Below are 72,089 nucleotides of genomic sequence, written 5' to 3'. Positions count from 1 at the left end.
GTACAACTCTGGTGAGCCGAAAAAATAAGTGAGTCAGGAAGCACTCTTCACTTGGATTGGTGGGGAGCTGGAGAAGAAAAGCTGACAAAATGGGCCTGCTTGAAACAAAAGCAACTGCACAATCCCCTTTCCCTACAGATGGGCACATTTAATAAAAGCAACATGGGCAAAATACAAGCAACTTCAGGGGCCGAAATAAATTTCTGAACAGTGAGCAATGAAAGAGAGCCTATGCTGACTGAAATACCGTACTTGCTTTCTGAAGACAATATTAGATGAGGTCATTGTTTAAAGCAGAATACACTTGACATTGTCAAGGATTTAATTTTTAACACGTTACCCTCCCTTATTATCATTCCACTAAGTCTTATTCAGGATGTATTTTATATAATGAAAGGGGTTCAAATGTCAGTGAGAAAATAGTGTGAGAGGAATTAATAGGCAGGCTTATCGTACCAAAGTCATTATTTAAAATCTTGCTGTCCCAAACAGACCGCCCGATGATGGATAGAACAATGAATAATCTGCGAAATAAAATAAATTTTGCAAATTCGACGGGATATATCCTATCATTATCAGTGGGAGGGGGTGGCGGGCAATTAATAATCCCACAATCTGCTTTGGAGTGCATTCATCTTCTTTTTCATTAGTTCTTTCTTGTGTTTCTAATTCCACTCTTCCCCTCTTGTGTTCATTGATAAGTGCATTGTAATAAGAGGTTATTAAAGCACAAAAAACAGGAATTCTTTAATCGGAATACCCGAAGAAGAAGGGTTTATTAGGCATGTTTGAAAATGTCAGCTTTTTAAACATCAACATAAAAAATGTTTAAACCTAGCTAAAACTACACCATCACAGCCACTTTTCTAATTGACATTTCTCATTTCTAATTAACATTATTTGGACCAGCATGTCCGGGATTAAATTTTGCATGTTGGCGATCGTGATCAAACTCAGTTGCAGGTCAGTGTGAGAACTAAAAATAATTGAAAATAATTACACTGATGAGCAACCAGGACCGCAGATTTTGCATGTTGACAGCAAACCTGACAGAGCAGTTGTGGTGCTGTATAATGTATTTCACTCTGCCAAAACACTAATAGTTCCAAAAAACATTTTTGCATTTTAACTTTAACAATAAACAAGCTGGGTTAATATACTGCTGCTCTGTCAGACTGTCCACACCTATATTCATCTCATGGAAGAGTATTCTGTACTGCCATTCTCTTGCCACAATGTATGTAGGGTAAGGGGTTGGGGTCAGTTTAAATGAAGAACGAGTTTTTCTGAAGAATTCTTCACATAATTTACACCTAGAGCTTTCAGCACTGGGTTACATGCGTGTCTTTATGAAGGCCAGTTAACCAATCACCGTGCCAAATTAGTGTGTAATAATAATTCCTTGCATTTACTTAGCACTTTCATTCCAAAGGATCCCAAAGTACTTTACTTACACAAAGAGACCCACTTTAGGGAGACCAGATTGTACAAGCCCAGGGTGGAATTTAGCCAGGACAATAGGGATAATGCCTGTGCTCTTCAGAATAGTGCTATGGAATTTTTAATAACAAAGCATTCAGGACTTTCTTAATGTCTCATCCAAAGGATGGAGCCTCCCACAACACTGTTTTCCCCATTCACCCTACTGGGGCATCTGATCTTCCCCACCAACACAACTTACAGCAGCAAGTTATAGTCCTTTTTCTCTCATCCCAGTAATGACCTGGCTCAGCCCTGCTTCAGTGGTGATTAGGGACACCCCGTCTTCACCATTTAAGCAGTACACAGTCATGTTCATTTCACCTATTAACAGCATTCACCCCTTCATCCAGCAAATACCACATACAGTCCTTTATATCTCCACCACGTAATGTGTGTTAATACTGCTAATGAGATACTAACAGCTAAATCCAAGCATGAATAAAGACGCTAATAAGAATAGGAATAGAAATAGGAAAAGGAATAGGAATAGGAATAGGAAAAGGAATAGGAAAAAGAAAAAGAAAAAGAAAAAGAAAAAGAAAAAGAAAAAGAAAATTCACGTCACAACTTGTGTGTTAACTAGCAGCACTGCAACTGTTGCAATGCAGGATACTTAAAAGCATGAGGCTGAAGTTCCATCCATTTCCCCCTCACGGTCATACATGTCCTTTGTTTGTCAGGTGCAGCGGCCTTCGGATTCGTTGATGAATCCATTATTGATTCTATAAAGTCACACGCTGGCCGAGTCTCTGCAAACGCCGCTCCATCCACCAGGAGCTCTTAACCGCTGAATGTATGTAACTAGATGTCTCAATTTAACAACGAGACATACATTAAACAGCATTAATAGCCAGGCACTTAATGGATCAATTCCCACTGTTTGTATAATGTGGAAGTAAAAAAAGCACCTTATTAAATGACAAGCTTTCCCTGCTTTGCGCTAATTAATTATGCACTGCAAATGACTGCTAATTTGGTGGGAAAATGCAGCCCAAAACCAGGGTTCCTGCTTGAACTTTGCCTCAGAACCACCTAATTCACCAGTGAGTGCAGCTGTGGCCCGCGTCTCAACGGCAACAGTATTAAATTAGAGCACAAGGCCATCAATTTAATAAGTGCTGTAGCAGATAATTTGAATAAGGACAGTATTAGTATTCTACCAGTGCACGACTAAAAGCAGCTGACCTTTTCGACCAGCCAGAAGATCCTTGAACACATCTAGCTGAATCAGAGAATGCGGTAATAAGCATTCAGTGTTAAAGAGTGTCAAAAGGGATTTTTTAATGGTTCTGCCAGCTATTGTGATCTATCAGCTGGTCCGTATCTCAACAGTTTATGTGGAGGGGAGGAGGAAAAGCTAAAAATAGAAGAAAGACAACTCAGGGCTGGATTTATTATCTACTGTACGAGGATTTCTCCAGATACTGCATTGATTTATAGCGCAAAGAACGTAGAATTGATCAATGCACATCAAAATTCACTGTGAACACCCACATAACAAATCAGGGAATAACCTTTGCTTGGACATATTTAGCTTCCAGCACTCTCATACAGCACATTCAAACCGCTGTCTGAACGGGACTTCTTAGTGTTTTATTCCTGGGAAAAAATGGACAAGAATGGATAACAAACATCATTGCAACTTAACGCCTGTAATCCATCAGCTATGAAGCCCATCTTCATGCAACATGCACCACCAGGACAGAACTTAACCTATAAAATAAACACTCTTAAGATCCAATTAAAACTTCAGCATGGACTATAAGCAAACATAGTTCTTAAGAAATCGGTTTGTATTGACTGTTGTTCTCAAAAATGTACTTCAAACTATTTGTACATCTAATTAAATTTTAGAAACTAGCATTCTGTAGCATAACTGTCGGGGAAACAAAAGTCTGATATGAGAAGCCACAGCCTTTTTCTCAGCAGAAATGTTTGTGAAATATGTTACAATTCCTTCATTACATTTTACATTGAGTATTTAAAGGTGAAACAAAAAAAATGCAAAAAATACTCTAAAAGAGTTGTGTGTATATTGATTTCTGATCCTACTTGTTATTCCAGCTGATTTATCCAAAGAAACAAAATATTTTAAGGCAATCTGGCCAAAACACTACAGTTAGTTGTACGTTTTAAATGATGCATCAAAAACAACTGACAATATCGATTCCTCGTGGTAACAATGTATACAATACTTCTGCATTTTGCAGTTTGTATACAATGAATTTGCATTTCTGCAGCACCTCCAGAACTCTGTGATATAACAAAGAGGTTCTTTTTAATGTTCTACAACAATGATGATTCTCCTGAGACTGTACTGTGTTCTCATGAGCTGAGTAATGCTGGCATTTCTGCAGAATGTTCCCAGACTTTGAAGCCTCTGCATTAAGTGTCCCTCTTGTGACAGCAGACAAAGAAATCAATCAGACTGGAGACAAAAACTTTGCTTTAAGCAGAACACAGGAGCGATGTAATTGACTGTTAACACTCCCAGAACTAAAGGCTGTCTTCCACCTAATAGACTTAAGGGTTTAATTAACACTTCCCCTTTAAAACATAAAACACGGGGCACTGGTAAAATACATAAATAAGGTGTACTGCATGTTCTACGGTAGATGTGGATTAGGATATCTCTTGCTCCGTGTTTTATGGTGTAGTTGTGATGTTGATGAATATTTCCTGGTTTGAAATCATAGCTTAATGTCAACCTACAATTTGTTGCAATTAGTGGAGTGATTTATAGGGGTGCCAGCCTCATGCATAGTAACAATTAACACCAAGTTGTCTGCTTTCATTCTTTTATTAATGGGGTGTTTGACTTGGGTTTGTCGCAAACCACAAGCAGGTTTAGTACAGGACCAGAAAGACTTGGAGTCACCTGCAACTCAACTTGTACATCACAAATATTTCAATAGTAGTCCTTGGAAAAAAAAAAACTTTGTGCACTGGGTTCACAGAATCAAGGGGAAATCGGATTTACAGTTGTTTCTTTCTTAAAGAGCTACAGTACATACAGTATACTATAAGTGTTTTATGATTTCTGATATCAATAAATGTGAAGTGTAAGGATTCTTTTTATACAGAGAGCAGTGGGAGTGTGGAACAAGCTACTCAGCCGTGATATTGAAGCCAACACCCTTTCAAGAAACACTAGGATGAGATCTTTAGGTCAATTAGCTACTACGAATAAAATAAGCTAGATGGGAAGATTTTATTTTTCGTTCCTATGCTGCTACTTCATTTCTATGGCTCCTGTTTTATTTGTCCAGTTCAAATTTACTAATTTAATTTACCTACACTGTAGAGCTACAAGAATTGAACCTTTTTAGTTTTGAACAAAGCAGGGGACCTGACTGAAGTATTAAGGGTCATAAAATTCACAGTTGGACTCAATAACTAAACGCAAACCAAAAGACATGTAGGCAATATCATACTTTTAAAAGTAATGCAACTACAACTGCATGTTTAATCATGAAACATGAATAAAAAACCACAAGTTTAAAATGCATTTAAAATAAAAAACTGGAAGCATTTCTTTACACAAAAAATAGCTACTAGTAACCAAATGAACTACATTAGATGTCCCAAATGGCCTTCTCTAATTTGTATAATTTCTTGTGTTCTAATTAATAAGTTCTAAGAAGTCTAATAAATATTTTTCACTTCAGCATGGCAGGCTGGAGTGTATGAGCCGATACAGTATGGGTGATTACATCACCTCCTGCTTAAAATTTGTGAATTTACCCAAATCAGATTCTTCGAAAACATTCCAGCCTTCCCAGTGTTGAAATTGGTATTGTGTGCTTCTAAACTTAACCTCATTATAAAAGCTGCACAAATGACGGAGAAAAGGCTTCTACTAGGACCACAGCAAACACTCTGCAATCGACAGACACGGTACTAGAGGGCAGTGTTAAGCTCACCATCACCATTGGTGCTTCTGATTTCTTTTTCAGGTGGATTCCGAGATGTTAATACTCTCTGGTGTGTACAGCGGCCGTCTCCGAGAACATGGCTCCTTGGGCACGTTTTACATCTGGAAAAACTGACCGTCGCTGAATATAGATAATTAAAGAAAAAAGTGCAAACAGCTACGCTGAAATTCCAATTTAAAACACTTCACTGTGAATCATCCGCAACAAGCCCCAGACTAAATAAAGTGGCTAGAGGGATCTATTCACATAAAAAAAAATCACAATAGCTATTCTGGTTATATATATATACTGGCTTTATTGTGGAGGGACAAAATTTCCCCAGATACACCCAAAGCTTTATTATTCCAACACAAAACCACCAACTAATCCCACGAGACCAGTTATGTACCAAACATAACTTATCAGACCCATGTGAGAATGTGACTATGAACCCATTATTAATTACCCAATTAATTAAACTTTACTCCCTATGTCTATTTACAGTGATTAGAGGCCTGCAATTGCTCCTAATAGCAGTCTGACTGTAACTACAATCTTTCCTGAACCAGCCTGCCACACAATTGTTAATTATTACATATCGTTACAAACTACAGGGCTCAGGAACTAACCCTCAAAATAGGTAAAAATGAGGCACATGAGAAATGGAACTTTTCACCAGCACAGTTCCAGTGATAGAGTAATAAATCAGAATCAGACTTTTACAAGACAAACAAATATTTATTAAAAATGCTTAAGACATCTTCACAATACACAATGTTGCGCAAAAACACATCTATACAAATCTATGTGCGGAGACCTGGAAAATCCATCATCCTGGCCTTGTAGTCTGAAAACACGATGTAACACCTGAACAGGCCAAAGAGAGCAATAAAAACCTGCTTCCTAAAAAATGGATACAGAACAAAACTAAATCTCCTTTCCTTCGACACGGATGCCCACAAGTTCGTGGAGGCAGGCTTCGCTGAACTAGGAGGGTATGATTTTAGTCTGAAGACTCCACAATACATGAAATCAGAATTTCCTAAAATAAAGAAGACAGGAGCTCTCTATAATGTTCAGATAACAGAATGTGGTCTCCAGGACAAGAACAAGGCTTTCTCATGTCGGCACAAGCTTTGAGGAAGAGGGGGTTGATGATGATGTTCCCTCCTCTTTGTTTCTCTCTTTAACTGTTTTTCTTCTCTCTCTCTCCCCCATATTTATGCTGTGTCTACGGCAGTTCAGTGGTTATACGGTTATGCAGTTAATTAATAATAATAGGGATAACACTCCTACTCTTTTAAAAAAACGCTTTGGGATTTTTAGTGACAACAGAGAGTCAGGACCTCATTTTTATTTTTCATCCAAAGGTCGGCACGTTTTTACAATATAGTGTCCCCGTCACTATACTGGGGCACTAGGACCCACATGGACCGCAGGGTAAGATCCCCCTACTGGCGCCACTAACACCTCTTCCAGCAGTGACCTTAGCTTTCCCAGGAGGTCTCTTCTGAGAAAAAGAAAAAAAATAACAAAAATAATTACAAGATGACAAACAGTATACATATCCTGGTTGTATAAGTGATAAAACACAATTCTTCATCACGTTTTAGAAATTACTTGAACTGATCACAGAAGGAACAGATGAAATGACATATCTCGCCCAGACTTTTTCAAATACATTGCTTTTTTTCAATTTATACAAGATTTTTTCATGTGGCACTTAGGAGGAAATTGATCTTTGTGTATACCTGCAATGGAACAAGTAAAGGTTTATTCCATGCTGAAACGAGAAGAAAAAAAACATAACGTTTCGGCCGTGGAGCCTTCTTTAGGTGTGAGCCTTCTTCATTGTGAATACCTGTCTCTTAGCTCATCTATAACTAGACAAACACTTCAAATAATGCCCATTGCTTTGGGCTTTCTGAATCAAGGCCTTAAGCAGTGCATTCAGAATAATTCAGAAATCATTATAGACTTCCTGGCCCTGACCTGGGTTGTAACAGTATACTGTACATGCTGTCGTAACATGTATACACGTAGAAAGATAACACTGAAATATTTAATTGCAAATGGTTGTTTTTTTCCTTTTACCCAAACTACAATAGTTTCAGAAATATTTTCACTTTTTCTGCAGCTTTTGAAAAATTGCAACTTTGAACAAGTTGAGCACACCATCAAAACCAAATGTGTAAAATGAAAAAACTGATGAGTCAGTAGGATATGTTGTTCAGTGCTCTTTTATAAGTCATCTGAGTTTGGGAGAAGGAATATTTGTAACTAATTGTTTCTTATACTGTATTTTCTTCTTAGGTTTTGCAATGAGATAAACTGACATTCCAAATTTTGCTGGTTAACCCAGGTGTAATTCCACTGTCCTGGCTTAACTCTGCTCTAGTATTACACAGTCTGGTCTTCTCCCAAAAGTTCCCCCTAAATTCAGCTGGTGAAGTAATTTATCACTCCTCCCCCCGATCGGTGCGCACTGGGGCTGCTAGGGTCACCCAGGTGGAGCCATTTTTTGGTGGGGGATAATGTGGGGCCCTTATTCTATACACAGTGCTTTGGGATTATTCAGGGTGAAAAGTGCTATATGAATTCATTTTTGGGGCTGAGAAAGTCATTATTGAAGTCACTCATGATGAAAGCTGAGATGATCAACTAAAAGGAATTTCCACATTTTATTATTCTAGAACATTAGGGGATGGGTGAATATCTAGGTATTATTTGGGCATTGCAGTTTGTAAGTCACCACTTACACACCACTGCACACATACACAGTAGATGTAATAACCACCCTGTTTGTCAATTGGTATTGCAACCGAAACTGCTGGCAGGGTGGCTGTCACGATTCACACTCCCTCGTGCACCTCCCGGTGTTCACACCGGCGCCACTGTTAGCAATTAGCACGGCACTCCCCGTTTCCTCATTTAAACCCCTTCGCTCCACTCACTCCTCGCTCACTGTTGAGGTAGTCCTAGCCTATCTCTTGTGCCCTTTCTTTCGTTACTGACTACCGGATACCCGACCCTGCTCTGCCTCTGACCTCGACTCCGTCTCTGCCTCACGTCTTTCGGATTTGAATACCTCGCTGCCTCGACCTCTGGATACCCGACCTAGCCTGGCTACCCCGACCTCGAACTTTGCCTTTAGGTCCCTGGAAGTCTGACTCGATCCCTCTCAGCACCTCATAGGGTCCGATCACCTTAATCACTAGTCCATACTGATTAGTGTGACCGTGGCACAGCGGTCAGGGGCTCAGGCTGTAGGATGAGGTGGTTTCAGGTTCAAATCCTAATTGGAGACACAGCTACTGTATGCCTGAGTAAGGGTCTTTACCCAGACTGCTCCAGAAAACATATCTGTAATGGGCACAACATGCACTTGTGGGTACAAAATAGGTCCTTGTAATCTCTCTTGTATGGGAAAAAGTCAGACATAATAATTCATACATACAAATATATTCTAATGAGATCTCTGTCACAGTCATCAGAATACAGATGATCACAGTGCAAATTTTTCAGCAAAATGTTTTCAGTACAATAATAAATGTGCCTGGAGGGAAGACAATCAAAGTTTGATTCCCATCACGTTAGAATACCCTACTAACTTTAAATGTGCCATTTAAAAAATATATCCATAATACAAATTTGCAGGTAAATAATTGAACCTCTGTTGTACATGCATTAAAACAGAGGAATTCGATATTTTATTGGCCATGACCTCACTGAAGTGTCCTTGACAAAAATAGGATAAACCTATCAAAATAAACACTCTTGGCTTGTCGACACAGCAACGTCAAAGCTTCTGGATCGCAGTGCAACAGAGACAGAAGGATAATAATTCAGCACCAACACACCAGATCTCCAGCAATATAGCAGTGAAGACATACTTTGTGAATCCCTTGGATTCAAACCAGGACCATGTGCAATTTGATTCATATGAAGTAAAATATTTTACATAGGGTCCTACTACAACATTTCATCCTTCAAGTAAGAAACAAAACTGAACAAAAGTTGAGTAACACCATTTGAATTAATTTGATATTTCTGAGTTGTTTTGATCTGCTTGAAAATAATATATTATTGTAAATAATAAAGTGTTTATGTTTTAGTTTTGTTTTTAGAATCCAAAAACAACTACTAATATTTAAAGGGTTTTTTGTGAAAAGATATTTAGCGTTGAGCATGTTTTTATGACTATTATTCGAACAGTGCTAGTGAGATGAATCACTGCCAGAAGCTGGTCACAATCATGACACAGTGCTGCTCTCTGGACAGCTGTGCATGTGAAAAAAACCGGGTGTCCTGTCAGCCATGGAGATAACCAGTTCTATCCAGGTTCCAAGGGGATGAGGTTACCTTCTGTAACAGGATCAGTGCCTTTGTCTTTTTAACATTAAAAAAAATAATTAGCTGGATGACTCATTCCAAACAATTTTACTTGGGCATATAGTGTCTTTCTGTAATTAAAGTTTACCATTAATAATACTAAAACTACCCAGGATATGAGGGCATATGATTCACAAAAATAATAATTAATTATTTCAGTTATTGGCACAATTGAATCTGCAATCCAAACAGATGTTCCAATTTCATAATAAATACAATCCAGCAATAAAGATCTGCCCCCAGAATAATAACCATCTTGAAATGAGACTGCAATTAAATTTATACACTTGATTGCACATCTCTCATGTCTAATCCGACTTCAAGGACACCTGGCATCAATTTGAAATAAATCTTGAAAAGATGAAGAAATTTAACATTTTTGTCCATGGGGGACATTATTTTAAATGCAAAGGCATGGCAAAAAAAATCTTGTTTGTCAAAAAACAAAGTTTGTTTAGAAAATGTTATTTATAAAACTATTAGAAAGTAACGATGATTATGAAGAGAAATGGCTCACGAGAGTCTTCTCAAGGCAATAAAGGTGCAGAAGAGTCAGAAGTGTTTCTAGATATACAGGAGGTACTAGATACTGTACTAGAAGCACTTAAGATAAATCTCCTGGGCCTCATATACTGTAGTCTACCAGCTGTATTTAAAGCAGTAATGGATTCAAACCGCATATAAAGTATGTTAGGTTCAACAGCAAAGATTAGTTTTTAAATTGAAGGCTTCCAAGGGAATAATTTAGAACTGTTTAATGAATGAGTGAGAAAACAGCAAGTCCAGATAAGGAATGAATGCTGAAATTGGGGTGATGTAATTAGTGGAGGACCACAGGAATGTGTGTCCGGACCAGCGCTCTTCCTGATTCCTATGAACAATCTAGCTTCTGCTGTACAGTAGTTAGTAAAAAAGTCAAGCTTGCAGACAAGACCAGAATTAAGAGTATTATTAACTCTGATTTGAGGTTGAATCACTCAATCAATCACGCTACGATCAGCAATGGCAATTGTACAGTGACATTTAAGACATACAGTATACAGGGTGATACATGCAGTTAGCTAAAGCTTGATCTATGAATAAAAGATAAGAAACACCAGACTGAAAGAAGCTACATACTGCATGAAAAATACTTGTCATATTAGAGGCAATGTGGGGCAGAAATTAAAAAGGCTAAGCAAATGTTAGCATATAGAATTACAAGAGTATAAAAAAGGGGTGTTAAAATTGTACAAATCACCAGCAAGATCTTGTTTAGAATATTGTGTGTAATTTTGGTCACCACATTAGAAAAAGGATATTGCTGCTCTAGAAGTCCAGAGAAGAGAAACCAGATGCATTTCAGGGCTTCAGGCAAAGTCCTACACTGACAGACTAAAATAATTAAATATTTTTAACTTTGAAAAGAGAGGACTTCATGGGCCACCTGACAAAGCCAATCCAGTATACTTCTTCCAAATGAACTCTGAAACAGAGACCACAAATGGAAACTACAGGGAAGTGCATTTAAAAGTCAGAACAGAAGGAGCTCCTTTAACAAAAGGGTTGTTGGAGTTGTGGGACTCTCTACTCGGCCATTTGCTGAAATCATTATTCTTCTCCTGTTACCTATCTGTTAGGGAGAGAAAGAACAACTGTGCTGGAGAAGAGGCGGAGAATCTGTGCTTCTCCTGGCAGAGTTTATTAAAATATTGAAAGAGAAAGAAATACAGGAAACAGAACTCTGTGTGTTCTAAATTCTGGAATATCTGAGGACTACAGCACAATACCTGTCGGCAGGTTTCCAAAGCATGAGAGAGGACTGCAGAACAGATCCTGGCAATAGCAAGACAAACAGAAACAGGGCTGAACACGCTGGTTCTGACCTAAAGGGTGTTTTGCTACCACAAAACAACTACATCTGCTTCAGGCTTATGACTGTTTTTATTTTATACATTTTTAGCATGTCTGATTTTTCTCCAATTACATTTCTTTATTAAATACCAACCCAATTTGCAAATTGCCAATGGTGTCTCACCCTCTCGGCTTGCTGGCCCTCCATGCCCAGGCCGGGAAACTGAGGGCTTTCAGACAGGCTTCTCTGACCCTCCCACTCACCATGCTGTCCAGAACGAACACCTGCACCACTCGAAAGCACCAGCAGCTTAAATTAATTAAACTCTGTCTCTCTGAAGTGTACTGTATATACTGCAGGCAGAGACCTGATTAATGGCTATCATATCATAATTAAAGTTATAACTAAGAGGTGTATTATGTTTTAATTTTTACCTTTTCTGTGACTCGTGACTTGGAACTGGTCAGGAACGACGAAAAAAATGATGGCTCTAAATTCATATATAGAAATATATACAAGATGGCAAGCAATGAAAGAAAAAAGATTTGATCTGAGCAGTTTTTAAATACTCAATATTGAACCTTTTTATTTTATTTTTTTATTTCTTTTCTTGCTAAGATAATATGATATACGAAGATAATATGATATACGAAGGCTGAACTTTTCCAAGTCTTTCCAAGTCTTTTGATTAAGATTTCTGATTAAGTCATTATCTCTCATCTGAAATGCATCCTGTTCAGCCATTTAGAAAATCCCTCCATCTACTAACCTCTTCATTAATACAGGGTCCCTGGCAGCTGGAGTCTATCCCAGCAGGAAACAGGCAAAATTCACACTGGACGGGATGCCAGTACACTACGGCCAGTTTCCCTGGAATACAATCAACTTACCAGTATGTAAAATGGGGAGAACATACAACCTCCACACAGATGGCACCCCAGGAATTGAACCCAGGGCTTCAGTGTTGCATAGGGGCAGTGCTAACCCCTACTCCACCCCTTTCAGAAACTCGTCTCTGTGCAAGCACTAAAACAGAGGATAAAGTCAAGAGCACATTTTAATCGCCTAGGTCTGTAATATTGCTGAATAAATCTGTGAGGGAAGAAGATTGTCTCCAGGAGATCAACCCCCTCAGAAAAAATTAAAAGAGAGATCAAGAGATATATTTACCTGTTCTGGAGGCCAAAAAAAGTTCCCAAGGAAAAAAAAATATCTTTTACTTCCAAAGTTCCCCTGATTAGCAAAGAAACAAGAAAAGAAAAGCAACGATGATACATGCAGGCTGCAACTGAACAATAACCATTAACCATATAACTTGGGAAAGACTGAACATGAAGAAACTGTGTGTGAGAAAGAGTTCGATATTTATGTTGACACATCATTTTCATCTTGTAGACAATGCGAGGAAGCAATAAAAAAGACAAACAAAATGCTAGAATACGCAGTTAAAAGTGAAGAATTCAAATCAAGGGGTGTTGTGTTAGAATTGTACAATTCCCCTGCAAGACCTCATTTAGAAGATTGTGTACAATATTTGTCACCATGAAAAAGATATTGCTGCTCTGGATTAAGTCTAGAGAAGATCAACTAGATGCATTCCCAGGCTTGAGAGAGCTCTGTTGACAGAATAAAAGAACTGAACCTTTTTACATTGGAACAGAGAAGACTATGAGGAGATTCAATTATTCGAAATCTTAAAACGCACTGACTGAGCCAACACAAGGCACTTCCTCTGAGCAAAACAAAGGAACAGAAACCAGAGGATACAGATGGAAATGACAGGGAAGGATTCTTCTGAAAAGAATCCCAAGGAACTAAATATATCTCAAGGTTTTTCAAGATTTAGGAAAATCTTGCACTCAAAAATCACTGTTACCTTTCCTGACAAAACGAGCTTTTTAGAAAGATGCTTTTGACCTTAACTAAGCTGCAGTAAAATACTTCATTCCCGAGTATTCCCGAGTAAAGCCCAAAAACACTAAAGGGGCAAATTATCCTAAGATCTAAAAATTGACATTAGTCAGTGTCTGTGTGCTCATGTGGGCTTTTTGTTCCTTCCTTTGTATTGAACCTCATTTTTCTGTCTGAATAGTGCACAACCACTGCAGATATGAGTAAAGGCAAAATTGTATCCAATATATTTAATATTGCAAAAATAGGTGATGATATTTGTGTTTACAACTTTTCTTTCCTACAAATATTTATACATATTTCATCAGCATTAATAGTAATAATTTGAAACTGTTATTGACTGTTATTAGAAATAGAGGGCTGCTTGCTTGATTTAAATGCCCTGTGCCATGATTAGAGTTGTTTTACCTTTTGTGATAGAAGGCTTGACTTTCACTGTTTAAAGATACATTCCTAAAATGCTTCAAAACAAGCAGTGTGCTCCCTTTACTTCTGGTATATTATTATTATTATTATTATTATTATTATTATTATTATTATTATTATTATTATTATTATTTCTTCATTGCATTCCTATCTAGTAAAAATCCATAAATGTAAATAGAGTTTAGAATTTTGTTTAGCTTTGCTTTTTCTGATTTAATATAGCTACGATTTTTTTTTATTTCAATAGTGTTGGGTCAATATTCTACATATTTATCATATTTATTTATGTGTATAAATGTTTCACTTATTGTCATTTTGGACTTTTTTCTTTCGCTTGAAATAGGACAAAATGCTGTATTCGTTTTAAATTATGGATTAGTCTGTTCAGATGAGTCAAATGTACTTAAGCCACTGTGGTGTTCGGGAGTCAGCAATTGCAACTTTTGTCAATATTATGAAGAATAATGCCGCAGCAAATGTAATAAAATGTCAGTATTTTTTCACGTAGCCAGTAATTGCTGACATCGCAACATTATTTCTGAAAATACTTATTTTATCATTATGAGGTGTTGGCACTGCACATTTCAATTGTAAATATACCTTTATTCAACGGAGCTCTGCAGTCTGAACAAAGATGTTATTGTCAAAGTTATATATATAATATATTCTTTTGTCTCCAAGCAGAATTGGATGTTCTCCGAGACCGAAACTTGGAGTGCAGTTTGGCGTTTGCGGTATTGATCACGTCCGTTATTTAATCCGGGGTAACAGAGCGGTCATAAATATCTTTCTTAACTTCTCTACCAAATTACCAAAACATACTTAACCCCAGATACCCCAAGTCCCCCCCTCCTCTGGACTGTGGAAAGGGACTGCAGTTGAATGTGGAGATAGAAAAAGCAACAAAAAAGCATCTTGTTTGTACGGGACGAGAAGTGGCAAAGCATAATGAACTAAAACAAACACAAATGAAATGCTTGCAAGTAATTTCAATGCATGTTGTAAAACCTATATATTCACACGGGGGTGTATAAAATGGCATACTTTCACAAAATGCCGAGGAATTAGGTTTCTGCTTCTGTTACAGTGTTCTTTTATGGAAAAAGGGGGACTTGACATTTTATTCAGCGCTCACTTCCGTTCGACAGATCTTTTTTCAAAAACCATTGTTGATTGTTTCCACTTCAATTATAATTATTCAAAACATTGTAATTGTAATTGCAAACCGTTTTGAAACTAATAATGATGCTTTGGCTTATTTGTGGACTTTTGAAAGCATTCAAGGCTACGTCATTTCAAAAGAGTCCAGTCCAGTCTTTTTGTGCAATAAAAACTACACGTTGGAATTTTCCCACAGAGAACTGTTACAGTATGCTTAACATTATTTAAAGATGGACTTATTTAAACTAAAAAATTAAACTAACTCTGTTTTAATTGTAAGGTATTCAATCAAAGAACGTAGTATAAAGAATGAAACCAGTCTCACAGGGATCAAATTTAAAAGCCAGGCACACATTGCAAGAAAAAAAATAAATACACAGGTATCCAGTTTCGCATGTGCAACACTAATATGGCACGCAGATGAGAAATATGGGTCAGTCAATAAAAGACATTTCAAAAAACCTGAAGAACAATCTGCTTACATGGAGTGAAATAAGTGCATTTGAGGCCATTTAGATCTTTTTAAAAACCTGTGTCATGAGATTAAATAACACCTTCGCTTTAACACTATTACAAATCATTGAAAAGTAAAATAGCTTCTACAATATGTACGCATTATAAACATAAAAGAATCAGATGTGTTTAGGTTATGTAACCCTGTTCTCTCAATGCCTTGTGAAAAATGCTTAACTCTAAAAGTTGCATATCATGATTATAATAGGATATTTATTCATTAGGATATGTATTCAGTCTTGTTTCCTTTGTCTTATTTTTCTTTAAGGAGAAAAAATTAAAATATTTAAAGCTTTTAAGCCTATTATACCTGGTGCACAGAATGACTAATGGCATTTTTACTCTGACAAATTAAAAAGCAGTTTCACAGCTCCAGTGGAACAAAAGCCTTTCACAATTGATTCACGATGGGCTGACATTTGAAATTAAATAATAAAAGCATAGCAGGAACCGAAATTATTAAACAGACAAAAATATAAACATACCTTTGTGATGATGTTTCTGTCTCACAAAAGGGAAAAAAAACTTAGCTTTAGAATTTTCCCATTTTTTTCCCCAAGTCCTAATCAGTGTTTTCTGAAGGATTACCAACAATTATCATCATGGCTCAAGCAGTTACCTGTGACTGCAGCAATAAATCTTGTTAAAATAACCGAAACACTCTTTTCTGCATGCAGCAACCTGTCTTTGAATTAAGACCATCTGCACATAGTTATTGCCTAGTGCACACAGATGGCAAGCTAACATCTCTAAAGTTGCTCAGTCCGTTTCATCCGAACCCCTAACCTTAGAATGGAGACTAATTAATATTAAAGCTGAAAAAAAAGTATCAACATTTTAAAAGACTATGTAATCACCCTAATGAGGAAAAAGTGAACCTCTGTATGTCCAAAGGGCTCTTAACCTCTGTCTGCTCTTTCTTTTGGCTGATTCCCCTCGCTGTGTCTGGTCTTTGACATGTCTGGCTCCATTTTAACAATTTATTTTATAGACATAATAATGTTAATAACTTTTAGTGATTCTCCTCCTAAGCATGCTACAATGTTACAGGGCCTTTTGAAAAATGTAAGACATTTGCAGATGCATTTTTAATGCAGGCAAGTGCAGAGTGTTACACTTCTGTCACAGGGAGCAGAAACAAACTGCAGGTATAAGATGAGAGACAGCGAGCTTGGAGATGTCACCTACTTAGAGTTTTATGTTCACACATTATTTTCATCTTCTAGATAATGTGTGGAGAAACAATAAAACACCAAACAAAATGCTACAATATGCAGTTTAAAGTGTATAATTTAAATAAAGGGGTGTTATGCTGAAATTGTGGAAAGCACTAGTAAGAAAAATAAAATGGTGTATAGCTTTGGTCACCACATCACAAAAACCCTGTCCAGAGAAGAGCAATATTAAATATTCAATTGTTCAAAACATTAAAAGGCACTGACAAGGTCAGTCACAGGGATTTTTTCAGAACCAGCAGTGAAACACGGCACCAACAGGATGAAAACGATGGTCAGCTGAGACTTTTTTTACGCAACATGTTGTGGGAGAATGGAAAACATTACCCAGCCATTTTGCAGAAAGCCAGTACCCTGGTTTCATTCAGGAATGGCATTCAATTAGCAATAAAACACCAATTAAGACAGACAAGCTGAATGGCTTCCAAGTGTCCTTGTGTTTTTATCAAAGTAATTTTAAAATTAGAAATAAAAAAAAATCTAGAACTGTTAACAGAAGTTAAAAAGGAGTTTCAGTGCTGCATACTTAACCTTCCTCATTTCCTGTCCACTGAAATACTACCCCGTAGTTACAAAAAAGAAGTTTACAAGCAGAAATAACTTCACATTACACTGCTTCAGTCTGACCACTGGGAGAAGAAACCGTTTCCATTTTTGAGAGAACTGCGATACTCAAGCAATAGGGGAACAGTAACAGAACCGGTTTTTATCATGTCGCAAATCAGGCAAATTTCATTGTCCTAATTTTAATCCAAAAGTCTCTTGAAATGGCAAATTACAATTGGGGCCAAAAGGATAGCAGTCCGAAATTAAAATCACATCATCACGCGTATCTCAGGTGTTTATATTCTCCTCTAAATATTATTCATGCGGCCTTATTACAGCTGGAACTGGAGTATTCTGAAAAAGCAAGCCATTAATATTGTGTGTGCACTATTGTATCAAAGTTCATACTTAACAAAATTAGTTAGTATAAGTCTTTCTTAAAAATCTTATTCAAGGAAGGTGAAATATAACAATTAGATCGTTTTTTTTAAAAAAAGCTTATTCGAGGGATGTGAAATACAGTTACAAAAACCTTTTTTGGAAAAAATCCTGCATTAACTACAGGAACAACTAATTTTTGCCAGGATGTGGAATTCCATTTATATGAGCAGGTAGGAAAAAGTAACAAACAATTATGATAGGGTGACAATTTGCCAAGAATGGTTTTATAAAGTCAGTTTCAGTTTGAGCTTTTGGGTTTTGAATAAAATATTAAAAATGTGTTAATGTTGTAATTTGATGACTGACTACATCTGCATGGAAATGTACACAAGTCATTTGACCATTATGAGGCAACAATGTTTTGAACTACGGAAGAAGAACTGTTTGAAACACTGTGCAAGTTTCTGCTAAGGGCTGTCATCTCGACGGTGATACGGAGCTGTGAGCGAGGATTTTCAGAAAAGAAGGTCGTCTCCTCAGAAGGCTAAATGCTGAGCAATAAATCTGACCAAACATGAAATCGGAAACCAAAATGCGGAATGATCTTCACTGTATATTTCAGTGTCTATACAGAATCAATGTCAGAAGCCCCCTGAAAAATATATATCTTTTTACAGACAGCACATGGCTAGTTGCAATTAGCTAAGATACATATTATCCCTTATCCCCGAAATCCCCTTCCTAAAAAAACATAATCTGCATACTATTAATCAAATTATTTCTCAGTTGTTCAGTCTGATTTTGGTTGAATTGTGGTTAAATCTTAACGGTGCTCCACAGGAAATGAATCAATCTGTCAGCTCATAAGATCATGTTTTAAGTTAGGCTTGAATTTTTTTTTAACTGATTTGAATTTTTTGGAAATGTTGACATTTTAGTTTTTTAGCTAAGGTTATGACAGGTTGTTCTCAGTTCTGTTCATTATGTCCTATACACCATATATAGAAACATATTGTCACTGCGCAAATTTATTTTGTATTTAATCTTCTACTTGATGTATCACTGTCACAAGGAATCATCTCATAACAGAAGGTTACTTAGTCTGTCCCAAGCATTGCTATGTGTAAACACATGTTTCCCCTTTCTCAGATGCACTTGTACATAATTTACATTTTTGTCCTCTGGCCCTTGTTTCCTTGGTGAAGTTGGGTTAATATTTGGGGTTGAAATCAAGTTCCAAAAAATGAATTTCCCTTGCAGACACATGAGATTAAATTTCAGCTATCGAGGCATGCCAGACCTTATATTATGGTGATGAAATAAACAAAAACCCTTTTTCATGTTCTGGACTCTAAAACAAAATAAGAATCTCTTTCAAAAAGGATCAAAGAGGATAATTGCATATTATATCACTTCAAATATCTGGTTAAAATCTTTAAAATTCCCCCCAACAAAATGTATTGCGGACAGTTGTTGGAATAGACTATAGTAGTTTTCTTCAGTTCCTCAATTTTATTTTTATTCAGACAAATTCCTCTCATTTGTTACTTCTTTTTAGGTACCTAAATGTACCTTTTCCAGAAGTATTATTTAATTAATAGTAAATTATAACATTAGTCTATCACAGCACTAAATAAGGTTTTCACTGTTACTTAGAGACAACTCACACCTGGCCATGAAGTTCGAATCTTACACCTGGGTACAGCTGGCCTCAGATTGAGCCAGCAGATTAGGGAAAGGTTGTAATTAAGGAGTGAAACCTGACCTGTGTGCTTGACTGCACTGTGCACAAGCCCAAACCAACAACTATAGTTAATATTAAACCCACAATCACAAGTACCATGGCTTGTTGAATCCTCTGATCACATTTGCTGGGTCCTGCAATTTTTTGATAGGCTGGGGTGAGCTTTGCTTCCAAATCAGGACTTTCTGAGATAAGTTTAAAGGAAATGACGGGGAAGGACAGAAAGGCAGTGAAATGGAATACAAACATAAAATGTCATATTTGGCACATTATCATAAGTAACACTTTTTTATTTTTACATCAAGAATAAGACCACAGCTGACAGCTGTAAATGATTATTGCAAAGTCTTTACTAACTCCCTTTGCATTTCATAAAGAATGTGGCACTCCTATTCAAAGTGCACAGAGGACTATTGTAAATGTCAGCATGTCGTACACTTTGAAAGCATTACAAGGTCATCTCATTACTAATTGGACGAGTTTCCTTTCTGTGAAAATTTATCATCTTTCCAAAGGAAGAAGCATAAGTTTCAAAAACCCCAAGCATCACTTGGAGAGTTAAGCCGATGTTGCAGAAACATAAACATTCATGGCCCATGATTAACCTCAGAGAGCAGCAGACTGCACTAATGACCGATCAACCTTCATGCATTAAACCCACCCAAGAAAAAAAAAGAATTCCTGGGTTCCTTTTTACCAAAAACAGAAATAAGTCAGGAAATTATAAATTGGAATTGGAATCTTCAGTGGTCCAGGTCAATCACAATACCCTATAGGTAAACTAATCTAAAAGCTGGAATCATTTGTTAAAAGTAGGTTTAGCATACAGGCAACCTAGTAAAGAAAATACCCTTGACACTTTCACAGTAAATATTTAATATGTACAACCAGGAGTTCTAAAACCTAAAGGTCTGCACAACCAAAAACCAATTGCAATTGCAAAAACCAATACAGAAGAACAGTGGATAGCTTTTCAGGATTGTGTGATATTTTTTCTCAGACATTCTCTACTCTTTTTTCTGGAGTGGACATAATTAACCCATGCATCTTCTGAAAGAAAGGAAAAAGCTCATGCATAGCCCAAGACTTCACCTCTGTCTTTGCAACATCCCCTGTAACCCCAGGGCGGAGCGGTGGCTCTGTGGCTCAGGATCTGTTCCTGTGGCTGGAAGGTTGCCAGTTCATATCCCATGGCCGGGAGAGGAATCCTCCTCCACTGGGCCCCTGAGCAAGGTCCTTAACCCCAACTGTTCCAGAAGCGCTGTATAAATGGCTGACTCTGTGTTCTTACCCCAGGTTTCTGTCCCTGTTTGTGTGTCTCAAGAAGAGCAAGTTAAAAATTCCTACTGTAATACAAGAAATTGAATATGGCCAATAAAGTGATCTTGTCTTATCTGTAAGAGATGCTCACATTGTGCCTGCATAAGTGATACCTCTCCAAGTGGACTCATGTTTCAGAACCAATTAAGCACAAAAATATTTTAGATTAGGTTTCTCAAAAACTGAGCAGACAGTACATTACAACAGCATCCCCCAAGCCCCATCAGTAGCAGTGTCATTTCCACCCCCATACGACCTGATAGCAGCAATAGACAGCTATGATATTGGCTCTGTGCAGTAAATATCTGATCCCTTAAGCCACAACAAGACAAACATCTACTATCATCATAGAAATGGCAGAGAAAGATTCTAAAGAAAAAGAAACCTGTTTCCAAAACACAACAGCTTCTGGACATTTGACATTCGCAAGACATTGGTAGAATAAGCCCACAATGCCTCTGGGACAAAGCGTAATGCATAAACAACTTTGACTAAGGACTAGTGTCACATGAGATGAGATGCAAGGGGTTGAGCCTGCTCCATAAAAATGAAAATTCAAGTCAATCTGTCAATAATGATGAAGATGAAGATTAGGATTTTTGAGACGTATTGATGCGGTGTCTTTTGTTAGCAAAATTTTTCATCTATAACATTCATATTCCTTTTTCAAATAATAACAGCTTCTAAGAGTCTCTTTGATTCCTCTAACAGTAAAACAGAAATACAGGAGGTTAACCCCTTTGTTTTGCCCTAGGTGATTATATCTCAGCACCCAGGTTGCACAATAGACACACTGTGCAGAATGGAGATGTAAGTAAAAAAAGAAAGAAGAACCAGGAAGATCAAATCATATTGATTTTAATCATATATTATATATGCTGTATTATGAATGAATATGTAATATATATAATATATTATGAAATGTAATTGTATTATATATTCATTATGACTATACATAATATATCATATGTGTCTTCAGCGTTTTTGTGATACTTTCTATAAAAAGCCAAATTGTACTTAATTTCACAATTACAGGTCCAAAACACAACTACCTAAGGGAAATACGAGTATACATTTAATCTTGAATCTTATATGGAGAAACCAGATCTCCTTCAGAAGGATTCCAGTATACAAAAGTGCCATGATCCAAGCAAACAGTTTTTGCAAATAAAAAAAAGAGAAAAAGCACATAATTTCAGCTGTTAAAGGGGAACTGCAGTCCCAATTTTTCAGACCAGTCATAAAGTCTCAGTAACAAAATAAATTCAATTTTGAATTAAGCAGAAATAAATGAACTACTGCCCTCCTGCTCACAAGTCTCCATAACGACTAAAGCAATATGATGTACGAGCAAATAAAAACAGGTTGTGCAACAGGCATTTTGCCACAGAAATGTTCCAGCGTGATCAGCATGCAAAGTTATCAAGAACGTAGTCGGCAAGAATCGAGAGGAATATTTCTATTGGATTAAAAGAGGTGTAGTCACAAGCCTGCTTGTTTACAATGTCACAGGGGCGCATCACGTCGCCGGAAAGTTTGTTGCCTCGTTCTCAATCACAGAACGTAGGGCTGAGCATACCTGGAAATTTTGCCTATTACAGTATGTGATATAAATGGGAGGTTCTGCAAACTGCTGTGTACATTTTACTTGTATAGTGGTCTGAAATGCACTCATCAAGGTTGATTCTTTAGTTTCAACAGCCAAAATGTTGATTTGTGTACTTTTCAGGGTGGAATTGACTTGCTTGTTACAGGAAACGCATATGACGCAGCTCCTCACTCAAATCTCTTTTGAGACCTGGACACACTTTACGTGTTACAATAACCTTGAAAAAAAGCATACCCTTAAATTCTCAGTGGGTCCTGGCTTACCCATTAAGCACTATTTCAAGAGGAACAACAACTTTCAAGAACTAGGGGCGTTTAGGGATGCTTCTTGAGTTTTAAGGTAAGCTGAGATTTGGCTATACCTCTACAGGGGACAGGAAGCCCCCTGGTCCCAGAACGAGGAGGTTCAGACCCCCCTGCAGTGAAAGAAGCAACCAAGAGGAAGCTCCACAGGTGGAGAAGGGATGGAGAAGAGATGCAAGACTCAGAACAACAAAAGAGATATTTCTGTGTGATTCATACTATATACAGTACCTTCGGGAAATGATGTTGGGAATGATTATGATTTAGAACAGCTGGGAAAAAATTGACTTGGTTGTGCTCATCCTTCCTGATCCTCAGGTAAGAACATTCATTTAAGCTAAGGTGTATTGTGGCTCAGATGTGCAACACTAGAAAACCGTGTTAAGTTTCTGTCTGGATAAAATTTTACCTATTATCGCTTGGGCTTCTCTTTAGTCTGATTGCTGTTGAAAGTCAAGTGACTATGTACCACAAACATGAAGATATCAAATTGTGATGTGTGTGAAATTGCATCCACAATAACAGATGCCCCAGTAGATTTTTTATCACCCCAGGATTTGATGTAGACCTGACTTTCATTAAACTTACAAAAGGTTTTGTTTTTTTTGCAAATGAGGAATAAAACTAAATCTTGGAAAGTTGAACTGTGCACATGTTTCCATAGTATTTTAAGTCTCTGCTTTATACAACTTTTAATATTCATTCCTCTCCTGTGTTTCTTACTCTTTGGATGTTGAAATTTAGTATTCTTGCACAGTGACTATTATTTTTTATTTGTTTTTCTCCACCTAGCAGTGAATAGTTTAAGTGATAAACCTCAAAAGATTGATCTTTTCCATTGATAGCTTCTTCTTTTCTTTGACATTGCACAAGATAAATATTTTATTTATTGAGAACCATTCACAATAAAAATTACAAGAACAAAGATTGTATTATTTTTAAGATTTTAACAAAGATGTTTCTGTGACAACGCTGACAGGAATGGTTTGACTTTATTGTAAAGTCATCACAGTGGGTTCATTCACCAGGCAGCTGCCAAAAGATGATGAACTTTCAACACATTGGTCTAGAAAACACTGTTGATGCTCCTTTTTGATCCTCTGTGCCTTCCTTCCCACTATCCTCCTGTTCAGCAGGAGAGGAAACTGTGTAGTGAATACCAATAAGGATTCCAGAGATCATAGTCAGAGTTTCAGGGTTAGTTATCTGTTTGATAATATTGTAATTTATGTATCTTACTGATTGTTTCTGTGAGATGCAGTATATACTATGTTCATTAGCATACAGCTGATATTCAGGTGAAGCAGTTTTCTTTGCAGCAAATATTCATTGTATTTACACTTTTTACCTAAACGCTACAACAGCATTTTTAGAGATTTGTTAATTATTGAGAATTAGAAAGAAATGTCTGCTGTAAAAAAGGTGAGATTGAATTATTTTTCTTGAACCGAGGTATAAAAGTGATTTTTTTCTCTGAATTTTATAAAACAGCAGTTCACTCCCTTCAGCAGAAGAGTTTATAATATAACCTTCACATGTCGAAGGGAAATAGAGAGCAGGGATATAGGGAACTAAAGGTGGGAGAAAACAGGAGACAAGAAAAATGATGGTTGTAATTACCCTGCTGCTTTCAAACCGTGCTCTGCTTTTTGTTACCAGATATCAAAAAGGAACCCATGCCTGAATGCAGCTTTCACAGATCTTTTTCAGAGTTCAGCAGCTTTTTAACACCTGTAGCAGGCCAAACTGAGTTCAAAAGCCATAACAGCATAGCTCAAGAATCAAAAACAGTGACTTAAATCTTACTAATTACTTGTGACCAGAAAGGTTTTACTGTTTATTAGTAACCAAGTCAGCCGCAGTGCATGATGGGACGAGGGACCTTGAGTAGCCGGGCTCCCTGCAGTGCGAGGGGGTGGGAGCTGCCCATGTCCTCAGCTTCACCTGACACATCAAGGGTTCATAGCGAAGCAGTCCTGACACTGACCTCCCAAAGCCCCAGCAACTGGAACAGCCTTAACAAGGTATTAACACAGCAATGCACTCTCTACAGCCACCCCAGCTGCTCAAAGCTCTGCGTGTTCCTGCCGCCGGAGCTGCACTGCTGTCAAGCAGGCGCAGAGAGGAGTCACAGGAGCGCCGGTGACCTGGGGCCCACGCTTCCTCTCTGTCCTGCAGTGCTGAGGGCTTTCGGGCCGCACTGGACAAAGCTGCAGGCCGGGCAGCGTTTACACAGGGCTTAATGGGAGGCAACGCGAGCAAATCCTGTAAATATGAAGGGCGAGGAAACCTAAAACACAAACCGTCATGTGCGTGTTGGTGTCACGAGCTGACGCCCCCCAGTGCTCGATCGACAAATTTGAGGCACAATCTGTTTTCACAGCAAGAAATGGAATTATTAGTCTTTACCACTTTAAACTACTTCCTAGAATTAAATAGATAGTAAATCTATACCTGTCTCAGTGTGGCTTTATTTTATGGAGAGCAATGCCTTTAATTCCACTGATTTTTATTAAAAGTGGCTTGGCACAGGCTAATCTCATTTTTCAAGCTGCTGTAACAGGCCGCAGAACACCTCTCATACCTGAACATGAAACCAAGCCTCTAGGACAATCTGATATTTAAGTACTCACAGGTCACGAGTGGAAAAAGTCAGAGAATGCTGCCTTTTTCCTGGGTAGCTCCTTTATATTTTAAAAAAGTAGTGGATTACATTACAGGATTTAGGGCATGTCAAGAGAGCTCTGTCCAAAGTAATTTGTCTTGACACTCTGTAAGAACGCATATGGTGCTGATCATGAATCGGGAGTCACCTCACTTCGATGTTATTTAACTGTCCCCATCGAAAATCCACCTTAATATCTTCAATGTATTTTTTTGGCGTTCACTTTCAGTTTGGGAAGTCTATGTAACTGAATATTCTTGAGTACAACATAAGCTGGATGAAGCCATTTCAATATTTTAAAGTTACAGTATTACTTCATCAAATAAGTGTGTGATTGGTGGATCAGTTATGAAATGAACATTTTGTAATGAAAAACATTTTGACCAAAATTAAGAAACATTATATAAGAGTTGTAATTCTATGTAGATTCATAGCCCCAAGAGCTAGTGCTACACAAATATCCATCCATTTTCTAACTGCTTTATCCTATAGAGAGCTGTGGGGAAGAAAATACAAACTCCATGCAGGAATTGATCCCAGGAACCCAGCGCTGCAGAGAAGCAATGCTAAGCCCCACTACACAAACATGTATAACCTTTTTCAAGTACCCATTGTACGCAATGTCAAACCTACACTGAGAAGCTAGATAAGAAAATGCAAAGAACAGTACCTATGAAAAGATATGCTGTTGGCAATATCTTCACAGAGAAAAACACACTGTTTTGAACAATTGATTTACAATTCTTGTAATTGAATTTACAGGAATGGACTATTTAAGAGCAATGCACCTCTAAAAAATAGTGTTTCATTATATCCAATTGCATGTAAAAATCATCATTATTTGTATCTTTAGGAATCTTTATTTATTTTTTCGTAAGCAGTGTAGCTACGCTGTGTGGGTGACCGTGACAGTGCCAGCATAGTCATTTCACCAGCCAGGCGAGTTAATGTCAAAGTATTAAGTACACTGTCCCTTTGCATCCTTCGGCGTCTTTCTTCGTGAGAAGGATTTGACTGAAATACTGAAAAACTTGTCCTGGCCCTCGAGAAACTGAGATGGGTAGACTTTAACCTTCTGACGACATCCGGGGGCGACAGGGCTCATCTGAACCTGTCAGCATTGCGTACCCCCTCGAAGCTGAATTCGGTGTTGTCTGTGTAGAGCGGTTCGGAGGGCCAGGAGCCGTTGAAGAACCACGATCGAACCCCGAAAGCACAGAGTCTCGCTCGTCGGCGGAGCTGGGCTGGAGGCTGCTGTCCCAGCCACCTCACAGTCCCGATTTCACACGGCTGCTTCTGCTCTGCTGGGCTGGATTAAGGAAGCTTCCTGACAGGTGCTACAGCTGGTGTCCCCTAAATGCAGGAACAGCTTTTAAAATTAGCCTTGAAGTCAAGTCCCGGGTGCGAGATCTGTACATATATGTACAGTATGGAGGAGAGTGGAAGTGTGCAAGAATAAGATCTAACCTTCCTCCTGAATTTCCGTTCTAGACCTTGTAAATGGAGACTGAAGTGTATGGATGATGTCTTTCCCAGCTGTGAAGAGAGCCGTCTGCAGACTTAAATATCACACAATCTACTCACAAAACACATCGCGTTTTTTTTTGTTGGTTTGTTTTCGGATTCAAGAAAACTGAGTATGGACATACATTACCATCACTCCAAAAATCTTGCATAATTCAGGAGCACCGAGCTAGAATAAGGGGCTGAGGTCTGGCAGGGCGTAGTGCTGGACCTCTCATCTGAGCAGGTATCTCATGGGGACCAGTAGCTTTGTACAGGTCCAGACACGCTAGGCCTTCAGCAACACTGGCACACCACCTTGATAAAACCGCTGAACTTCAGAGCACCGAGCCTATCACTAGGCATGAGAAGCCTGTGTGTGATATGTTTCTTGAACGGATGATTATACTGGCTTACAGAAAAAGCACAGCTTTGTACAGGGATCGATCCAATAAATCTGAAGGCATGAGTAATGTGCCTGATGCCATGTAATGAAGAGGAAGCAAGGGTTTTATGTCAAAAAGGAGCTAAACAGTTCTGTAGGAGAATCACAAATATTTACCTGACAATCTTAAAATTAAAGTAAAAAGCACATATTAGTATTAGTATGTGAAGGGTATTTTATACTTGTACTGTACATTCTACATTATACTTGTACATTCTATATTGTTTTTAATCCAGAGATATGAAGAGATCAAATCAAATAAAAACCCATCCAGTCCAGCTTGACCTTACTCAGAAAGATTTATTTTCAAAATTATATTTACAGCACAATGTTAATCCTATTCTGAATCATCCGATAGAGATTTCTTCCTTTCTTCAGAAAAATAACACATGACTGCATAAAGGCTGTGTGTGTGTGCGGTACTGAAGTTAATAAGGAGCAATAATACTACCTCAACTCACATACATCTTCTTCAGCATAGAGAGCAACTGATCATCTGCCTGGGTTTTGAGAACAGGCTCATTCGTTATTGGGGATTCAGTAACACAGCAGTATGAAAGGAGACTGCTGGATGTCACACCACAGCTGACAGTGATGGATTTACTAAATTCTGTAGGCAACTTGGGATATTGGATGCATTAACAACAGGCACCTGCTTTTCTGGTACAAATCTATTAAAAGATAACAGCAATCGCTACTCTCACTATATTAGTAAATTATAGCTCTGCCGTACCTGTAAGGACATTTTTTAGGATGAAATTACCAGTCTAACATTGCCACCTAGTGTGAAGTCGAAAAACAGGATTTAATTTTAAAACTCCACCACATGGCTTGACTCGATTGCTCAGAAAGGGGTGTGCTCAGCGATATTACATCTGAAAAAATTAAAACATTCAATTGTGAAGAGCCTGAACCAAGGTAACTTCATTTATGACAATCCTTATACAAAATTCAAAATTCCTATAACTGCTTGCAGTAGGCATAAGATAATTATTACTGTACTATTCTTATTCTTACTATTGTTTTTGTTAATAATGATAATATATACAAATATACAATAATACACAGTCATTAATATAAATGGCTATACATAACCTCTTATTGTAAAAATCAAGGCTTCCTGACAGTTTTGCATTATTGATGTCTTGTCATAACATTTTCAAAACGGACACGAACGCGCAGGGCTCTTGCCAGATTTGTAATGATTTACTGGTTTCTGTCTAAATGAAAAAGAAAAGGCTTACTGCATTGTGCTCAGCCCTGGAACTGAACTGCATGGGGGTAACCCTTTGAAAAGTAAAAAAAGTAAGCAACACAAATAGTTTTCCTAAAGTTGTTGCGAACAGCTGTACCTTTAAAATACAGTATGTCTTGCTCAGCTAAGATCTCATTTGCACTTTCTGAAAGTAATTCATTCAGTTCTGCTACACATGACAATGCTAATGTACAGTGTGATATGTAAGAACCCAATCAGATTGATTTTGTACAGAAGGAATTCAGAATACCGATATTAAATATATTCAGTATTGGTGGACTGGATTTGGCATCGTTCAACATATCTCAGGTCAAAACATCACTTGATGAACAAGATTACATTACAATAATAGTGAAGGTTTTCTTTTTCTTCACTCTATGAAAGCTAAAGAGTGTGAAATACAAGTGTAACCACCAGACGTGGGTACAAAGTGACCAACTGGGGAGGATGATGCCTCTCAATCTCATCACTATGCCAATACAGAGGCAGCCATCCCTTTCGTTACAACATTGTCGAGGCTGTGATGAAGACGACCACACATAATGCATCAGAGTGTGTCCTTCGTTTCCATCTGACAAAAAGCAGGAGCTGACTGAGAATGCTGAGCCAGGAAGAGCAGTTTCCTTTCTCCCGGACCTGGGAGGTTTTAGTGTACAGTGGGTTTCATCCATGTGGAATCTAAGATACTGATTAGGAATCATTGATCCTAAATCTTAAAAATCCTAACATTTTTTAAATGGAAATGATTATAACCTACCTATAAATACAATAGTATGGTCAGCAACAGCCATAGACTGCAGAAAATTAGGGACATAAGTTGTTAAGAAGCTCTATTTGGGAGTTTAATCTAGACCAAATATTCTGCTCAATTGTTTGTCAAAGGTGGTAAAATAAACAAATTAAAGGTGTTTCCAAACAAATACTTTTTCATCTTTGTTACATACATATTTGGATCTAGATCAAGTTTCCAACAAATGTACTTATAACCTTCACATTCCAGGTAAAATATTAGCTAATCATCACTATAAGATGAGTCAACTGGGGAAAAAAACATATCTATAGCAAAATTAATTAGCTTCTAAATTAATATTATTAACATCAAACAATTATTGTTTCAAATCCTGTAATATGTCACATTTTTCTATCTTTTTGGTAACTTATCTAGCAAGAATCATTAGCAGTAGTTATTAAACTACATAATCACTGCAACATTTCAAGGCTTCTGAAACACTGTGTCAGATGATAACTTTAGAGCACTTATATCTCCTAAATTATATTTTCAGATCAGCATGACCTTCTTCCATCTTCTGTCTGTATCTGCAATCCCAGACACTCACTAACCAGTCTTAAGCCTATCTCTCAAAATAATAAGTCTTATTATTATAAGTATAGAATAGTGCCCAACTGATCTCAAAACTTTCATTCTAACTCTAGCTCTTAAACTCAGATTTTAAACGCAATTCAGGAATTCGAATAAATTCACATTTGCAAATATTTCAGACAAACTAATTTAGTACTTTAGTTTTATAATAAGGCTGATACAGCACAGTACAACACTGAGAGTTAATTAATTTCCACATTACTATATTTCACTTTATTTTAGTATATAGTGTAGTAATTTCCCCTAGTTTCTCTCCGTTCCTTGAGTATTTTTATTTTCATTTTGCTCTAATGAAATTACCTAGTTAAACTGGCTCATCTGTAGCACAGGGTCCCTACCAGTAAAAACCTTGCAAGTTGTATCAGACCAAGGTCATTGATATATACAAAGTAACCATTTATCCACATGTCTAAATACAAAATAAGTGCCATAAATGTAAAATGTATAATACTACTATAATACTACTATAAAGATATCAGGAATATGTTGAGGATTATAATTGTTCATGTTACTTAATGAAAGAATTAGAAATTTTAATATAAAAATATGTCATTGAAAACTCATGTTTAGTCACTATGCTGGAAATCATGACAGTTCAGGAAGCTTGAAGTGCGCCTTTGAAGGAATGTGCACAGTAAGAGGTGTGATAACACCTGCCAATCAGACAGGAAAGCTGTAGCTTCCCAATGTCCACTCAAAGAAATCGCATCCAAATCCATAGCTCATTCAAAAACCTGCCTATAGGACCAAATAACATCCAAATTCACAAACCTACCTAGAGGAAGAAATCACAATCAAAACCACAGCCCATTCACAAGCATATCTACAGGAGCAAGTAGCCCATCCAGATCTTAAAAACACCAGCATCTTGGATTTAGAACATCTGTTGTGTATAAAATGTGTTTTTTATACCTGCATAGATTGAACAGGCACCTACTAAGACACAATGTAAAGGACTGCTTTGTAAAGGACAGGCTGGAAGCATTGATAAAAGAGGTTTGTTTTTTTATCTATGTGTCTTGCAGAAGGAAGGTTGTTATTGAAGGTGTCCTGTCTGCAAAATGTATGTCATAATTATTTAACCGTCTATAAATGAAAATAAACTTTGAGAAACTGTGATCATAATATGGTGGGCTTTTAAGCATATTTCTGAAGTTGTCCAGCTGGAGTTCTGTATACTGTATACAGGAAAGCAGACTAGGAATAAGATTTAAGAGAGGTAAAATGGAATAAGGTAGATTTCAGTAGTTAGGTCAGATTCTATTTAACATGATCAGATAACAACATTTAAACAGATTAGCACAATTCATATTTCATTATTTGGCATAACTTGCTGGATGAAGAAAGAACATCTTGCCTGTAAGGATCAGGCTCACACATGAACACTAGCAAGGAATGAAATAGGGAGGCAGCTGCAAGGCTGAAGATGAGGCAAAGGAATAGGTGCTAGGAAAGATACAAGCAGAGCTGAGGGCAGTCATTGAGTATTTATCCACAGCAGAGTGGAAGTGCAAAGTTACAATTTGACCTTCTTCCAAATCTGTTTAAACACTCCACAAGGAATCAGCAGAGAATGGATGGCAGCAGTTTTAGAATATTCTTCTTGGACAATAGAACTGGCCATTTTCATCAAAATGGAAAGTAAACAGAATTTTTTAAAAAGAAGTGGTTTAATACATCACTGTAATACATAACTGAGAACAATATGTGGAGAAAGAGAGCGTTTTAATTAATGACTTATAAAGAGTTCCAGTTAAAGAAACTCCAGCAGTTAAAAGAGAAAAGGAATACGATGCGTTTAGTGCTCAGGTTAAAAAATACTACAATGACCAAGAGAGAGGAAAGAGTATTCTCTCTGAAGCTCAATGATTAGAAAGCATGTAGTGCCCACACCTGTAGAGGCCGCACAGCAGGAACATGTGATCAGGAAGGATAAGACCAAGCAGGTTTAATTTCACCTCAGCTGCTTTCCTAACACCCACCCCACCCCCCCTCTATGGACACCATTCTGTATACCATTTTTTATACAGTAGTCTCATCACTTCCTAGAAAACAAAGGGTTAACCCCATGTCAAGGCATTTTTTTCTCATTTTTATTTTTAATTTTCTCATTTTTACTATGTATCCTTTGGGCTGAGCTGGAGATGAGCCAACATGGCAGTCTCCAATGTCGAGCACGAGGTGGCAGACTCCTCCCCCGGCCATTACTCGTGGTCCAATAAACTACAAGGAATTTGCATACAGCCAATGCAGATAAGGGGAGGGGTTTTCAAGCCTTTAAAGTCCCATGGTAGAGCTGCAGGTGATGACTCTGAAAGTAGGCTGTTGGTTGGAAGAGCAGTTTGCATCAGTGGGCTGTGGGCTGTTGGCTGCAGTTTGTGGGAGTCCAGGGCAATCAGCTTTGGCATCTACCCTACAGTGATCTCAATATTTTCCTGACAACCTCTGAATGTTGTGAGCCCATCTTTAGGAACTCCTGGATGGCTTAATCTTGCAGTGATCTCGATGTTGAGATTCGAAAGGATGTATTTTTTAAGGAACTCACTGGTACTTTGAGTAACCAATCAATGCAAAGGAACTTTCTTTAAACGCAAACCAATGACTATTAAATACATTGGTAAGTCTGGAAGTAAGTCGTATTCATAAACATTTTGCTCCGTTAAAGAGACGCCATTTTAATAGAAAGAAACTAAATTACTTTACCTCAATATTGTAACGCAACGGGGGCTCAGGCAGGCGCCCTTGCCGCATCTGGTCGGCCCCATCCCGACTGGAGGCTCGAACCCGGGACTTCCGCGTCTCTCTGCAGCGACCTAGCCCCGTGAGCTAAAGAGAGATCTCTCCACAGCCCAGTAGCTGTAGTCCTGCTATCACAGGGAAGGGCGGTGACGTCACCCGCTCTGGTACGCCGGCTCTTACACACACTGCTTGTCGGCCGTAAGCGTTACACTCTCCCCCGCTTAAATCGCCGTCCCCGGCGAAGGGCTATCCCGCCCCGCTTCTGACACCAATGCAACGCAACGGGGGGCTCAGGCGGGCGCCCTTGCCGCATCTGGTCGGCCCCATCCCGACTGGAGGCTCGAACCCGGGACTTCCGCGTCTCTCTGCAGCGACCCAGCCCCGTGAGCTAAAGAGAGATCTCTCCACAGCCCAGTAGCTGTGGTCCTGCTATCACAGGGAAGGGCGGTGACGTCACCCGCTCTGGTACCCCGGCTCTTACACACAGTGCTTGTCGGCCGTAAGCGTTACAATATAATGATAACTATTATAAGAGCAGCTCTATAATCTGCATGAATTGTAATACACTTTTATGATTCTTGTAAGTACAAACAGGTGTAAGGGTGTGGGGAATACTTGTCCCCTCTCACATACTGTAAGCCTTCTGTATTTCACATCCAATGTTTGCATCACTACTGAACCCAAGAAGTTGGCCCTCAGCCGAGTAGGTTGAGCCAAATCTTACTGTCACTCAATACTCAGTAAATGTTTTTCAATACATTTACTAGTTTGTTGTTATTATCTTATTCATCAGGAAGCCTATTATTCTTTGAATATGAATAGCCTTATTCATCATTGTAAGCCTATTATATTCAAGCAATGTTACAGATACTAGAAAATAAATCTTCAGAGCCTGACAATACATATGTGCTAGTAGTTCTTGTTAATAGTGAACTGTCTAGTAGTAACAGCTTGACTTTTAACAAAACAGAGTTGATGATAAATTCAGGAGGATGGTTAGATATTAATCTCACCTATTTCCACTAACCTACATAAGTACTGTACCTTCCCTTCCCTTTGCACGTCTCTCTCACATTCCTACTGCCACCACTTCTACACCTGTGCAGCAGCTCCCTGGCTCATTCTTTGCAAAAGAGAGGACAGTTCGGTCGACCTCATTCTTATGGTCAGGCTCCTATTCTCCCAGCTAGGAGGGCTTTGCCAAATAACCTCCAATACATTTGTGTCTCTGTCTGATTCATTGTGATGTTTTGACACAGCCAAACGTTAATGAGCTTCAGTGATCTAATGGGAACAGGCTATAAGACAGCTGCTGCCTGATAAGTACTAAAATACAAATATAAGCCAAAAGATGTTATTATGAAAGCACAGGTGAAAACAAAAACACCATCCATGATCTTCTAGGCATTATCATAGCCAAGAATACTTGGAATAATACTATTTCACAAAGGACATCAACAATACGAAAGGAGGTGTTGGTGTTAGATATATACAGCTAATTTCTGAAACGCCTGTGATTAGGAGCAGCTGGGCAAGATGTGACTTGTCATAGTTATCACCTCCAAACATCAGTTAATAACCTCCATTGAATTCATCACACAAAACTAACAAAACACATGAAACAAGAAGGGGCATGCTCTACAAACAAGATTTTAGAGTGGATTCCTCTTGCATATCAGCTAAAGACCAGTCACCGAATTTCTTCTATAATCCATCTATAAATCAACAGCTGCTCTTCTCATGCCTTGTCCAGGAAGGAGCTGTTATTGTGACCCTTGCATGGGACTTCAAAGGCTCAGTTTGAGGAGTTGATGTTCTCCGTGCACTTATTAGTTTTAAGCCTTCTTGCTCCCCTGACAAAGGTCCCTATAAAGTCTTCATATTCCCCTTCTTAGCTGACCTAAAATGACCTGGCTAAAGACACAAGCAAACCTGGATGTATCTGGCACCACAGAGACTGAGTCAAATTTTGCCTGCTCTTTAAGTTCCTTTTTATTTTTCACTCTGGCCTTTGTCTTTTAATCAGAAGCAATTTGATCTGAATTTAATCAAAATTTTGACACCACAGCAGAAATATTTTAACTTCTTAATTTAACCCAGGGTGTCTCTCAGCAATTTCATTCTAACCCACATAAAAATCTTCACAAATTACTTTTTGCACATAAATAGAACATCAAACATAATCTGTAATTTCAGTGTCTTCATCACTGGCACTCCAGCTATTGTTCGTAAGGTGAAAATCAATTTTACACAAGTGGAACATTACAATTATTCTCAAAGGTGCTGATAAATACTTGTAGGTAATAAATGACAAAAGTGTCACAATGAAGAGCACTACAGAGAGAAAAATAAAACACACTTGCAATCCAAGAGCTGCAATTTTTAGGCTTAAAATGAGGAAATCATACGCAATTATGGTATGTTAAACAACAATGCTCACAAATCAAATACAACCAATAATACATATTGTAACACTTAAAAAGGTCCATAACCTTTGAGGGAGGGAAGCAAATTTTGTCAGGAACACAAAACGTTACATTTTCAGAACAGAAGTAAGCCTTGCACAGCTGGGAACCACATAAATAACTGCGCATTTTATGAACAGGCAGGTAAGCACATTGACTACAAACCAAGAAAGTTGTAAATTCACATTGCGCTGCTTTGAAATACCTGATACTCGGATCACTAACCTACCAGGCAACACAATTACAGTAGCTCTGGGCTTCAGTCTTTCTGAGGCCCTTTTTGTGTAATAAAGTGGTGCCTCTTGTTTATACATCAAAAAGGTTTACTTTTTTTTTTTCGTTTATCTCTATGCCTATTTAAACAAGAGCCAAGGTACCAAAAAATCCGTGCTTGTGCACCGTTTTCTCCTGGGAGTACAAAAACAATTGGTAAAAGGTGGTGTAAAACAGAATGTCCCGGGAGGTCGAATTGTAATCTAGCACTTCCGGGTCTCTCATCTATAAATATCTCGCCTCCTGCGCACTAGTTTTGCAGGGCTCCCCTTCTTGCAGCTCAGTTATTAAAATAAGGACGTCTTCCCTTTATAGTCGCCGTCTGGCCGAGCTACTGAATAGCCGGTGGTGCAACATACTTTGAGGGAGGCGGGTGTGTACCCGCTTCTGATACTTTCAGAGGTGTCTTCAGACAACAGTAGCTGAGTAAACTGATGGGCCAAAAATTTAGGCGCTGCAACCCAAATCACAACACACAGTGAACATCGATAATCGCAGTTTACAGATCTCTTATCATGCGCCTTTGACGTGCGGAATTTCTCACTGTAGGCGTTAAATATTGCGTACGGGCCACAAGTAAATCAAAACGCCTTAATCGCCGCACCCCGGGTAGTCCGAAAATACAGTACAAGACTTATAAATAAATAAAGTCAGATTGGCCGTAGCGTGCAACAGCAGTAGTAATAGAATATGAAACTTTACAATTGCTGTAAAACACAGTCTTTATAGGTATACAATTACGCAAAAAAAAAACTAATATCACCAATCAAAGGTGGCTGCAAAACCGACCTCCCAGAATATCTGTGTTAGTGCTCTGTAGGGTTTTAAGGACGCATCGTAGTTTATTTGCAACAGCAGACGTTTCTGATTGTGCTCGTACGGGGATAAAAGCTTCCTCTCGCACTCACAGAAAATACATGTTAAATCTCCTATGAAGGAGGCGTGTTGATATATGACGACAGTTTATTTGATGTTATTTTAGAACCGCAATCTGTGCCGTCATAATTCTGCAAACCTGACTTGATTTGGACATTGTGTTGGCTGATCTTTGTTTTTAACCATCCGTGGCGTGACGAAAACTTAGAAACAAGCACTGACGACCTTGGAGAACGAGTAATCCCTAAGAAAAGTTTCTGAACAGAAGTAACAGATACTGAAATTAAAGGGAAAATGGCAACACATTTCTGAAGGATAGAATAAAATGAAACTGTGGAATGCTATTGACCCCGAGATTCGTGGAAGGTTCATTAATTATTTAATTGTATGTGCGGTAGGCATCTTGTGACTACTGACTACATCAGTCTGTTACTGTTTTGATTTTTTTTTAAGTCTGTCTCCAAAACCATTTTTACTGATAATAGATTAAGGCGTTCTTTTTTAAGCAAAGGTTTCTAGATTTATCTCGATATTTCTGTATTTGTTTAATTTGATTTTACAGATCAATAAAACATACATTAAGTTAAATACGTCCTCGTCAAAGCACCATTTGAATTCGATTTAATTGAATTTCAATGTCTGTCCTTATGAAAGGTCGAGTAATTTTGCTTTTTTGTCATGAAAATACTCTTTTTACAAAATGGTTATCCAGAGTTGATAAAGTAATATAGGTTTACCATAGCAAAAGGGGTGAGTTATTATGCAATCTACATATGTTTTTTATTTTTGTTTTTTGACTTTTTTTGCAGATTTTGAAACCATTTATCTTTCACCCAAGTGCTCAGTTGGAGCATGAAACAAAATATTAAGTTTTCTAAATTGTAGACATAATTTGTTATTCATCAAAACAGGATATCGTTAAACGGGAGTGAATACTTTTGCAAACATTACAAAGGATCCTGTCCTGGAAGGAGAGAATGCAGTCCTAGAGCAGGGATTCTGTACGTAAAAGAACACGCCACTTTAAATACCAAAGCAACCTTCATATTTCCATAGGCTCTTGCTGTAAAAATATTCCTGCTTTGAGAGCCAAATGCCCAATAGCTTTCCATTTTGATCAAAGTGTAAAACGGTGTAATTTGATGTCCTTTCCCCCCCTCCATTTTCAGATTTAGGAAATTTCAGTGGAGTCCATCTGTCATAAAATTGCAAAGGTTAATAATCTGTTAAATTGAAATCGGGCTTTCCTCCTGCCACCACAGATATATTAGCCCAAGTTCCATCTGAGCGGGGTTTGGAAAGAGACCTCTGAATGTTTATTAAATGTGATATTCAAATGTAATATGCAGACATTTAAAAAAAGATCATCAGAAACACGCAATGTGAAGGCCACACAAGAGGCAAGTGAAATGGCATTGTGGGTAATTAACATAGAGGGTAGCCATAAGATCTGGGCCCAGAGAAGACATGCGTTCTATTTAAACTCACGTTTCTTCCATCTCAGTCCTCCTGGAACACGTTTTGGCCGAATTGGAAAATTCACAAGTAAGATAAGAAAGGTGTACAAAACGAGAGGAGACATTCAGCTCGTCTAGCCTGTTTGGCAGTAGTTAATTGATCCCAGGACCTCATCCAGTCTTTCATGAAAGAATTGTTCCGTACTCCTACAATGTATTGTGTAAAGAAATGCCCAATGTTCTCAGCTATGATTGCACTTCCAGCTAGTTTCCATCTGGGTCCTCAGGACTGAAGCAGTTTGTGAACAGAATAACACAAGACCAAGGTGCCTGCTTTTATTGTAAATTGCACCATTCAGTGGCTGTACTCCAAAACTGAGTCAGACAGAAAGTGATAAGACACCCGGTTTCTACTGGGTAACTTCTTTTGATTTTGTCATTTAATGTGCAACTAGATATAAAACTGGAGTCAACATGTCAGTGTTCTCCTAACTGTAACCCTGCTCTGGCCTAACGCTCATTGCAATACCTTCAGCCCCTCCAGCCTGTTGGGTAGCTCCCCAGGGACAACGGCATTGAATACTTTGTGGATGTTGGGAATATTTGGAGAGATACATCTGGCTTAACCCGTTCTGCTCGTGAGAAGCCTCCTGGCCAGCCCATGCGGAGAGGAGCCAGTGGTGGAGATGGGTGGAGGAGCGATGCAAGACGGGGTGTCTGTGTTCGACACATAGAAACAGCTGTGTGTGATTGACTTGTCATTGTTATCCCTCCCAAATGTCTGTTAATGACGGCCATTCAGAAGCTAATTGATCCCAGGAACCCATCCAGCCAGTTTTGAAATTCACTTCTTTACGTATTCGCTTCGTTTCTTAAGCTTCCGCCAATTAAATGTTGCAATTTTTTTTAGCCATCCACTGAGTAAGAAACAACAGCTGCGCTGTTTTTCATATCTGGTGTGAAGCTTTAAAAAAAATCCCAAAAGATGTTCAGAGAATCTGTTTCAGTTGAAAAGAGGCTTGGTACTGTCTGAATGGCTTGGGCGAGAGGCATTCTAAACAAATTCAAGCTTTGATGGTAAAATGTTGTTTTTTTATTTTAAAAGGTGATGATAAGAGCAGGCAGCTATCTTAATGACTGTGATGTAGCAAATATAAAAGAAGAGATCATCTAATGCAGGAGCCAAAGATATAGCTGGAGCTTATAAATTTACAGTAAGTAAATATTTGAGTGCACAGAGCAAAATGAATGACGCCAGTAAATACTTTACAGCTGGCACTTTGTCAGGAACATAAGTGCCTTTGCTTTTCAACATTACATTGTCACAGGATTTACAGTCATTTGATAAGTGACAATGCACAAAAATTACTACTTTTTTCTGCTGCTAAAGCCCTTAATAAATCTCATTCCTGGGTGCCTCTCATTGTCAGTTATCACCTGGTGACAATGCCTTTCACCATCATTGTCTCGACATAAATATGATATGTGAAACTGCAATGTCACATCACTTAGTGTGATTTAATCCAAGTCTGTCTGTACCATTTTAATCAATCAAAATTGTCACTTTTTACTGTAATGATCTTATGGTAGGTCTCTCTGTGAGTGTGATATATAAGACTTATCTTTGGCTTGATTTACTGCTTCTAAGAGCTAATGTAGTAGCAAAGTAGTCTCCCTTCCCTAGCAAAATTTATTTCAAATTGGCAAGTAAATATTGTAGTGTACCACTACAGCCTGGAGTACACACGCTTCTTCCGAGTCTGGCTGGAGTAACTCAGTGTTATCCAGAAATCATTATGGAGGAGGGAGAAGCCAAAGAAAACATAAAAGGAAGTTTCATGTGGAGCAAAGTCAAAATGAGAACCAAAGGGAAAAATCAAACAAAGAAATGAGTATTCCTAAATGCCTTTGAGTCTTGGAAAGAAAATACGTGAGGGAGAAGCTACCAGATTAGCAGGCATTGGGAATTATTAGTTGTGTTAATTAAATGGCTGGAATCAGAGAAAGATGTATATAAACATGTACATCAGTTGTACTGTTAGTTCACACTGTTCCGGAGAGAAGGAAAGATGGAGAGGAGGGTGGAAGAGGGGGAAGTTTAGAGCTGTGTATCAGAAAGAGTATTCAGTTTCAGAAACTGAAGCTAGAGGAATCAGAAGTCTCTGAATCTATGTGGGTCAGACTCATTAAAAAACATATGAAAGGCATGGTGTTAGGAGTATCCTATAGACCAAGTCAAATATTAACTGTTTGTCAGGGAGCAGTTCTTTCCGGGCCCTATGCGGACGACACGATCCGGAAGGTGAAGAAACAATAGGGAAAAATATCATGCAGGAGTGGGTCAGGAGACAGGGGGGCGTGTCCGAGGTGAGCAGGTGTCCAGGGAAGTGAGTCGGGGGCAAACAATCCAAGCATAAATCCAAAAGGGAAATCCAAAATGGGAGGCAGAGTCCAAAACCAGGGGATCCATCCAAAGTAGTTTAAAAAGCAGAACCGGGTCGGGACCGGCGGGACAGGGAATCAGGAACAGGAAACTAAAACCATAACGGAGCCAGACGCGGCAGGACCCCGGGCTCTCAGGAAACGGGATTCAATGAGAAGCGCCGGGCAAACGCCTGCGTCTGGCTTTAAAGGTGGAACTAAAGAGGGGCTGGAATAAGGAACAGGTGTGGGGAATGGGACAGAACGAGGAAGGGCTGGAGCACCCTTAAGAGGAGGAGTAACGATCGTGACACTGTTTTTCTACACTTAATAATGAATATAAGAAGTTATATGTAAAAGAAGAAGTGTTTTTTATGGGGGACTTCAATTTACCCACGTAGATTGGGGAAAAACCTATAAGAATGTCACGAGCAGAAACTTTCATGGTAGATGTGATTGATAACTGATTTTCAAATCAGTTTTTTTTTAAAAAAGAAAACACCGACAAGGCAAAATACTTGTTTTGATCAAGGCAAAGTGAGGCAAACAGGGGTACCTTCCATTAGGGAACAGTGAACATAGTCCTGTCTGCTTTGAAGTGTACTTCAAAGATAAAGGTTTGAATTTCAGGAAAGCAGACTTTGAACCAATGAGACAGCTTAGGAGAAGCAGAATGGAAGAGGATAGATATGGAATCAGGGAAGGATGGATGGCAACAGTTTAAACAGACTGCTTGAAACACAGAAAAGATTTATCCCAAAAGTGAGTACATTACAAACTAAAAAGTACTTATCCCAAATGGTTTAACAAATCAATTAGGAAAAATATAAGGGAAACAAAAGCAATATATGATTAAATATCCAGATGTATTCATAGATATCTAAAATTATTAAAAATAGCACAATCTAGTTAAATTGTAACTCTATTGTATAGGATTACAATGAATCGCAAATATGGGTAAAAAAGGGATATTGGAAAGATGAAGAGAGTTACAGAATGAAGTGAATAATTGGGAACTTCTAGGCAATGAAAGGGAGGTGGTCGATGTGTTGAATGAGTATTTGATTCAAGTGTTTACCAAGGAAACGGCCAACGTCATACCAATAGGATCAGCATAGATGAGACAGAGGAATTTCAGATATACTGGGGGTATTATCCAAGCAGAGGAGCATTGCTAATGCGGTGCCCATCCAAAGAAAGGCTGCTCTCTTCTTCCAGTTTTCCTGGTGTCATCAGTCCCCTCTGGAAAACAAAAACTGCCACTTTTGTCCCCTATCCCACCACCACCCCTCTTTCTCTCTTCTGCAATCCAGGCTCCACTCCCCTTCCCTCTCTCTCTCTGCTTCTGGTGCACCCCAAGGTGCCTCAGTCTTCAAAGGGTCCAGACTCTGGTTTTGTTTTTTGGGGCATTTCTCGCTCTTGTCTTGCCCCAGTTGGATTTATTTGCCTCTCTTCTTGCGTACTACCTGGACATGACCCTGCCTGGAATAACCAACCACTCCGTCTCATCGCCTGCCTTTGATACCTCAGCTACTGGAGCGCCAGGAGACCCGCACCATGTTCGTCAATTACATCGTTCTCACAGCGACATTCATTTAGGGATTTGTCTGTTTCACTCACGTTCTCAAACTCGAAGTTTGTTCCAGGATGAATTCATTTGTAATGTACTGGTAGTTGATGTAAATATTACATTGCAAAGCTGTAGCTGGGCAGTGGTCCTGTAAGTAAAATGGAAGCAAAAATAAAGCTTGAAGATTCGTATCCTGCGGCTGGTAGAGGAATCCTACTCCGTTGGGCCCCTGAGCAAGGCCCTTAACCCCAGCTGCTCCAGGGGCCCCATAAAATGCTGACCCTGCGCTCTCACCCCAAGCTACTCTCCCTGTCTGTGTGTCTCATGGAGAGCAAGCTGGGGTATGTGAAAAGAAAAATTCCTCATACAAGAAATTGTGTATGGCCAATAGAGTGATCTCTCTCTCTCTTCTCTTATTTGAAAATTCCCATTTTATCTTAGTGTTTCCCACAGAGTAGATGCAGTACTTCTGCTGCAAACAGAACCTCGCTATTGAATAATTAGCAATTTGCTATTTTGCAGATGTTTTGATATCATCCAAAGTGTAGGATTTGAGCTAAACTGATTAATTAGATATTCTGAATTTTCATGAAATTAATAACATTCTTACGGGCCATTATCCAAACTCCTTAAATAAAGCGATCTGATCAATGCAAAATTTCACTGCATTGATCACTTCCTGAGTTAAACCGTATTTCCAGTGTTGAAAGCAAGTTGCTGTCTAGATTCTACAGTTGATATTATGCTCCTTGCCTATGCAGTATTATTAATAATTTAAAAACAATTAGTAGTCTGAATCAGTAATGTGTCTGGAACAGTCTACCCAGTTATGTTGTTGAAAACAATAGAGTTGATTCTTTTAATAAACAGTCAAATGAGATCCTTAGATTAATTATAATAATAAACTATTTTATATAGTGCCTTTTAAGGTGGTTTCTCAAAGCACTTGTAAGCTACTGTAATGTACTGTAATTAGTTACTGTAAATCTAAAACACTTGAATAGAATGGTCTCCTCTTGAGAACTTCCTTACATTCTAATATTTTGTAAAATGTTTTTAACTCAGAAAACAATGACCGTGGTCTTTATTGTATTCTAGTTGGTATTAATAAAAACTGTAAGTAATTGGAATTTGTAAAATAATACAATTTTCTCTTATGATTTTCCTCGTCTTGTGGCTTAAGTAGCAGTAGAGGATTCAAGCTCAACCTCCAATGCCTCTTCTCTGTCATATACTGTATCAAGATGTCACTATTTTACATCTCATAAATTCGCCTTTAATGTTTAATACAATTTATTTAGATGAAGATCATTTCATTTAAATTGTATGCACAAATATGTTTAACCTTGTAATTTAAAGCTATATTTGGCATACAAAAATCTCTTGGATTAGAAATGCTGAATAAAAATGGTTCATGACAAATGTGCAATATACAGAAGATGTTATCTTTTTAAGGATTTACTGGTATGTAATGAATTACATTTAGACAGAAGAAAAACTCAGACTTCCTTAACGATAATTTTATAAGACCTTAGTTTATTTTAAGAATATATTTTACCTAAACAACTAAGTAATAATACTTTTTATATGAAAGGAAAATAAGTTAATTAAGAAATTATTAGCTTCTGTTTATAACAGAAAATTGTATCAGTATTCATCCTATTTCACTTTGAACTCTGGTATTAAAATCTGCCCAGAAACGTGTGTGTACTGATTGCTTTAATTTTGAAACTGCTCATCCAGTAATCAAAGCTGGACAGTGAAAATACAGAAAAGCTATGCAATCCAATTTAAACCCAATCATTTCACCAAGACAAGAAAACTTGTACCAAAGGTCAGGGGACACTTTCATCCCATGACAGTAATTTCTTTCCCTTAGCGAAAATATCTGAATTTTTTTAAAGAGCAAACCAATATGTAAGCTATTATAAAACTATTTTCAATCAATAGCTAATTTCTCCATATTGATTACTATATGGACATTTAAAATGTACCCTACAGCAGCAATATATGTTTATAGGTCTTTTTCCCTATTGGTACTCATATGTATTAAAAGTATTGATTACAGTCATAGGAGCAAGAATGTCAAACTGTTTATTAATCTTAATAAGAAATGTACTTGATCTAGACTGCATTTTATTTCTCCCTACAGCCAGAATTGTCTTTATTTAATTAAGGTAAGATCTGTTCTGCACTTGCTATTAGAAATAAAAAAAACAAGCACCTTCAGATCCTCAAGCCATTTATAAATCAAGCATAGGAATCAAGTGTCATTTTTTTATAACACACAATTAATTTTTATGCATTTCAGTGCAGTATGAGAAGAACATAATATAAAAATCTCACATAACACGAAGAAAAGCGAAGAAAAGCGGGCATTTGGGTAAATTTGCAACCAACGTTTTTGCTCCTCTGTTAAATATCAAAAACATGACTTTTAATAGAATCCACTCAGCGTGTTCTAACTGCTTCTTCCGCATTTTAATTTAATATCGAAACAAAAATTGCTGCTTCGCCGACCCCATTTCCCGCTGCGCTGCGACTTTCTTTGCGGCGGAAGAGAGGTTACAGCTGCAGGAAACCCTTTCAAACCAGACAGCTCTCACAGCCCTGGCCTCTGGAACTGTAGTCCAACAACCAGCAGCCATATCACCCTGCAACTCACAGCTGGCAGCCCACTGGAGCTCAGCAGGTGTGAGCCTGGCCAGTACCTGGATGGGAGACCTGCTGGGAAACCTAAGGCTGCTGCTGGAAGAGGTGTGAGTGGAACCTGTAGGGAGTACTCACCCTGCGGTCCATGAAGGTTCTAATACCCCAGTATAGTGACGGGGACACTATACTGTAAACAGGCGCCGTCCCTCGGATGAGACGTAAAACCAAGGTCCAGACTCTCTGTGGTCATTAAAAATCCCAGGGCGTTTCTCGAAAAGAGTAGGGGTGCAACCCCGGAGTCCTGGCCAGATTTCCCATTACTAATCGTGGCTTCCTAATAATCCCCCTCTATGAATTGACTACATCACTCTGCTCTCCTCCCCACTGAGAGCTGGTGTGTGGGGAGCGTTCTGGTGCACTATGGCTGCCGTCGCATCATCCAGGTGGGGGTGGTGGAGGGGATCCCCATTACCTGTAAAGTGCTTTGAGTGGAGTGTCCAGAGGAGTGATATATAAGTGTAAGCAATAATAATAATAATAACTACAACCTGATCCAACTGGTATACATTCCATAAGCCCATCGATTGACATCTTACTAATAACATCCATCCAGTACAGGGTTGTGGGGGAGCAATGGGCACGAGGCTTGATACTGCCTGGACGGGACGCCTGTTCATTGCAAGACACGCATAGACACAGCTGCACACGCGGTCACACCACGGTCACTTTAATAACCTACATATTATTTAAGCTTTATAACCTACTGGTATGTCTTTGGACTGTTGGAGCACCCAGAGGGAACCCGCATGAACACGGGAAGAACAAACATGCAAATAGCAGCTCAGGAATTGAACCCGGGACCCCAGCACTGTGAGGCAGCAGTGCTCCACAACTGTAGGCCTGATAATGAATCCCCTATAATTAAATACAGCTCCCTGTAGCACAATTAGATATTTGTCATGTTTTCATTGCCAAGCGGGTCAAAGTTTTGATTTAATCGTTTAATTTCTTTCATTGAATGTTTTTTTTCTCTGTCTTTAATTGGACTTGTCCAAAGCTGTTTTGGTTGCAAAATGAATTTCAGAAAATAGGGAACTGGTAAAAGTTAATACCATGCTGAAAAGGAAAGGAAAGAGACACAATACAGGTGTCTTAGACACCTGAAGAAGGCTCCACAACCAAAACATTGTGTCTCTTTTCTTTTCAGCAGGGTATAAACCTTTACCTGTTCCTTTGTAGCTTACGTGTGCTGACACAGCTCCTTACTTGAATTTTTTTCAGAAAATAAGATGGGTTAGAAATTAACAGAATCTATTTGTACCATCTTGGTTAGTAGCAGCTTTTCTGTGAGCAGCCGTTTATTTGTTGGTTTCCAGGATTACTGTTCGCACTTATCCAAATCAGAAACAGTGGGTAAATGGCCAGATACGCGCCAAACTTAAAGCTAAGACAGCTGCTTTCAGTTCTGGCGATATGAATAAATACAAAAAACCCAGATACGACCTCAGGAAAGCCATCAAAATAGCTAAACACAACTATAGAGTTAAATTAGAGTCATATTATCACGGCTGCAACACACGGAACATGTGGAGTGGTATACACACCATTACAGACTACAAAGCGGAACACAGCTATATCGCACAACAGTCTCCTCTCTTCCTGATGAGCTAAATTCATTTTATGCTCGGTTTGAGGTCAGTAACGCAGATCGAGTCAGGAGGATTCCCGAAATCCAGTGCAAACACCCACTGAGCATATTCAGAGCGTATACGTGTAAAGTTTTTAAAAAGACCAATCCACGCAAGGCTCCTGGCCCTGATGCTATCCCTGGCTGTGTTCTGAAGGCATGTGCAGACCAGCTGGCAGATGTCTTCTCTGACATATTCAATCTTTCTCTAACTCAGTCTATAGGTCCTTGCTTTAAGAAAACCACCATTGTCCCTGTTCTTAAGAAACCCAGAGTCAGTTGTCTGAATGACAACCGCCCTGTTGCACTCACATCAGTTATCATGAAGTGCTCTGAGCAGTTGGTCAAAGTGTACATCACCTCCTCACTGCCTGACACCCCAGACCCACTGCAGCTTGCGTATCGCCAGAACAGGTCAACAGAAGATGCTATTGCCTCTGCCCTCCATACTGCCCTCTCACACCTGGATAAGAAAGGAACATATGTGAGAATGTTGTTTGTTGATTACAGCTCAGCATTCAATGCCATAATGCCCTCAAAGCTTCTCATCAAGCTCTAGGACCTGGAACTGAACACCTCCCTTTGTAATTGGATCCTGGACTTCTTGACGGAACATCCGCAGGTGGTGAGGGTGGGCACCAACATATCCTCTACCCTGAACACCCTAAACACTGGAGCCCCCCAAGGCTGTGTGCTTAGCCCTGTCCTCTACTCCTTATTTACCTATGATTGTGTCGTCAGGCATAACTTAAACTCCATCATTACATTTGCAGATAATACAACAGTCATCGGCCTGATGACTGTCTGCGTACAGGGAGGAGGTTGAAACCCTGGCGGCATGGTGCCAGGAGAACAACTTCTCTCTGAACATCAGTAAGACTAAGGAGATGATTGTGGACTATAGGAAACACCAGGGAGGAGATCACACACCTATCTACATCAATGGGACTGCAAGGGTCAGCAGTTTTAAATTCCTGGGAGTTATCACAGAGGACTTAACCTGGGCCCACCACACCAACATCGTGGTCAAAAAAGCACAGCAGCGCCTATTCTTTCTTTGCTGGCTAAAGAAGTTCAGCATGCCGTCACATATCCAGACCAGCTTCTACAGGTGCACTATTGAGAGCATCCTGACTGTCTGCATCACTGCCTGGTGTGGGAGCTGCTCCGCCCAGGATCGCAAAGTACTGCAGAGGGTGGTGAAGTCAGCGCAGCTCATTACCAGCTGTGAGCTACCAAATATCCAGGATATCTACTCAGCTAGATGTCTTAGGAAGGCCAGGTCCATTCTCAAGGACCCCAGTCATCCAAGTCATGGTATCGAAGCATTCAGTCAAAATCCAACAGATTGCAGAACAGCTTCTACCTCCAGGCAATAAGACTACTAAATAGTCAAGCTGCAGTTCCTTCAGCAAATCACCCATAATAACTACATGAACATACAGTTTTCATTGTATTCGGCACACTGCACTGCTTGGACATGATATGTGTTGCATACACCCTGGACACATACTGTAGCAGCTCTATTTATAGTGAGTTTTCTTTGAGTTTATTTTATTCAATTTCTATTGCAATATTATTATGTAACCTTACTTTGTAACTTTAATTACAAATTAAGCTAGTAGAAAAGACATTTCATTGCAAGCAACTACTGCTGCACGCTGTACTGTTGTACAGTTGATAAATAAACTTTGATTGATTTTTCAACATCTTCAGTGATTTTTTTGTACATGAATATTACATTAAACGTAAGATAACTGGGTCTTTGTGTAGTAACACTGCAGTGCATTATGCAGATTATTCTGACAAATGAGTATTAAGCTGTAGGTAATGTGTAATTACACTACAAATGTAATATTGGTTTCTGCATTAAGTATCTCTGCCTTTAAACACATTCTGTGGTAGGCAGATAAAATGAATAGTTTTTTTAGCACTGGACAGTTTCTCTGTGCAACAGAGTTCAGGGTTCAAGTAACTCTGGAGAGCTCTCGATGCAGATTCATCTTATCTGGCATGCACTGTAAATAAAACGATTAAGTTCTCATTTTAAATTTGAGGTGTATATGATGATTAATGATTAAAAGGCATTAGCCAATGACACAGGGGTCGTGTCCAAGAACTGGACAATGGCCAATGTAGTACAAATCCATAAAAAGGGTGAGAAAACTGAACCAAATACAGTAATTAATATTGACCAAGAAGTCTAACTTCTATTTCATGGAAGGTAAAGGAAACGATTAAGAACTCAACTTAAAATAATATCTACAAAAATGGCATGGATTTATAAAAGGTGGCCTAATCAACTTGTTAAGAGTTCTTTGAACTCTAGGTATTGAATACATAAAGGGCATATTTAGATTTTCAGAAGGCTTTTTAAAAACATACTTTGTAAATAATTAATTTTCAAATTGAGGGTGATAGGCATTAATGGACAGTGTTTGTGTTGACAATTGGTAATTAAGTAGATAAAAGGGAGTACAGGTACGGGGTGCACACTTAGTTTGGGGTGACGTAATTAGTGGAGTACCACAGGGGTCTGTATTGGGAATGCTGCTCTTCCTAGTTTGTATCACTGATCTAGATTCTGGGATAATATGTAAACTAGGTGAGACTGCAGATGATACCAGATTATGAGAATTAGCAAATGAAACTCGAAGAGGCAAATGAAATAAAAAAATAGCTGAAATTCAAGATTTGGAAGATATTATAGATTTAATAGATAATTAAAATAATAGATTTTTATTTTAGATTTATGCATTTTTATTGACAATTGTATCCAGGTGGGGCTGCACATTGGTTGTGGTGGAGGGGATCCCCATTACCTGTAAAGTGCTTTGAGTGGAGGGTCCAGAAAAGAACTATATAAACTGTTATTATTAAGGGACACCTTTATGGAGACCATACTGTGTAAATCCAGACTACAATTTAGTCTGAGTAACTGATGCACGGTATGCTGTGCACATGTGGTAAATATCTCTCAGGTTGCAGGTTTACATTTATCATCTAATGAGTGCTATTACAAATTTAGAATTACAGGTGGTGGTTTTGGAAACTGTGCTCAGTAAAGGGTGGAGAGTTTCCTCTTCGATGAATGCAGAGAGGTTTTCAAAAGGCAGACATCAAACAGAACTGAAACCAGTTTAGATGGAAAGAGAGTTCACAGACAGTAAAGTGCAATCCCACTGTCAGAGACAGAGCTGGTCAAAAGGGCTGAATCAAAGCAAGAAGATCAATGAGAAAACAGAGCAGGTATGAAGTGTGAAATAGCTCAGGGGAGATGAAATGACATTATAAAGATGATAAGATGAAATATGTAAAGTGGATAGCAAAGTCAGGGGTATTAATCGTACTTATAGGTCAAAACAGTCCTTACAGAATAAAACTGAACTTCACTAAAGCTGCTCAGGAAGAACTTTTGAACTATGAATTCTAGTTTTGCTTTAAACAAATTGGCAAGTATTATTTATTTAATGATATTAAATCAAACATCTCTGCCTCACCCACAGGAGCAAACACAACACAAGCTGGAGTTCTTCTGGGCCCTAAAAAGAAAGTACATCCTGGTGAGAGAGCACAGGAAGAAACAGACCCCGACGTAGTACGGGCTCAGTGACCACAGCCTGGCCACAGAAACTGTCCAACACTGGCTGACCTGGCTGCCTAGAGTGCCCACAGCCTGAATGTTAAAACCAATTAAAACATGCTGACCAGGTGTTCATAGAAAACGGGTAATACATGTGACATGGCTGTCCGGAGAGGATAGGCTGTGCTTCCACTGCCAGCAGGGAGAAGCAGAGACCGAGGTGCACTACAGGATATACTCCAGAAATAGGCAATCAGTCTTTCCTAAAAAAGGAATCTCATCCAAAAATTCCCACGACTGACAGAATCCGAACAGCTTTCAATCCCCCTGGGGGAGGAAACTCCACAGAGCTGCAGCCCAGTGTGTGAGCTCCTACCACAGCCTCTGAGGAACAGAGAGCGAACCACTTGAATATCTTGTTGTTGAAAATAGCCCGTTAATGGCGATTGCTTTGGCAACACGTTAGTTCACCGGCATTTCCGATACAGCTCATTGCATTTGAAATTTCAACCGCAATCCATGAAAAAATCCGCTTCGTGTCCCTGCATTGGAAACATTTTTGAAAACACTAACAAACGCGTCAAAACCCACATTCCCTTATTCTCAGACTATTTAAAACTATTTCTCAATTCCAGGTTTCCCCTAAATAAGCTCACAATTCTATAACATACTGAACATGAGCTGTTGAACAAATTGTGCCATGTTACCGGCAGAGGGCACATTAATTTTAGGATTAGTGTAATTCTTGTTATTAAATATGTTATTACACTGTAACGCCCATTAATCCACTTTTGAGGGTCATGTATCTTCTTCCTAAATAGTGATGGGTGGTGTTTACTAGATTACAGCAAATAGCTGCTATGTTTTCTGCAGCTGTGGGAATTATCTTTTTTTTTAATTGTGGGAATGCATGCGTTTTGGCTTTGTGAGAACTTCTCAAGCCATAAGTTTGCTATCTTGCACTTGTATTTCACAGATAAGCTTTGATTAAGTCATTTGAGCCAATGTGCCGTTAATTATTTAGCAAGTATGGCTTGCTGCATTAGGTCCTAATGCTTTAATAAAACCCTCACAATTTGCAGAATCATGTTCCTGGCTCATGGGAGAGAGATCTAAGAGAGAGCTCAGATCTGAAGTAACTCATCGGGAGCTGAAGTGATGAAGAGCTAAAGGAGTTTTTCTACAGTCTCTGCCTGAACTTTACCTGAACCTGACACAAGCTGGCTTTTCTAAATTCCAAGCCGACAGAAACACTTTGGAGTTCTTGATTTCCTGTCAGCTCCTTTGTGGATTGGGACCTGCAATAAAAAAAAAGCTAGGCCAAAGTTCTTTTAATGGGCAACTTGCCTTTCTTTCCAGCACGAGTCAGCAACTGTTTAAACATGAGATAACTCAAAGCCCAGTCAGAAACAGTTAAGCTTAGGGAAGAGAGGATTCATACTAAATTCTAGGCATGTTGCCTTGTCAGAGCTATGATTCTAAATAAGCCTGGGCAGCACTTTGAAAGCACACCTTGGAAAAAAAAGCCTTGCACACCCAGACACATCTCTACACACAGAGTTTGCTAGGCCAAGAACTGATTGCTCACTAGGGGGTCCCATTAAATCTGAAACAGAATTAATCGCAAATCCCCAAACCTCTGACAATCTAAACACTTTTTTGTTCTTTCCTTTCAACCTCACGTTCTTGTACATGCTTCTGTTGAAGTGAAGAAACAACTGCAGAGACAAAGAAACTACAACCATTGTTTAGATAAACATTCCATTTACACTTCAGTTTATTCCAGCTAGATACTGTTTATACCAGCCAGCAGCCATATCACCCTGCAGCTCCCAGCTGGCAGCCCACTGAAGCTCACAGGGTTGAGCCTGATCAGTGCCTGGATGGGAGACCTCCTGGGAAGCTATGGTTGCTGCTGGAAGTGGTGTAAGTGGGACCAGCGGCGGGCAACCCCCTACGGCCTGTGTGGGTCCTAATGCCCCAGTATAGTGGGGGGGACACTCTACTGCAGTGGGCGCCGTCTTTTGGATGAGACATTAAACCAAGGTCCTGACTCTCAGTGATTATTAAAGATCCCCGGCCATTTCTCGAGAAGAGTAGGGAGTTATCCCGGTGTCCGGGCCAAATTTCACCCCTCGGCCTTTACCGTGGCCTCCAGATTGTCCCCATGTATGACTGGCTTGCGCTGGCCCTGATGGACTGGCGTCCTGTCCAGGGTGTACCCTGCCTTGCGCTCGTTGCTGGCCAGGTAGGCTCCGGCTTCCTGCAACACCGTATGGTATTGTATAAAGCGGTTTGGCAAATGTGATATGACTGTCTATACTGTTGGTTGTTGCTGCTGAGTATTATTACTAATAATAATGATGGTCTTTGTACATTCCATACAATGTGACCTCTCTGGAATAAAAACGATAAATAATAAATAACTAAATAAAATAAAACTAACGTCTGTTTCTTATTTTACCAATAGGAGAGCTTTCAGATCTGACCTTCTCTTCCCAGATTCTGGAACTTTTCCTAGTCCGGTGATGTTGGTCCATTCCCCTTGTTCTTCCACCTGTAAAAATAGTGTTTTCGTATAGGGTCGAACCTCATGCACAAAGGAAAAGAGACACAACTTGTCTCCTCTATAATTCTTCAGCCTACAGAAAGATCCCCCCTGTGCCCCATGCCCTTCTTGTGTCTGATTTCCAGGGAGTAACCCTGTAACATAAGGGAACAGAGTATAATCTTCTCAACTACTAGGAAGAAAAAGTGGCTGCAAAAAAAAATACATTTATATTTGTATTTAGAACTAAATGCTGTATACATATAAAAAAAACTTTTTGTTTTGTTAAACTTCTGTCTAAAGGCATCTTTAAATTCTCTTGCAGTTTCAGGGGAACCTGGAGATTGTTGGTCTGGGGGTTCATCCGTGTTATTACTTCATATTCAGAAATGTGAACATAGTTTACAACTTATTTTATCGTTAGAGAATTGTTAGTGAATGTTTCCATAACCTTAATTGTTATGGAATTTTTCCTCACAAGAGAATCGCATGAAGTCATATCCACAGATATGCACAAACAATAGCATACACTATCGATCAATGATCGGTATACTATATAAGTATACTCTATGTGCATCAAGTACAGTATGATACTGTATGGTTTAAACTTTAAAACCACTACAGTAAACTAAGTGTGAAATATATTTTTCATTATCCAAATTTAAAGTCAAATTGTTTTCTGATTACTTGTTGTGGAAATTTGCATGAAGACAAAATAGATATTTGTGCTGCACTGTGGTAATGTTAATGGATCTGTCCTCCTCTCTCCTTTCATAAGCTCCGGAGTCTGCCACAGTGCACAGCAGCTAATCCTGCAGAAGCCCAGTGAGTCACACTTTTCAATTCCCTGGAGGAGTTCTCATAATTGTACTGGGTTTCCTCACGATTCTCTCTGTTCAAGACTAAAAAGGGTTGGTTCTTTTAGCCTGTCAGTGTAGTATATTCATAAGGAAAGTGACAAATGAGAGCAGACCATCAGGCCCGTTTGGTAGTGAATAGTTCATTGATCCAAGGATCTCATCCGGCCCTCTCCTGAAAGAAACCAGGGAATCGGCTTTAACTGCCTGGCTTGGAAACTTGTTCCACATAATGGCATGCCTCCTGTTTTCAGGTTTAAATTCCCTCTCACAAAGTCTCCACTTGAGTGCTCCGGCTTGTGTTTCAATATTCTTTCGGAGAAAATCCCCTGGGAGTCCTTGTCAGTGTCTTTCAGGGTTCGGACTACTTGTATCAGATCCCCTCATAGTGTCCAAGACTAAAGAGATGCTGCTCCGTCAGTGTAGGACAGTCCATCAAGCCCTCGACTGTATTTAGGTGCTCTTCTCTCGATTAATTCCAGAGCAGCAATATTGCGTCTAAAATGTGTTGACCAAAATTGTGCAGATTTTTTCTAAATGCAGCCATGGTACCGCATTTTACAATTTTAAGATAACTGCCTATGTTTTAAATTCTGTGCTTATAACTATACTGTATATTATACTACTTCTGTTTGCCTTTTTAATTACTTCCCTACATTATCTAGAAGATGTACAGTAAATGATTTGTCAAAATACACACCTGCTAGCTCAGTGCTCCCCAAATTGTATTTATAACTTGTTTTTACTGCGTGCATGCAAAACCCCACACTCGTCTACATTAAACTTCATCGGCCTGATGTGTCAGCCCAGTCCTGAATCGTTTTGAATTTCATTTTCGCCTTCTACAGTGTTTACAAATCCTCCTAATTTAGTATTATCTGCAGATTTGAGTAATTTCTTAGCTATTGTGGAATCTAGATTGCCGATATAAATAAAGAAAAGCAGTAGACCTGGTACAGATTCCTGTGGTACTGCACTAGTATTACATTACCCTAATCTGAGAAACTGCTCTATCCTCTGTTCTCTATTTAATAACCAGTTCGCAATTCAAATGCTCTTGTTGCCCTGGATGCCTACTGTTGCAATTTGAGAATTACTCTTTTATGGGGAACTTTATCAAAAGTCTCCTGAAAATCTAAATACGCCATATCCCATGCTCTGTGTGTTCATTACTGTCATTCAAAGAACTCTAACATCTAATCCATCTGCACAGGCTGACTACCTCCTAGGATGCTATTTCCATAAATGTGGTCCTCTAGCTTAACAGATATAGATATAGATGAAGTGGTTCAAGAACGCAGCTGTGTCAGCATGTGCAGGCTGCAAAGGAACAAGTAAATTGTACAGAAGTGAGTGTGCTCACATCCGAAGAAGGTTCCACAGCCAAAACGTTGTGTTTCCTTTCTTCTCTTTTCAGCATGGGATAAAACTATTATTTTAAGTTATAGATGAGTACTACATCAGCAATTCTACAGCCCCTATACGTTTTATTGCTTCTGCTGTGGTCTGTTGTCTGATTTTTTTTAATGAAAGCAGCAAGGCACATTTTAATGTTAATTTAATATGAAAATCCCCACCTAATTTTACATCAGTTTATGCAAAATAAAATATTACCAAAGTCAATTTTGTATTTCCGTTTCCTTTCAAGTGAGATTTAAAACTAAAAGTCCTGGTGCTGAAGGACTATTACATCTGTAGATTTTAATTCCTTGTGTTTTCTTAACTGTGCAATTCAACTATTTTGTGCTTAAATTAAAAAAAATAATAGCTTTAAAAAGTTCTTAAAGACCTGGTAATGTAAAGGTATACAAACACTGCTTGACTGCATATCCTCCATACCTCGAATAAACAGTTCAACTCTCTTCGCAAGATAGTGTGAGATCTGCCGTTTTGCGCAGAATAATAAAAAATGAACAGCAGAGGGCAGAGTTTCACATGTTCAGCTTGCCAACTAGTAAATACACAAAATGTACAATCCTACTGTACAAATATTTAGCCAAACACAACTACACATAATGTAATTGTATAGAAATGCAATAAAGTGCATGCAGTATAATCCCATACATTAGTAAAGACTAGTGTCCCATTCCTCGAAACACACAAAGCAACAGAACCTCATAATTCTGAGAACATTTCATGTTAAAAATCATTCCTTGTCTTGTTTAAATACAAAAAAGAATGGCTTACAGGAAAGTTTTTAAATTCTGAAAAAACATTACTTTGAAGGGGACTGTACTTTTACTGAATTCAAGAACCAAAACAAAAAGGTTGCAGAGAGGAAAGTAACAGAAAGAAATGCATTTGAAGAAAATAGCCTTTTAATATTAATGCACATAGATGTCCATGGTTTTTGTCTATTAGATCTTTCCAGTAAGACACAAAAACCATTTAAATGAATTCCATTAGCATTTTTACATTACTGAGCACACTGAATTGTACAGGGTCATGTGTCACTGTGTTGTTGTTTCCTGCTGATGAAATTTAGATATTGAAAAATAAAGTACAGAAAAAGTCATTAGCTGATGTACACACATTAAGATTTTCTTGGGACTTCCCTTACTGTAATACACAGAGTCCTTGAATGAAATTGCCTATGTATGAAATGTATTAGTAAACACAGTATTGATTTACTGGGCAGTGCGGTGGCACTCTGGCTAAGGAAGATTGCCGGTCTGTATCCCGCGGTCGGCAGAGGAATCCTACTTCTCTCCCTGTCTGTGTGTCTCATGGAGAGCAAGCTGGGGTCTGTGAAAAAATACACATTCCTAATGCAAGAAATTGTATATGGCCAATAAAGTGAACGTATCTCTTATGTTAAGTACTGTAGAAACCCACCTTACAAGATCTTTCATTTTTTCCATTCTGCAGATCCGAACATGACTCCCCCTACTCAGGGCTGTGGGTGAGGAAACGTCTCCCATTCTCTGTTTTAAATGCACTTCCATCTAGTTTCCACTTTTCCTCTGGTTTGGGTTTCACTGTTCGTTCTGAAGAATTATGATGTGTGCTGTTTGTCAGTGCCTTTGAGCATCAACCTACATCCCTAATGATCTAAGACCATCAGAAGAATATCAGAACCATTAGTAACAATAGGAGGCCATTCAGTAGCTAGTTGACCAATCGGTTTCTGATTCAGTTTCTCACCAATCAGTTTCTGGAAATAAACAGAGCCAACCACCTGACCGGGTAGCTACCAACTGGCTTGGGTTTGATGAACTGAAAAACTGAAGAACTATGCCCCCCCGCCCCCAAGTCAAACAACTTATTAGCTAGGGTTTGGCTGGTGGATTGATTCAGACACCCAGATCTCTTTGTCTAAAAGGTGCCTTTATGCTACGCCATAAATGCCCTTCTCCATTGTTTGCACTTGTGGTTTCAGATTTCTCAGCTCCATAGAGTTGACTGTGCCAATCCCTTTGAGGACATGGGGAAATACTCATAGTTTACTTCTCAGGGTTACAAACATTCAGTAAACAAAGAAAAAAAGACTGAGGAAATTAGCCTTGCAAAGGGTAGGAGTTGTCTGTCTTGCTACAGAGCAGAAAACCTGAGAGGCACAATGAGACAGCAAGACATTGGGAAAAATATAGTGTGTTACATCTGCGAATTCCAGATTAAATACAAAATCAATTAGATGGGTTTCAATGGGTAGAAGTGGGGAAATGCTGTCTGATGTACAGGGTTCTTTGCATGTTTTGTACACTAATAATTGCATTGAGCAAACACATAGACATCTAATGCAGCATATTGTTACAAGCTTCGAGGCATCAATAAATAAGAGGAGGTTAAAGCTATAAAAATAAGATTATAGTCTGACATGCGCAAGCAAGTTCTAAAAGTTAACAGTTACACACACCCCATTGTCAGAGAATACTGAGAGGTTACACTTGCTGGCTCGTGATTTCTTTGTTCCGGTCAGAGTGAGATGGTAGAGTAATAAACAAGGCAGCGAGCTTAAACGACACATTTACAAATAGTATATTAACACTCAACACACAGTGTTCACTACTATTATTTACAACATTGTACAAGACCTGTGAGAGATGTGAACTCAATTTTGTAAATGAGGTACAATGAAGTAAATGAAGACCTAGCACAGAATTAAATCTCTATACAGAGAAAAACTAATTTTTCTCCATATTCCAACAAACAAAACTACTTTTTCTCCATATTCCAAAGAGCATTAGTAAACAAGTGAGAGATTTCTTTAATGTGGTAGGTACCACAAAAAGCATATATAAATTGGCACAACTATAGGACAACAGTCCCTTGCTTAAATCCTAAAATCAGTCTGTCTCTTCAGTGCTGAGATTACTTGGACATGTAATGTCCTGGCCTATTAAGCTGACATGAAATTTCTCAAAGCCATCTCTGTACTCCCTGGTGTTGTAAGGATAAGGACAGATACCTAAGAATGATTATGATGTTGGAATTTTCTTGTTGTCGCACATCTCTTCACAACAGCATAGGATCTCCTAAAGCCTAGAACACACTGCTTCTAAAAGTGCACCGTCTTTCCCTTTCACGCGTTGCAGGTTATGGCCACTGTATTGATTTTATAGACTAAATCTGTAAACTGAATAAAGATATACCGTACAGTAGCATTGCTTTGTACTGCTTTTGAAATCCTTGCTGGGGTCTGATTATAAAGTCCGCACTAGAAACTGAAAGTAAAGAGCCTGGATTCCATCAAGTTGCACGGAGTGAAACACTCTGAACCACTTAAGGTTCTGCAAATTGTATTTGTGGAAAGAAGAGACGCTATTTACAGGCCATTAACACAGCTCGTCCAACAGTCACTTCCGACAGAAAACTGGAAATGGGCACTTCCAACAGAGAATTGCTAATTGCTAGCGCAGGGCCTACCCGCTAAGAGGTTGGCCAAATCAAACCAAGGGATTTCTTACTGTCTATCACACGTAACGTCCTGGAGTTGTTTTTTAGAAGCAGATCGTGCTGAAAGAACCTTTGTGATCTGTGAATTGTCATTTCTCACTCCTCTCCCTGCTCTGCTGTGCAGTTGTTCTCCTGGTTGAACGGCAGCTGTGTATCTCCCAGGCGGGGCCGCACTACAGTGGAGGATAATCCTTCGACACCAAAAGAGCCGGTGGATGAAATTTATTCCATCCTTCCATTTTCTACCTGCCCTATCCAATACAATACCTTTTTTTCCCCAGAAAACTCTAATCCAGCCTGATTGAATTAGTTCAAGTAAGGAGCTCCGTCAGCAGGCGCAGGCTGCAAAGGAACAGGTAAATTTCTTCCATGCTGAAAAGAGAAGAAAACACAACATTTCTTGGGGTGTGAAGGCTGCACAGACGAAACGTTGTGTTTCTTTTCTTCTCTTTTCAGCCTGGAATAAACCTTCACCTGTTCCTTTCTGATTTCCTTTCTGATTTAGTGTTGATTAAAGGTTAGCATCTTGCAGCGGAGCCCTTGTCAATCTCTTGTTGAAGGTCTTCTGTGCACAGTGAAGTGAGATACTTTCACCAGTGGCTTCTTTCTTTCAAGACACTGCATGTTGTTGATTTTTCAATGCCAAATGTCTCTGCAGTTGAATTTTCTTCGAATACCAGATGGCCCTAATTAAGAACAACAAACATTACGGTGGTTGTTTCTAAATGGAAGTTTTATTTCTGTTATCAAGTGAAAGACTCATTATAAGGAGGCAGGACTGGGTTTTAAGTCGAGCGATGTATGTAGAGCACACACTGCTGCATACTACATTTGTGGCTGCTATTACAAAACCATTCGGTTCCGTGTCTGTAAAATCTGTTTCTGAAAAAGTTGGGCAGTTTTCTGTTGGGATGAGCTCTGGGCTGCCCTGACATTAACCAGGATAAAAGAGGAAAAAGAGCTTTCTGATAACGTGTTGGCTAAAACGTTCATTATATTTCAATTTATTGATTTTCTTTTTACTTAACATCATGAAACAGAGCTGCACTTGAAAATTCCTACATAATTGTGAATGTACTGAAATAAACAATACCTATAGTGTCTGTAGATTGCAAGAATCTAAAACACAATATGACTCTTTTTGATTGTCACATAGTGTAGTAGGTGCAATCACAGAATATCAATCTACTCCACACAGAATGTCAGGGATGGTAAAGTGATGAAGATGGGTTACTCTGGTGCTGTGTTAGATTGGGTACTGTCTTAAATTTGGTCCAAGCTTGATGTTAAAAAAGAGTAGTATCCCACTCCACCTAATTTTGAGGATTCTGTCAAAACCAAACAAAAAAAATTGAAATGTAACTTTACCCTGTCCGGGGATTTTTCCCCCGAGGCGCGTGTTGGGATGCCTTTTAGTTCGAAAGGTAATGCGAGGAAGAAGACAGTTTTTTTTTTTATTTATGCAACGGAGGAAGACGGTTCCTGTTGCCAAATGTTAGCAGCTTCACAGCATTGTGGGCCGCCTACCGTGCGGTAAAATACCCTGCAATCTTAAATTTTGTTTTGCCACCGCTGCCACCGGAGTGTATAAAGGTCTCTGCTTAAAATGGCTGTCGCCCTGAGCCCATTAACCATATGCTATATAAAGGGTTACTTTATTTTGAGGGTGACAGCTGAGAAGATATTCTGGTCTTTCCTGTGGAAACATTTCTGCCAGAATATTTCATGACTCCTTCTTCATTATTTGTACTAGTAACTTGACAATATAAGAGACTTTAAATATGAAGTTTTAGTATGCATGTTATTTTATCTTATCTGTCGCTCAGTTTCTAAGCAGCTGATCCTTCGCGGAGCTAGAATTAAGTAACATTTCCTGTCTTGCTATTCAGAGTTTAGTAAGTAAACATTTGCACGATTTAAATTAATGCTAGTTTATTGGGGGGGTTTTATGAAACGGGAAACACACAAACTTTTGCATTAATAAAACAGAGTACAGCGGATCATGTTTCTTTTGTAAATCATGCAAAAATTGCCCATCTTTAGTTGTGTAGCGCACGTTTCGGGTCCTGTGCCCTCGAAACAATGCAAATTCAGCGTCTCAAAAGTCACACAATAATAATAATAATAATAATAATAATAAAATAATAATAATAATAATAACATGCATGTAACTCGATGTACAGTATAACACCGTGCTCTTCGCCTTACGGCTGTATGAACTTGTAGAAGAAACGGCGATTTATGGTCAGGAACTTCGTGACGCTTCAGACACCAGGCATCACGCAACATTTGAAGTCTCAAAATAACTAGCGTGAAAATAAAGTGTTCATGTTGTAACGCATACGGCCATCAGGGTGTGCAAGAGCCGGCTTACCAGAGCAGGTGACGTCACCACCCTTCCCTGTGATGGCAGGACTACATCTCTCTTTAGCTCACCGGGCTGGGTCCCTGCTGAGTGACGCGGGAGTCCCGGGTTCGAGCCCCTGACGGTGGGGGGCCGACCTCATGCGGCCAGGGCGCCCACCTGAACCCCCGTTGCGTTACAATATTTCAATATCTGTCGAGGTTACCGCTCTGTTTCTAAGTAGCAGCTGATCCTACACGGGGCTCGGATGAAGTTGTATCTGCTGTTTTGCGATTCAAGTGAAGTTGAGTTTACTACCTCCAACTATGAGCTTGCCATTCGAGTTGAGTTGTTTTGCTATTCAGATTTCCTGAAGTAAACCATTTGCACGATCAAAAATGAATGTTAGTTTATTTATTTTTTAAAAAACGGTACTAGATCGCTCAGCTGATTTCCATTATCGACCTGGTCCGTCCACCCTGAGCTTTCCGCCGCCCTTCTTGTTTATCCAGTAACCACCACTCCCACTTCCGTTGGGGAGTGGGTTGATCACCCCGCAGAGACCCTCGGCATTTTGGTTTCTCCTGCTTGTGAGGGTGGGACGTCTGGAGATTTTCCTCCCCGACTTGACCGAGACGCAACTTTTTCCGCCCGGACCATCGTCTTTCGGCACCGGCCGGCGCTCTCCATCCCTCTCCGCTTTCCTTCCCTGCAGCGGGCAGCTCTTTCCAGCCATGTTCGAGGAGGCGGTGAGGGCTTTCACCATCAGCTACGACGTGCTGAACGAGGCCAACACCTTCTGGGGCGGCGAGCTGCTGACCGGCCGGGTGGTGGTGGAGGCGGCCAACGAGCTGCGGGCCGAGTCGCTGGACCTGAGCGTCAGGGGCGTGGGCGAGACGCGCTGGTCCGAGAAGGACGGCGACGAAACCCTGCACTACAGCGCGTCGGCGACGTACTTCAAAGTGAAGCAGCTCTTGATACAGAAGACGCCAGGTGAGGGGGGGTCCACAGCGGGTCCCAGCCCTACTGGGGGAGGGAGGAGGGAGTGTGTGATCTCCTGTCCCAGCCTGAGGATTGGGAGAAATTATCTCCCAATAATAATATTATTAATATTATTATTATTATTAATAAGATTATAATATTATTAATAATAATATAGTGTGTGATCTCCTGTCCCAGCCCGAGGAACAGTGAGCCTGTCTCCCAATATTATTATTATTATTATTATTATTATTATTATTATTAGTGTGTGATCTCCTGTCCCAGCCTGAGGAACAGTGAGCCTGTCTCTCAATAATAATAATACAGTGTGTGATCTCCTGTCCCAGCCTGAGGAACAGACAGTGAGCCTGTCTCTCAATAATAATACAGTGTGTGATCTCCTGTCACAGCCTGAGGAACAGACAGTGAGCCTGTCTCTCAATAATAATAATACAGTGTGGGATCTCCTGTCCCAGCCTGAGGAACAGACAGTGAGCCTGTCTCTCAATAATAATAATACAGTGTGTGATCTCCTGTCCCAGCCTGAGGAACAGTGAGCCTGTCTCTCAATAATAATAATACAGTGTGTGATCTCCTGTCACAGCCTGAGGAACAGACAGTGAGCCCGTCTCTCAATAATAATAATACAGTGTGTGATCTCCTGTCCCAGCCTGAGGAACAGACAGTGAGCCTGTCTCTCAATAATAATAATACAGTGTGTGATCTCCTGTCCCAGCCTGAGGAACAGTGAGCCTGTCTCTCAATAATAATAATACAGTGTGTGATCTCCTGTCACAGCCTGAGGAACAGACAGTGAGCCCGTCTCTCAATAATAATAATACAGTGTGGGATCTCCTGTCCCAGCCTGAGGAACAGTGAGCCTGTCTCTCAATAATAATAATATTATTATTATTATTATTATTATTATTATTATTATTATTATTATTATTATTATTAACAACAGTGTGTGATCTCCAGTCCCAGCCTGAGGAACAGTGAGCCTGTCCCCCAATAATATTATTATTATTAATAATAATAATCATCATCATCATCATCATCATAGTGTGTGATCTCCTATCCCAACCCGAGGAACAGTGAGCCCGTCTCCCAGTAATGCCCCATATGTTTACAGCATATGTAAATATTCTGTGATATGTCTTTGCTGTAAATGTCTGTAATATGTCTGTAGATTTTTGGTTTTGTTTCGGTTCGTGTTAATTAGATTTTTATTTGCTTTGGCGACACGGATTGTACCCACCGGGCATGCTAATAAAGCACCTTGAACTGAACCGAGAGAGGGAGAGAGCGAGTGTCTCGTCGTCTCCTCTGGTCTTGCTCCTCAGGAGCCTCTTTGCAGAGAGAGGGGTGGGCTGGTGCTCGAGTCGGGACCCTGCTTCCTGTCGGCGTGTTCTGTTTTTGATTTTTTAAACTTTCGTGGCTTGATTTCTGAATTTTTGATTTTTTAATAAAACTAAAACGATGTGTACCGTGGGTAGTTTTGCGGATTTGGGAACTTGCAGGATCCCGCGCCGGCGTCGTGCGCATGTGCGGTGGGACTCTTCCGGTCCGGAATAATGAGCGCTATTTAAGCGTAAGGAATTATTATTGTTGTTCTTGTTATATAAGTACTTATACAAGCTATATAGGTGTAATAATAATAATTGTGTATTTTATTATTAATTTTAATAATAACAAATTGTTATTTTTACACCTGCATAGCTTGTATATGTGTATAAATATTTCTTATTACAATTAATAGTAAAAAATATTATTTTTATATCTACATAGCTTGTATAAGTGCATACATATATTTTTATATTTTATAATAATAAGTTATTCTATTTTTTACACCTATAAAGCTTGTATAAGTACTTCTATAACAATAATAATTGCTTACACTTATATAGCGCTTTTCTGGACACTCCACTCAAAGTGCTTTACAGGTAATGGGGATCCCCTCCACCACCACCAGTCCACTCCCCACACACCAGCTCTCCATGGGGAGGAGAGCAGAGTGATGAAGCCAGTTCAGAGATGGGGACTATTAGGAGGCCATGACTGGGGAAGGCCAGGGGGGAATTTGACCAGGACACCAGGTTAACACCCCTACTCTTTTCCAGAAACACCCTGGGATTTTTAATGACGACGGAGAGTCAGGACCTCAGTTTTACGTTTCATCCAAAGTAATAGGGTCTCCATCACTGATGTTGAGTCCCTGAGAGAGTAGAGTTTGGGTCAGTCTGTGAATGTGGAAACATAAGGTGACAAACTAGAGGAGGCCAGTTGTTTCACCTTGTCCGTTTGGTAGTCTGTAGCCAATTGATCCCATCCGGTTGTTTCAGCAATGTGGCTGGGCAGCTTGTGCCACACTCCCACTACTCTTTGTGTAGAGACCTGCTGTGATTTGAGGATCCTATCCAGCTTTGTTTTGCACTAAGCTAGGATATTGGCTTCAAAGCCATGGCTGGGTGGTTTGTTCCACTCTCTCACATCTCTTTGTGTAGAGAAGTGTCTGCTGTTCTCGGAAATGTCCTTAACTTTTACAATCCCTTCAGCTTTTGCTTGTGGTTCTTCAGGGTTGTATGATTTAAAAGCAGCTTTATGTTTGTATATTTCTCTATTTTATTTTCCAGATGGAGTTGTCATCCCCCCTGGATGTCATGTGTATCAGTTTGCTCTTCAGATTCCTCAAATGTGAGTAAGAAAATATGAAAAGGTTTCTCTCCGGCATCTTAACATACACCTTCGACTGGTTGGAAATTCGGCTTTGATTTAAGTGTCATGCTTTAGCACTGAGATGACTTTGAATTAAATATTGCTTAACACAGGCCTGCCAAACTCAGTTAAAGGGGCCTAGATTCAAGAACGTGTGTTTCTTTATTCCAGTCCAAGCAGTTATACAGTTAAGATGACTTTTCTTAGACAAGCAGGATTTGTCTTACTGGTGCATCCTTAAATATGCACCAGAGGTACGGTGGCAGTTAATTCAATAATTAGACCAACAATGGAACTGAGAGCCTGCGTGCCAAAAGACACTGCCACCCCCTGCCCCCACAGGAATCGGGTTCGACATCCATTAATCAGCCAGCGAAGAAATTTCTCTGTGACCACTGGACGCTGGATTGAAGTGGGTCCCCTGTGTGTGAGGCACAGTGGGATCCTTTGGGTCTCACCACCACAATTTTTAATTATGTTGTAAATCCAAGGAATTAATTATATAACTAAAGTACTGTATTTCTTACGCACGTTGCATTAAAATACTCAATAGTTATATTCTGAAGTTTTTAGAATAAATACAGAGCAAAGTTGATTAGCAGGGCATATCAATGAAACACGTGTTTCAGGCTTTCAGCTGTAGGGTAACATTTTTAATTATGTTAACGTAATACCTTAAGATGAGAGTAAATACTGGCTTTGTCCTAAGACATCCCTAAGAGCCCCTGACAGCCCTGGAGGCTGGGTTAGGAGCGTTTTATTTAATGTGTCTTCACAAATCGTCTCCCTGAACAGGGATTTGCCGTCGTCCTTCGCTGGGGCTCATGGGAAGGTCAGGTACTTCCTGAAGGCGAAGCTGCACAGACCGTGGCATCTGGCGAGCCGAGCTGAGAAGGAGTTCACCGTGGTCAGGCACATCGACATCAACTTGCCTGACCTCCTGGTTAAGTATCGGTCCCGTGCAAGGGTTACTCGGACTGCGCTGTGGAGGCTCAGCAGGAATGGGAAGCGTGCAATGTGAAGGCATTTCCCCCTGCACTTCCTGTCTCGCACAGTGTCTTAAATGATGGTGATGGAGAGTTTCACTGATCGTGGGGCTCTTGGTTCTGGGGATGTGGTTTAGATGAAGCAGGGTGCCGCCACAGTTGCTCTTGATGAGAAGCCCTTTATTGTTCCTTGATAGCGCTCACCATGAGCTCTCCAGCGTAAGAGGGAATAAGCGTGGCTCTTGACGGTTGTGGTGGTGGTGGTGGTGCTCTCGCTCCATCACAGAACGGTAATCGTGCGCGCGCCCACAATCAGCAGGTAGCCGGTGTGAGAGTCAGGTAATGTGCCAGCAACTCCAGCACCCTGCAGCTTCCAGCTTCCAGCTACCTGGATGGGAGACTCCTGGGAAAAACTAAGGCTGCTTATCCCAGGTGGTATATACAGTATGAATGCCACCAGCTCCATCACCCTGCAACTCACAGCTGGCAGCCCACTGAAGCCCAGCAGGTGTGAGCCTGGCCAGTACCTGGATGGGAAAACTAAGGTTGCTGCTGGAAGAGGTGTTAGTGGGGCCAGCAGGGGGTGCTGACCCTGCGGACCACGTGGGTCCTAATGCCCCAGTATAGTGACGGGGACAGTATGCAGTAAAAAGGCGCCGTCCTTTGGATGAGACGTAAAACCGAGGTCCTGACTCTCTGTGGTCATTAAAAATCCCAGGGTGGTTCTTGAAAAGAGTAGAGGATTAACCCTGGTGTCCTGGCCAAATGTCCCTCTGGCCTTTAACTATTGACGATGATAATAATAATTAATTTTTAGATAAGCAGGGTGCCGTGAAAGTTGTTGTTATTATTATTGATAATCGTATATTTTACTCTACACCTGTCCAACAGCATGTGCCCTCCATTACAGCAGTAAATACAGACGCGTACGTGCAGGGGTCCCGCTGGCTGCAGTGAGAAACCCTGCTATAATGGTTTGCATGTTGAGCCTACGATGTCAGCCAGCCCTGACACAGAGGGTTGCTAAGGCCTCTCTCCTGCCTTGTTGTGTCCAGTCGCAGCAGCTGGGATCTAAAGAGAAGACTCTGGGTTGCCTGTGCTGTACCTCGGGCCCCATCATCCTGAATGCCAGGATTGAGAGGAAGGGCTACACCCCAGGTGAGAGCTCAAGGATCGCCCGGCGTCTGTCCAGGTGTTTCTGAGGGAGTGTCACTCTGACCCTCCTGCCCTGTGTCTTAATTCCACATCCACTATCCCTGGTAACTTTCCAAAACTAGACGCAGGTCACGAAAAAGAAGTTGGGAGGTGGGAGACAGGGGAGGTTCCATTAGGCTCACGACTGCGCCGATGTCCAGCACCTCAGATCCATGTGGCACCTGAGATCACAAAAATAATTAATTTGAGATCTTGTTTTCACATTGTTTGATCAGGTTGGGCTGCCAGAGTATTGACTTCTTTAACAAAGCTGGTTTTATTACCTAATAATATAAATACATTATTAGTATAAGCCCCCCAGTGTGCGACACAGCATATGTTTAATCGGCACGTTCAACTGTGAGTGGAGAATTCCCTGTAGTGGCTCTTTCTGTTTATGCCGTGGATTATCCTAATGGAAAAATGACCAATCATAATGGTTGAATATATCTCTGAGCGGAGACGAGTGATATTAAAACATAGGTGCGCTCAAGTCACAGTAATAATTCATCCTATGCGGGATAATGTCAATTGGATTTCATTTGCTTTCGAGTCCGTCAGATCCACGTAGCTGGTGTTGTAACAGACAAATAAGTTCGGGATCCCGAAAGGAAGTTAAACAGATGAGTTTTATTGCATGCAAGGAACAATAAAGATGAAGTATTTTTCAAAGTGCCGGTCCAAACTTCCAGTTTATATAGCCCTTTTCTGCCACTTCTGACGTAGCTCATTTCTATGGTAATTGGGGGAGGTTAGAAGTTCAGACAGTTCACAGACTTTGGCCAAATGGTCAGTGTTAGGTTTCCTTCCTTGAGAAGGGGGGCATCTGAAATCCTTATCAGTTATCTCCCCTCCCTGCCATAACCCTAAGCCTGGAATGTTCAGTCCTCATGCAGAAAGGAATCAGTTATAACCCCTTCTTCACATCTTATATCTTTCTTCACTAGCGGACGGGGTAGACGAGCCACATTTTCAAGTTCGGCTACGGGAGGTGTATCACTAGGGCCTGTGTCCCTATATACACGCTTGTGGTCTTGTGCCCTTCATGTGCACGATTCTGCTCAGGTCTGCAAGGGCTCAGGGTGTCCCCATTTCTAAATCTGTGCGTCTTTAATGCACCCCCCCCTCTGAGGTCCGCATCGGTGAAGGGGATCACCCCCAGATACCCCAAATTACTCCGCGGCATGGTGATGTTGCAAGTTCTAGCCTCCATGGGATAGGCTCCACAGTTTGAGAACCACTGTTCTAACTGGTAAAATAAGTTGGGGGTGGGCAAGATCTTGCCCAGGCCCCCCACAAAACTAGGACCAGCTCTGGTATGAATAATATCTATAAAATCCTGGTTTGGTGATACAAAACCAGGTGTGACTGCGCAGTATGAACGTTGCCCTGTGCTGTGTTCCTGCCACTGCCAGGAGACTTCATCAGAGTCTTCACAGAGGTCGAGAACGGGTCTTCGCGCGAGGTCAGGCCGAAGGTGGCCCTTCAGCAGCTGCAGACCTTCCACGCCCAGGGGAAGACGAAGTGCGTCCCCAAGCGCATCGCCAGTCTGGAGGGGCCGCCCGTGGGCGGCAGGAGGAGAGACGCGTGGAGCGGAGGAGTCCTCCACATTCCTCCGGACACGCCCATCTCGCTCCTGAACTGCGCCCTGATGAGCGTGGAGTACAGCGTGGTGGTGCGTGTCGCCATCTCCTCCTCTCTCTCTCGTCCGCGCCCGCGAGGAAGCAACCCTTCTCCTCTCCTTCCCAGTCGCATGCCTGACCCGCTGTTGAACTGCAGGCCAGACGCTCGATGGAAAACTTAACATTTTATCCGCGGAGCAGCTGACCGTTGTCTCTGCAAGCTTCAGCTCTTTTGAAGGAGTTCTTTTGAGGCGTTGAAAGCCGATACAGAGGATGGGCGTAACCTATGATTTTCTTTGGAAACGCTGCAAAAACACAGGCTAAACCCTGTGTCTTTGTAACCTCGCGCGTTTTTACTGTAACTTCAGTGTAAGCAAAACAACACCTGTGGTGATCCTTGATTGCTTAACGCAGCGCAATTGTCAGGAAAGGACTAACCTGAGGCTCGGTCAACGCTAAAGAGTAGAAATTTAGAAGACAGATGAGGGCAGGGTAATTGACAGGGATGTTAGGGTCTAACTGCATTTTTCTTCTCCAGGTTTACGTGGATATTCCTCGTGCTTTCGACATCGAAGTGACTTTCCCGGTGGTCATCGGGACTATTCCCTTGCACAACCCCGTCTACTAGTCGCCGCTCTCGATCCCGGGATCCGTGCCCCCGCGTCTCTCCAGCGGGCGGCCCACGAAACAAAGACGGAATCTGCGGGAGTCCCGCCCGAGCTACCTAGCGGATGAGCCACACGTTCGCAGGGCGAAGGGGCTGAAGGTGTGGGTCCTGCCTGGGGGGGGGGGGCAGTAGGGGAGCGGCTGTGGCCGATCCGGAGGGTTCTGCACCCCCGAATCCACCAGTTAGGGGCGGACAGCCCCCGACCATGACCGGCTCCCTCTGTTAAGCCACTATGTTACATGGGTGTGGTCCAACTCTTGACCTTCGATCTGCTGATTTAAGACTTTCACTGTGCTGAAGACCATGCTTCCCCAGTCCATGAGAGACACTCAGGCTGTTGAGGTCACTTGAAGACCTCTGTTTACTCTTGATAATGTATGTCTTCTCTTTATTCTTGTATGCTGTTATGTGTATACTGTTATACGAACACTATTGAGAAATCCTCAGCAATGAATATTATTGCTACTCCGAATACTGCCCATGGTCATTGATACTGTTGGGTTACTCTTACATTGGACTGTAAGGTTGAACAATTTCTGGAGATGATCAATTATTTGTACTGCATTAAGTGCTTTATGGTTATTTCGGGAAAATGCATTTACTAGCCCCACAGTGCCTTGTGCGATGCCTCATCTCAAGGCTCATTGTGGTTGATTGCGTCACTTAAAAAATAGTAGTTCTCTCCTATATTAGAAATGGAGAAGTGTGCTTGAGGGACTTCCTTAAAAGCCAAAGTTCTTTCTTTGTGGTAAGCTCATGAAAGCCAACCAGTCTGAGTTCATGTCACTGAAATAGCAGTGTTGAGCTAGATCTTTAGCTGATCAATTTACTACCATTATAATGATTGAAGAATCCAATATTCGTCCCTAATGAATGTTTCCATTGTATTCTGTGTGGAATATAGCTTTGGTGAATATGTAGTTGGTAAACTGCATATTTGTGATATTAATAAATATTAACCTGAATCACACCTGAAGAAGGCTCCACAGCCGAAACGTTGTGTTCTCTTTCTTTTTTTCAGCATGGAATAAACCTGACGCAGCTACCCACCTAATATTAATAAAGTTGTACTGTACTCGAGCAAGGCCTCGGCGAGAATTATGCAAACAATTTTAGTCGCCACATTTTTCCAAAAATATGTTGGAATCAGAACTGAAATAACAACCTGTCTGATATCGTGACAGGTTCAATAAACCCACAATAAAGTTAATAATAAGTTAATCTCATTCATCTCAATCAGAAAAGACTACAAATGTTGCCTGATTCGTGTTTCTTTGACAAAGGACACAAACCAGGGAACCGAGTTGGAAACGAGAGGGAAATGATACGTATAATTCAGGAGAGGAGAGGAGGCTCTTCGCTCCCCCAGAGGGTTGTTTAGTATGCAGCCTGCCCTGTCTGTGTTGCATGAGGAGAAAACACTCCGCAGTCCGGACTACAACTCCTGTGTTCTCACATGCTATAGGCTGTTGTGGCCACCAGGTGTCTCCATCACACCCATTATGTAGTTTGCTGAGCATTTTTCTCTCTGTGCAACAGTTTTCATGAAACACAAGTATAAGTAATCAAAGAACAGGCACAGAAACAAATATAAGCATTCCAATAATTGTATAAACAAATGGCTTGTTTTAGATTCTGTGTTGTTTTATGAATCTAAAATGAGGCTCAATGAACAAATGTAACAAGTTCACCACCAAGGACGTTGCATAATCCAAAATTTCAATTTCATAATCCCGGCTCTGATTTCCTCTTTCTTACACCACAGAAAACGGAATTTAAATGATTTATGTGGACGTTTTAGACGAGCATAGAATTCAACATAGAGACACTTGGAAAACAAGTTTAAAAGTTTTGAAGACCAGTTTGAACATTGTACACTTAGTTAAAGTGTTCGCTGACGGCTGTTTGAAAGCTAATGTGTCTATCAGCAGGTAAAACAACTTGTTGATGGCGCAGGCAGGTAGCCGGATTATGGATTTGGTATTGTTTCCAGGTGTTTTTACATAATGCCCTCTCATTACAAACTCACTTTTTTGTGCAAACAAGAAATCCTGTGAGCACTAGATTGGTAAATCTTCATCATTTACCTGACCCTTTTCTTCTCAGCTTCCTACTCACTCGTAACAATGAGGTTTTTTGACACTAATGCACTCCAAGGTATCTAATTAACTTGGGGTAGTTATACAGCATTCTGGTGCTTAATGGATTTAATCAAAGATACAGACTTCAGAAATAAAGTAAAATATGTAATTTACTTTACTAGGGGTTTAAAAATCAAATACAAAGAGTTCAGGAATTGTGCTTTTTTTCAAGGTGATACTTGCTTATCATTAAAACGTTCACTGACAATCTTTTGATGATTTATGTGAAATATTTAATCAGCACCTAAATGCCAGCAGCTATGTCACCCTGTCACTCCCAGCTGGAAGCCCACTGGAGCTCAGCAGGTGTGAGCCTGGTCAGTACCTGGATGAGAGACTCCTGGGAAAAACTAAGGCTGCTGCTGGAAGAGGTGTTAGTGGGGCCAGCAGGGGGTGCTCACCCTGTGGTCTGTGTGGGTCTTAATGCCCCAGTATACTGATAGGGACATTATAGTTATTATTTACCAGCGGTACACCTCGAGAAAGTATGCCAGAACCATTAAAAGTATACTAAAAGAAAGTATTATGTCTTCTTTATAGCAAACAATTCACAGTTATGTAATGATCACTGGCCATTAGAGATCTGTTACTATAATAATTTTCATAAATAATTTTATATAAAGCCATTATCTTCTTATACTTCTATTTAGCAATTATTCAGCATCCTTCTAGACCTGTTCCTTTACCACTGTCTTACATACTTCTTATTGTTGTTGTTCAGCTGACATTGTATTTTTCCCCAAAGGGATTTACATTCACACAGAGGATGTCTGTCTTCCACAGAGCCCTGCCCACAGCCCCTAACATACCAGCTACCAAACACTCGTCTAGCTGGCCTCGATTTCTGCTTTGGGATCTCCTCCCTACTCTGTGTTGAGCTTGCAGGATTCCAGGGGCACAGTAAGCCTTCCCTCTCTCGCTGCAGCCTTGTGGGATAGGTGTGCACGTTGCCCACAGAGAGCGAGCTCCTGCGTCTCGAGGAGAATCAGCCAAGGAACAGAGAACACAGAAGACTCAGGAGGGCAGCAGACACAAAGGACACAGGGCTGAGAGGTCTGGCCCTCCCTCAGACACTTTGCTGCTCCACAAGAGAGACCAGGGTGGCATCCAGTCTGAGTGGAAAGGCCGTATTCTCTTACTTACACGTTACTGTTGCCCTGGAAGAGGTGTTAGTGGGGGCAGCAGGGGGCCCTCACCCTGTGGTCCATGTGGGTCCTAATGCCCCAGTATAGTGATGGGGACACTATACTGTAAACAGGTGCCGTCCTTCGGATGAGATGTAAAACTGAGGTCCTGACTCTCTGTGGTCTTTAAAATCCCAGGGTGTTTCTCGAAAAGAGTAGGGGTGTAACCCCGGTGTCCTGGCAAAATTTCCCATTGGCCCTTACCAATCATG

General features: G+C 39.9%; 1 protein-coding gene across 1 annotated transcript; it reads left to right on the top strand.

Annotated features, from left to right (window-relative positions):
* The first annotated feature begins 60,425 nt into the window (after positions 1-60,425).
* LOC138237746 (arrestin domain-containing protein 3-like) lies at positions 60,426-69,522 on the top strand. Its single transcript, XM_069187515.1, has 6 exons — positions 60,426-61,380; positions 64,002-64,062; positions 64,879-65,026; positions 66,125-66,227; positions 67,679-67,938; positions 68,424-69,522. Exons 1-6 carry the CDS (start codon positions 61,122-61,124, stop codon positions 68,511-68,513), a joined length of 921 nt encoding a protein of 306 aa, XP_069043616.1. The 5' UTR covers positions 60,426-61,121; the 3' UTR covers positions 68,514-69,522.
* The last annotated feature ends 2,567 nt before the right edge of the window (positions 69,523-72,089 follow it).

This window comes from Lepisosteus oculatus, chromosome 3 (assembly GCF_040954835.1).
Source record: "Lepisosteus oculatus isolate fLepOcu1 chromosome 3, fLepOcu1.hap2, whole genome shotgun sequence".
Lineage (NCBI taxonomy): Eukaryota > Metazoa > Chordata > Actinopteri > Semionotiformes > Lepisosteidae > Lepisosteus > Lepisosteus oculatus.
The sequence above is the reverse complement of the archived record's forward strand: the minus strand, read 5'-3'. Positions and strand labels throughout refer to the sequence as shown.

Bases quoted from the DNA above. Each gene is read 5' to 3' on its own strand.
- LOC138237746 (XM_069187515.1), top strand. From the start codon at position 61,122: ATGTTCGAGGAGGCGGTGAGGGCTTTCACCATCAGCTACGACGTGCTG. The intron at 64,063-64,878 runs GTGAGTAAGAAA...CTCCCTGAACAG, and splicing joins GCTCTTCAGATTCCTCAAAT to GGATTTGCCGTCGTCCTTCG. The intron at 66,228-67,678 runs GTGAGAGCTCAA...TGCCACTGCCAG, and splicing joins GAGGAAGGGCTACACCCCAG to GAGACTTCATCAGAGTCTTC.